The sequence below is a fragment of the Myodes glareolus genome, chromosome 8 (assembly GCF_982192425.1).
Source record: "Myodes glareolus chromosome 8, mMyoGla1.1, whole genome shotgun sequence".
In the NCBI taxonomy this organism is placed as follows: Eukaryota; Metazoa; Chordata; class Mammalia; order Rodentia; family Cricetidae; genus Myodes; species Myodes glareolus.
In genome coordinates this window covers 93,464,407-93,536,495 of record NC_142033.1, presented here as the reverse complement: position 1 = coordinate 93,536,495, position 72,089 = coordinate 93,464,407, and the positions used below count along the sequence as shown (strand labels likewise).

General features: G+C 42.1%; 1 non-coding gene and 1 pseudogene across 1 annotated transcript; both read left to right on the top strand.

The window, feature by feature from the left end:
- Nucleotides 1–32,137: 32,137 nt before the first annotated feature.
- Nucleotides 32,138–63,124, top strand: LOC125401220 (putative ATP-dependent RNA helicase DDX5; annotated as a pseudogene).
- Nucleotides 60,581–60,692, top strand: LOC146893965 (U6 spliceosomal RNA). Its single transcript, XR_015002913.2, has one exon. It is a non-coding gene; the product is annotated as a U6 spliceosomal RNA (small nuclear RNA).
- Nucleotides 63,125–72,089: the final 8,965 nt, after the last annotated feature.

Sequence of the window (72,089 nt, the reverse complement as noted above, 5' to 3'; positions counted from 1 at the left end):
CGAGTAATCTTTCCATCAAGCATGAAGGGACAGACTTCTTCCCTGGCCTCACGCCAGCAGGGCCATAGTATTTACTTCAGGACCTCAGTGTACGAGGTCCTATGAGAAAAACTCACAAAAGACACGAAGGTTCCTCCTGACCCATGGCTGAGATAAACTTCTCAGCTGTTGAGAGCAACAAAACAAAAGCAAGAAACAAAGCCGTTCCTAATCCGGGTGTCACTGGGGAGGAAAATTGAGAGCAAAAGAGGACACACCAAAGGCATGATTTGCTCAAAGTGTAGATGAAGGTTCCAAACCACGCTCACCAGTGGGTGAGTGTAGGAGGCAGATTACAGAGTAATCAGACAGCAATGAGGCACTAACTTCCCACTCTCGTGGACAACCTCCCCCACAAATGCCACTTCTGCGATCAAGAGCCATACATGAGATGAAGGTGGAGGGGGGTTCCTTGGGAAATAATTATAAATAATATAATTATTATCATTTAGAGCCACAAATACTTGAAAGAAATTAGAATTTTCCAATTTCAGGACCCTTAGAGAGCATCTACATCGCTTCTTTACTAATAAGGAAATGAAGACACAAGGGGGAGGGGTTAGTCAACTGAAGTCACAGCAGAATTGAAGTTAGAGGCCATACCTCTCCTAACATAATGGTCTTCTGGTGCAGGAGGATTGTCTGTATTCTGTCAATCATGTTTTAAATAAACGCTGATTGGCCAGGCAGAAAGTATAGGTGAGCCAACCAGACAGGAAGTAGAGGCGGGGCTATGAGAACAGGAGTATTCTGGGAAGCAGGAAGCTCCCTCAGCAGTCCTGCCCAGATCATGGGAGAAGCAAAATGTGGGCTGCCCTGCTGTGAAAGGTACCGAACCATGTGGCTAGCATAGGTAAGAATAATGGGTTAATATAAGCTACAAGAGCTAATAGGTAGCCTGAGCTAATGAGTTAATCAGTTTTATAACTTAAGGAGATCTCTGCATGATTTTCTTTGGGGCTTGCTGGCTGTGGAAAACTGAACAGGACATAAACCCCAACAAACAGGCCCCTTTTTTTCTTCGTGTCGTTCCATGTTAAATATAGAAATCTAATGTGTGGAGAATATACATTAGCATTGCCTTTATATTACTTCCACCCCTCTCTCCCTCCAACTCCTCCCACTTCCCCTACTCTCTCTCCCAAATTCATAATGTCTTCTTTAATTATTATTGTTACATAAACAAGTATGTGTTCTACTAATCAACTGGGTGTTTGTTTCTGTTTTGAGACAGTGTATCTGTGTGTAGCCTATGCTGGCCTTTTGATTTTACTGCCTGAGCCTGTCACACACTAAGAATACAGATGTAGAGTACCATGAAGTCCTAAAAATAAAATATATCAATCCTGTAGGCCAGAGATCATCAAACTATGACCTGCAGGACGAATCTTGCTTGTTGCTCATTTTGGTATTAAAGTTTTATTGGGACACGTCTATAAGCATTGATTTGTGCTTGCAGAATTAGTAACTGGCTAAGAGTACAGGACCACCAGTCATAATCATGATATAGACATTACAAAAGAGAGTTTACTGACTCTGCCACCACCTATTAGGAGGGCAGTGTTCTTAGGGACATTCAATGGTGGGCCTGTAACTAGGGCAGAATGGAAAGTGTTGTGATTGGCTAGTTACTCACATTAGAATGACAATCTACCCTGCATTTCCAAGGGCAGCAACACCCTCTTTCCCTGCATAAGCTATTGGTTCAAGGATCTTTTATTTCATTTAATCCTCAAAGTTGCTGAGTCAGTCAGCTTTCCATAGCTGTCACAAACACCTGAAGTCATCAACTTATAAAACGAATATAATTATTCTGGCTTAAAGTGTGTATGCTTCAGTCCACGGTCAGACAGATCCACTGCTTTGGAGCCTGTGGTGAGGTGCCACACCATGATGCAAGATGCGGCAATATAATCAAATAGCTGCTTACCGTGTGGCAGCAAAGTGAAAGAGAAGAGAGACCAGGGCAATACCTCCTCCAAAAACATGCCAAGGAAGGACAAGAAGACTTCCCCATATGCTCCCTTTTCCAAAGTTCAAACTTGCATCATGTGGACCTTTGTAGACCACTCTAGACCCAAACCATTTCTGGCACCCCAGTTCCAACGGACGAGCCTTGCCTGTCCCTTCCTTCCTCACACCGCTTTTCTCGCCATCACCTATGAAATGCCACTCAAAGGTCCCTTTCTTAAGTACTTCCAGGACACGGGTGCTCTATTTTCAGTCATGGGAATAGCATATGTATTTTTCCATGACTGTCTATAAATCTAAGCGTTCTAACAAGAAAAAGTAATGACATTCACCTTGGAGGAGTGGAATCCACCAAGCCGCACATTCCCAACACTGAGCGATCAGTCTGCATGGGAATGGTTCAGATGGTGTCATAGGGAATACCAGAGATGCTGGCCCTTCAACAGCAGACTAATATGACTCAAAGCACTCAGCAATTACTTTGTTAATAGGCGGCTCTCAGTTGGCCAAGGGGGTCAGCTCAGAAGCTGGGCAAAACCACAGCACTTGCAGATATCATTGTGGTTGGATTTCTACTGAGGAACATTTATTTGTCAAGGCTGGAATACGTTTCCACTCCACACATAAAGAGATTATTCCATGGGAGTTTTGAAAATAATACAATCATCAGAATTAGTCATTTGCTTACACGCAGTATATTTAACATATTATAAAATATAAATCAAAATACAATGCTTATGTTCACCACTTTAAAATTAGAATAATGAATGTCCTGTCAGAAGACCACGGCCTGTGTCCGGCTGAGACTATGCTTTTTAAAGAAGTCTGGCATTCCTCCCTCCTGCACCTCAAAAGATGAGGTCAAATGACACCTGACAACCGTGACTGAGTCTCGGGTGGGCACTATCTGGTCTCACACCCTCAGCAGCCCTCTAACAAGACAGAACACAATGGTGAGCAGGAAACTGACACTCTAAAATGGAGAGGGTAAGAAAATATCCTGCAGGATCAGCCGGAAGGACTCCTCTGAGACCCACACCTACAGCAGTAAGCAGGGAAGCCAGCTCCTTTCTCTCAACAACAGTGATAATCCACAAAGTGTGCAGCTGCTCCTCTGAAGGCCAGGACAGAGGCCTGGCAGTCCAGTGCTTCCTGGGCTCAGTCCCAGAGGTACCGCCACTCAGAGGTGTTGTTCTGGCCAAGTAGAGGTGGCGGATATACTGATAGATGTTGCAGGTAGCCCCAAATCTCTGGAACATCTGATAGGCAATCAGAAAACACTGAAGTTTGCCTATACCTCCAATGCTGCGCAGTTGAAGGAAGCAAGTTTTGGAGATGGTGGGAATGACCTTTGAAGAAGTCCAGGACCATTTGCACATACAGCTGGGGATCCAATCTTTCCCCAGAGCAGAGCACTGTTCAGGAGATGCTTCCAGAACCCGAGTGTGGGATTCCTCATCTGGATGGTTTATCAGACCCGTTAGCATCCATTGGAGAAAAACAACAGTCTTTCTCTTTGGACAGTGGATTTGCCTTTTGGGATGAACCCTAAAGCTTCAGAAATATGCCTAGCTCCTAAGGTGGGCATTCAGCTGAGAATCACCACACAGGACTCAAATAAGGCAAGGCCAGAGGCTTCCTTGGTTGCCCCCTGTCCTGTTTCTGAATGTGGCAGAAAAGAACACATCATTCACAGTGATTGCAAACTTTTGAGCAGTGTCTGTAAAAGCAAAACACCAGAAAGCACACTGAGATGGCACCAGATCTGAGAAAATACTAAGATGTCACCGCCGACGCTCCTGTGAACAGACAAAGACAGGAGGCAGAGTCTCGGACAGCATGGTCAGAGGTGTGCACCTCTGCCAACACCCACATCTGTATAGGTCAGGATACTTCTCCAAAGACCTTGTTTATCATCACAGGTCAGAAAATGACAGCCTGAGGGGACAATTCCATTCCACCAGACTACCATGTTTTACAAATAAAACTTTATTGCGGCACAGCCACACCCCTTTGTTTATATATGGACCTCCGCTGCTTTCACCCCACAATGGAAGCATTGAACAACTGCTGCAGAGCACCCATTGCCAGCAAAATCTAAAATATTTACTCCGACCCTTCACAGGAAAGGCTTCGCAACCCTGTCCTTTCTGTTTACGTCTGCTTTAGGGACTAATTAAAATGGGAACATATAATGAATTGTCCTTTCTCGCTAATGTTCTGCAGTTGCATTTGAACTTTTTATGTCTAACAAAATATGGTGACTTGGAATGTGCTGCATAATTGTGCCCCTCTCCTGGCACTGTGGCAGTGAATTATCCTAAACTGGGTAGCTTACAATTCACAGTTTCAGAGCAGTTTGACCAAAGTCCTTTCTCCATCACTGTGATAAAAACACCTAGCAGAAGAAGCGAGCGAAGAAAGGAAAGGTTCACTTTAGCTTACAATACAAAGGATACAGTTCATCCTGGTTGGAGGACACAGCAGCTGTGGCTGCAAGGACGAAGGTTTGCCACACTGCGAAAGCAGAGCATGTGTGCTAGAACTTAGGGAGTAGCCCTCAGGAGCCACTCCACAAGGCCCACTTCCTCTAGCTAGGTCTCACCTCCTGAAAGAGGTGAAGCTGCTCCAAACAGTGCCACCAGCGGGGGACCAAACATTCAGACACAGGAACCTAGAGGGGCTAGTTCATTTAAATTGTAATGTAGAGTCGAACTTCATTTGCCTCCTTCAGTCTCTGAGAGCAGAAATCCATGGCACGGCATGTCTTGTAGACCCATCTCTTCAACTTCTGACTCCATCTTCCTGTATCTCCCTGTGTTGGTGTCTCTAGATCCAAACTTCGCTCTTTTACAACCGCCAATTACACAGGACTTTGATGTCTCTGTTTCTCTGTGACGTCATCTTCACTAGATCATGTCTTCAAAGATCTTGTCTGAAATTAAGGCTATACCCACAGCTTCTGAACGAGCTTGAATCTGTGTGTGTGTGTGTGTGTGTGTGTGTGTGTGTGTGTGTGTGTGTGAGAGAGAGAGAGAGAGAGATTGTGTGTCTGTGTGTGTTTGTGTACATGTGTCATGTGTGTGTGTGTATGGGGGGAGGGTGCTGTTCAACCCCAGGCAATTCATGACTTGATACTAAATATATTTTATTGTTCTGCCCATCATGATATATTTGACCAGTTTTCAAGCCCGCTTACTCCCTTTCTATCCATAGTGGTCCTGCAGGTATTATCAGTCCGTCGCTTCCTACAGGAGAAGTTGTCAATCTGTCCCACCTACTTATGCCTGCTTTGCTAGGCTTTGGAACATCTCTTCCCAGTTGTCCGATGTTCTCTCTTCACTGCCACTCAAAAAAAAAAAAATCCGTGTCTGGGGAGCCCATCCTTGGCATTTCTTTTTATTTTCCATATTTTCACTGAACCGAGCTTCTGGCCACAGTGGCTTCCTCTGGTTTATCTTGTAGACAAGACACAAAAACCTACTGTATTCTTGCTATGAACGCAGCCACTGTCTAACAAAGAACAGCAAAGCTGAGACAATTCTCCACTGTTCTCTTTCCTCCTGTGATTTTAGAGTCATAATTATTTATTTTGCATTTTAATAGTACTTGCCTTTGTGTGGTGCTATCAAGGAGTCATGGATGTTAAAGGAAACCCCTATCTACCAACAGACAGCCTCAGCCCCGCCGCTGACAGGTAAGGCACAGGACTCACAGGTCAGCTGCAATTTTACACAAACAACAGATCATTTTGCAGTGTAACTATATTGTACACGGTATTTACGACACAGTAATACTAAAAATATTTATTGTTTATCTGCGGTTCAGAATAATCTGCGTGTCACATAGTGTCATTTGCTAAGTATGGTAATCATGAATACTGGTCATTTGCTGCTTAAAGGTACAAAGGAGTTCACAAACTCCTCAAAACAGTCTCTCCCCTCTCCCCCTGCCGATCCCTCTGAGGAATTGTTCTCTAGGGCCAGTGGGAGCAGAAAACGCTGAAGCATGTATCTATTATCCTTCTGGATCGGGCGCTTTCTCCAGGCATTCTGATACTTGTCTGAGGCTCTCAACATTCAGTCGCCATTTGGCTTTAAACAAGCCATTTCATCTGTCCATCTGCACTTTGGTATATCCATCTGTAAACAGGAATAAAGCAGGTTCTCGTGCGGAGTAAATTACATATAAAAGCTTAGTACTTTGCATCCAGCCATCACCGAATACAGTCCCATGGCTTACAATTATCACTGGCCACTGTGCCTGACTGCCCAGGTCAGGGGTGCATTCTGCCAGGACATCACATTGTCAAAGGAATCAAATGCAGACTTTTCTCCACACTCTGCAGGTAAAATCCTGCCATTATACCTTATCAAGGCGAAACCTGAAAGAACATGTTTAATGTGTGATTTAGATATAGGTCCCACCCACATTCCACAAATACTATTTTAAGCCAAAGTCTATGCTGACCTCTGATTAGAAATCTACCACTGAGAAAGATAATCAATGACCTGACCCTTTCCAGCCCAGTGCAAACAGGTATGCTTTATACGGGTCATGGGTGTAGCCTAGGGAAAAACAGGTGGGACCAGAGCCCCGTTCCACAGTCATAGATGTGTGTGTGTGTGTGTGTGTGTGTGTGTGTGTGTGTGTGTGTGTATAATTTTATATTTGCAACATAATATGGAAGATGTTGAGAAAAACTATTCAAGCCTTCAGGGGAAGCTCATGGCTTTGCTGCCTTGATTTTAAAATCCACCTTTGAGGAGGATGAAAAGGTCTAACATTGATCATAAGAGATGAGGTCTTTATTAGTGTCTTTATTAAGGTCCCTCTTTCAGATACAGCTCTTGAGCTGTGTGAACAAAATCAGGTGAGAGCAAACCTTGCTCAATGACTATGAGCCAGGTGCTTCTCACCCCTACTGACGCAAGATCGAGGTTAGAGGAAGAATGGCGCCGAGAGGCCAGGGTCATCTGAGCTCTGTCCTTCAGAGAGAGACTTGCTTTTCTGCCATGCACAGTGCTTCCCGTTTCAGTGATAGAGGTAAGACCCAGGTGGGCCAGCACTGGAAGTGTGTGGGCAATGTGGGTGGTGGGTATTTACTGTCTTCCAGGCTTTAATCTCCCGAACAACAGGCAATGATCAGACATGCCAATGCAATGCTGTTGGTTGAGGGAGGAAAGCATAGGTTTCAGGCTTGAACAATTCTTTGGATAAAACCCAGCGTGAAACCTGGTTCTCCAATTTGGAGAGAGTCACCTAAATTCTTTGCACCTCGTTTCGCTCACATGTGAAGTAGACATAATAGCACCTTCCTTGCTGGAATGTTGGAGGGATTTATGGAGTTAGTGCATGAAAGAGAAAGTCAATATCACCCTCTCTGGGAGAGGGACTGGAGAGACGGTTCCCTGCTCCTTCACGGAGACTGGGTTTCCCTGGCCCGCTGTCTCTGGAGACCCTTTATTCCCGGACTGGATTCCATCTTTCATGAGTTGTGCTTTTGAACACTGTTGGACACGCGCGCGCGCAAACAAACACACACACACACACACACACTACACACTTCTTTCTAAGTATCACACGCTCCTTTGATGACACCCCACCATGTCAGCCATTCAGTTACCATCCCTTAAAATCTCCTTCCAATAATCGCACGTTTTAAACCACAATTTATTCCACTTTTTTCTTCACTCTCATGATATTTCGCTGACCATCTGATTCTGTTGGGCTTGGGGGGTCAGATCTTAAAGACACGGTGGTTCCTGCGCAGGCATTCCTGCTTCTGCAGGAAGGGGAGAAGTTGCGGCGGTACGAGAACTCCTGGCTCCTCACCTGGAATGTCCTTCCTCGTTTCCACATAAACGAGACCACACACACAGCATTCCCCAGTGATCTGTGTTGATCATTTTCCTTCTCTGCATTCCCAAAGCACTAGAAATGCTCTGTCTTGGGTGATAACTCTTAAACAATAATAAAAACAACCACCCATCATCTGGTGTAAGCCTCACATATCCACTGTCTCTTCTTAAGTTACACCAGTGTGCTTTCATCTAATTATCTCTTGAAAGATACAGGCTTGACTTCTTATTGGTGTCTGTGTTCCAGAGGGTGGGACCACATGGAATAAAAAGTTTTTGAAGAAAGGACTAAATGGATGAATCTCCAGAGATAATCTGTCCGAAGTGGTGAGAAGCACTTAAGAAGCAAGGACAGTGATGTCAAGAATCTTCACAGTCTTTAAAAAAAAAAAAAAAAAAACAGTGGTCTGATATACTTTTTTCTTAATGTTGTTCCCTTGTTCCACACATATTTAAACTCCATAGACTCTGTTGAGGCTTGGTGCCTTGAGAGCGGAGATAAGAAGAAACATCCTCCCCTTAAGAAGGCCTCAGCTAGGAAGCATGTGGTCAGGAACCTGTTGGGAAAGCAGCCTCCTGTGAATGACGGAGATGAGAGATGCATCTAAACTAGCCGGGGCAGTTTCCTGGTCCTAGCAGACTCCAAGCGTTGGTGAGTCATTCCAGTGGATGCCAGCGAAGTTCCAAGTATGAGAAGAGGCTCTCTCTCCTTCCTCTACAGCTGCCCTTGGGGTAATCTAGTCAAGGATGGCTGTATCCTAAGCTACAGAGGGAAAGGGAGCTCAATGGCTAATTGTTTCCTTGTATATAAAACAGGAATGAGCTCAACCCTTCTGCCAGCTTCACATGAGAAGTCAAGTGCAAAGGGCTTCTGTGACCTTCATGATACCACAGATGTTGCAGTGTTAGCCAGCAGCCTGTTATACCACAACACACCTTCAACTTGAAGACAACACCGGCTAGAAAGGGTTTACTTGCTTCAGAAGCAGCTTTTGAGGAAGAAAGGGTAAAGAACATGTGCTAACTGGGCAATAGATGGCAAGAAGCATGCTGACCATAGGTACCGCAAGTTGCCTTGGAAATATTTCCTAGGATGGATGAAATATGAGCAAAGCAATGCGATGCCTCGAATCTTAATGTCTTTAGAATCTAAACCCAAACCCAAGTTCTTACGAGTCAAAGACTCTGGAGTATTTCAATCTGCCAAAGAGTGTCCTGTACCCCAAAAGAAAAGAAGGAGCCTCAAGTCCACACACGTGTGCCCATATCTGGGAACCCGAGAGAGAAGGAGCTTTGAGTCCACACATGTGCATTTCTTATTTGGGAACCAGAGAGCAAATCACTCTTCTCAGGGAAAATGTTCATTGTCTGAACAGAACCGTGTTCTTTTCAAATTAAAGCTGTGAGTGGGAGGGCTTGTGTTCTGGAATAGTCTTTCTTCCCCTCGCCTTCACCCCATGTTCTTTGGCTACACGCTATTATGTTATATTCAGGACTGTCAAACCTTCTGGAGCCATAGGCACTCCGCACACAACCAATCTCAATATGCATTATCAAAATTAGATCTTTTCTCTGCAGAATGACAATTACGTATTGTATGGTTACATGCTTATGAGTCTGTGACACCGTATTGTTAGACTCGGGGTACTGACTTTTAACAATATGTTACCTTATTATATTTGGTGTCGCATTATGCCTGGATTGCAGCAGCGTTTGTCCCGTGGCCCCACTCACGTGGCAATTAGTTTCTCAGTAAGTGGCATGCAGTGTTGGCGGGGGGAGAGTGGGTGAAAGGTAACCTGCAAACGGGTTTCTTTTACAATTGCCACTTAACTACCCCGCTTTTCCACAAAAGAACTTCAACCTCCCCGGAAAACCCAAGTTGTGTGCTCATCAATAAAATTGTCTCTCAAATGAACGGTGACTCCAGTTGGGAGCTCAAACATTCCAAAGTCTTGGATACCACTCCATGGTCACAGCCAGCGGGGAGAGAGAGAGAAAGAACATAAGAAATCCCCGTATTCATTTCTATAAACACACGCCCAGTGCAGTTTAAACTCATAAACATGCTAAAAAGAGAGAAAGGTAGCCTGTTACTTTGTCATATATGTTTATAGGCCTTTCTGAATGGTTTCGGGTTTGACATAGTAACTGCCTGTTACTAGAAATAAACTGTAAGTCAATTCCGTGCTGCCGTAATTCACTGCTCAGGGTTGTTCAGAAAGATTTAGTGATGCCCGTGATGGACAGGAAGCCTCTTGATGCTTGCCTTTCCACTGCGTGTTTTTGTCACGCCTCCGGCTTTCCGACCTCAAGAGACCCGGAAGGAAGAGGCTCTCCAAAGGTGCCACTGTTCCCACCCTGTCAGGAAAAGGCCTGTCCTTGCCAGAAAGCAAATGAGACATTCTCTCCTTGTCTCTTTGGGTCTGTCTGCCTCCCTTATTTTATTCCTAGGGGTTGACAATTCTTGCTCCTATGGAGTGACCTGTTTCCGAGAGAATAAATTACACCAAGGTCACACGTAGCACCCAGCAAGAATTAGGTGCCTGAAAAGTAGCAATACCTCATCTCCTTGGCTGGCATTTTCTTTTGGCTCAAGGCTTTGGCTGCATCTCCACCATGTCACGCACCCAGATGGCAAGTGAGAAATCCATTCAGCCATCTGGCTGTTTCTGTCTACACAGAGCCATGCATCTGGAGCCATCTGGGAGAAGAACTGGATTTTGTCATTTGCTGCCTGGTATTTGGTGTGGTGGAGATGCAGTCCTGTAGAGGACCGAGGAGCCTAATAGCCCCCCCCCCCACCCCGTGTGAGAGGCTAAAAGGAAGAGTCTAGGATAATGAGGCCTAGTGTGCCATTCTGGAGAACAAATGGAAACTTGGTGGACTGCGCTATAATGAAAACAGTAGGAACTAATAAGGGAAAGACCATTGTTTATTAAACAAAGCAAACTCCGAGCGCTGGACCCAGGGATTATTTGTCAGTTTAGTTCATCACAGACAGTTAAGAAAATATTCTCCAGGGCATATTTTTACAATTCTTCCCTGGAGTTGGGCATTTATCTAAAAGACATCTCCAGTAGACTCCTGTGCTAGAGAATCTGGCCAAGCTTTTAAAAGTATGACTTCTAAACCCTAGTTAGTGTCTCCTGCTAGATACTCTCTCTATTTCCCAGAGTTTGTCATAGAATAAGTCACGAAAAAAAATTTATCAGCCCCTTCCCAAGGGTGATGTTCAATGGGAGCATCACTGCCTTCAGCAACGTTAAGACCTTAGCATTGAGACATGGAGGTGTCGGTAGGAAGGGAAAAGGAATTGTGGCAAATGGGAATAGGAATTGTACAAATGAGGGTTTCCTTGATATTGCAATTAAATATCTTGGAATTCTGGGGCCCTTCCCTCTTCCCAGATCATTGCTGAAACTTGTCTCTGGCGGGGCCTGGCACCTTCCCTTGGTGTTGGCCTCTTTGGACACAAACTTGAGTTTTCATAGCATGCACAATGAAGTATGATATTAAAGTGGTTAAATAGGAATAGCTCACATCTAAACAACAACAACAAAATGATCCTGATCCAAAGCTTTGACCCGGGGGAGGGGGAGAAACAGGGAAGGGGATAAACCGACAGATCAACACAACATAACACCCCAGGGCTTGAGCCCAGAGCACTCTTGAGTCTAACCTTGATCCAGGAAAGGATGGAGGGCGCTAGGACCCTGAGAAGAGGAAAGTGAGGTCACTACAGGTAGGCTCACAAGAAAAGAAGTCCTGCGGCTCCCAACCACACATTTAAATGCTGTGCTCACATTTTATGAATCAGACTCTTAGTTTTAATTGCTTCTTTTACTATAGGCCAATTAAGGATGGGTCTGGAGGGCAGGGATCATTCCCACAGCCTCTGAGTTTGAGAGGTGGGGCTAGTTTAGCCTAAGGCACCCATTCACACTTCTATTAAAAAAAAAAAAAAGACTGAGCACACCATTAAACACCTCGGGTGGGAAAGCTTACTTTATAAGACTGAAAGCAAATACTGAAGACTAAAAGTTTCCCTTTGGCCCCGTCTCCTGCTTCCAAATAAATCAACTACAGCATTGCCCCTTGTCTGAATCCTGCAAAGCTAAATACCAGTAGCTACAGCAGCGCCAGCGTTTCTTCTTGAGAAACTGCCAGTAAATTGGAGGATCCTGAGAGCACCCTTCTGTTTATCTATAATTGATCCCTGCATCTTCATCCCATACTAGAACTAAAAACTGAGAGTTATAGAAATACATCCACATCCATATGGATATATTACGTGGACATTCGGTTCACATCTTGGTGTGAGTCCAGTTTTCCCAGAACACGTCCAGAACTGAATATCCCTGGAGAACATATTTAAGAAACAGAGAGATGGAAAGCAAGGTTTTAAGCTATCCATTATATCTGACATCCTTTGACATACGTTATGAACTATTTCCCCCTGCTTTGTTTTCTCATAACAAAACAAAAATCCCCGGAATGTATACAAATACTACATTCTGTCAAGCATTTCTGAAGCATTTTAAAATCAGCTCTGAACCTGAGCATCACATGGAGCAGGACAGTCATCCGCACCCCACATTTCAGTGACAAACGCGTCTAAATGTTAATTTTGAGGAGCCAGTGGGGGGTGGCGAAAGGGTCAAGCTGAGGAGCACATGCACTGAGCAACAGCAAATAGCATTTCTCCCTTACAGGTCACTGGTTCAAATCCCACTCCAGTCAGCAGGACCCCAAAGCCGTGACCACTTAGTTGCTCAGGGATCTGGTGAATTGAGTTGCTATGGAAAGTCTAGTTACCATCCCAGCTGGACATCTAATCAGAGCCAACAGATTGTTTGTAACTCACCCCTGGTCCCCCAGCTTCCTTCCCTTCCCCCATCTTGTCATGACAATGTAGATTTAACCCAGATAACCCAAGAGACTGTATCTAGAGCGGAAACCCTGCCCTCCTATTCACAGAAATATAAGCTATCTAAATATTAAAACACATATAGAGAGAGACAAACACACAACATGGATGTCCAGTCGCTGTCCATAGTCTCATACGTTCTGCTGTGAAATCACTACCTTTTGTCCACACCAGATCTGCTGCGATTTGTTTTTCTCAAGTGTACATATCATACTACTTTCTGAATAAGCTGTCAATTTTATCATAGAAAAAAACACTTTTCTAACTTAGGCTACAATGAAGCATCCTCATTTTCCTAATGAAGGAAGGAGGCATCCAGATAAAAGTAAAACAATTTATTAGATTTTTTTTCCCTCCTGCTCCACTGAAATAAAATAGTAAACCAGCTTGGCAGCTTCCACAAGGACCCAGCATGTGCTCATTAACTCTTTGCCAGGTACAAAGGTGTCCTAACAGCTCTGTTTTAATTCCATGATCTGGCCCATAATCCAGTGCTAAACAATAATTAGTATTGACTTGTTAAACAGTGGTTGAAGGCTTCTTTTAAGCACCTCAAATGTGCTTTAAGTTGCGCAGACAGAGAATCAAAGGGTTGGGGAGGCATAGCCAGGAAAAGAGGGAGAGGCATGGAGACATTTGAGGGTTTTTAACTGTGAGGAACGAATTGTCCTCACGCCTGGTCACTTTGCATGCATTCATGCATTATTTCCAGACCCACACAGGCTCTTTACTTCACCCCATGCCTGCTCATTGTTGGAGGAAGCCTTACCGTCCTTAATAGCTTGCCCCTACCCCACAATCCTTTTTACCTCGTCAGACTGACCAAATGCAGGACAATTTTCTCCCCCTTATAATGTGGCTTAAGTTCTTTCACGCTAATGGCTCTTTTCATCCTATGCAGCAAGTTTCATTTAAAATCAGCAAGGAATAAAGCCCCCTGACACTGGGCTTTCCGTGGTGTCGTTTATTGTCCAATTATGTATTTGGATAAACAAAAGAGGACACTGGCCACAGTTGCTGAAGAAGTGCTGAATGTACCCATCTGGCCAGAGGACACAGGAGGCTGCGACCCCAGGAGGGAAGTGTGCAGAGGGTGAGCAAGCCTTGCTTTCTTCCTGTAACTGCGTGTGTACTTGCCTCTGGTCCCCCACTGCCAGAAGACAGGAAAGCACAAGATATGGGAGGGGCCAAAAGAAAGGCTTAAGAAATTTCTGATTATCCCATTCCCTCTCCACGTTGGTGGAGTCAGGTGTTCAGGATCCAGACACTGGGCTTCTGTTCAGACAGCCGAGTCACAGTAATACGGGGTGTAGGAATAGATCCCCCTTCTGGGCGGGTGAGAACGTGCCAGTTTTACAGTCCCAAACCAAGTCACATACAGGCTACTGAAGTGTCTTCCCCTCATCCCTCCTTCCTTCTTGTCCTCCATCCAGTCAGGGTTAATACTTCTGAACATGCTTTAGCCAAATAAGATATGGTCCTGTCGTTTAGATAGCCCTGCCTCCCACCAGAGAGAACGAACCATGAATCCAGAATTCAAGTAGCAATTAAAGTATAATTAATTAATAAGGGCAGGGGATAGGAGAGGCAGCACTGTAGGCAGGGTGGACCTGGTTGGCTCGCTCTTCCAGAGTTGAGTTTGTGCTAGGATTTGAAGTGAAGGGAAAGTTGCTATTTATTTATTTATTTATTTATTTTCTTAAAGAGAAAGAACAAGTCACATTTGTGGATTGCAAGGAGTGTGGCATTCTTTGCGGAGGTGGTCGCTAAGGAAGAAGAGCAGGCTGGGAAATGTGGAAATAATTGTTTCCCTTAGCATGTAATCCCTTTCATAGCGCTTCGGCAAGCTGCAGTGGAAATGGCCAAGGAACAGGTATGTGTAGACAAGTGGGACTCAGGTCAAAAACTAGATGAAAGCGTAGCTCTGGATGTCATCAGAAGAACTGCGGGGTCACCAGGACCTCCCCACTAGAAACGACAAGCATTACACTTGGGGTCCTTTATTTACAGAACAGAAAAAGTGCTCGTTTATTAAGACCCATTCTATATAGAAGGCCCCTCTTCTACTGTCAGACTGTAAAAACCATGCATGCACGTTTGTGGACCACAGACAGAAAGTGAAAGGGAAAAGGATGGGCTCTTAGTGCTTCTCCAGTACCTCTACCCCTTCGTTTTGTCAAGGAGGAAACTGATAGTGAGAGATAAAGGTTGCACCATAGTTTTTAAATCCATTACCATCTAAAGACATCCATGTTCATGTGAAATGCTTCTGTTAGCTAGCTACATGAGAGACCCGAAGCCTAGACTGAGACGGAAAGACATTGGAGTAACACCTCCTTCTGATCATGGGATCCATTCACCCATTTAGGAATTAGCTAGGTTACAAAGGAAGGGATAGTCCAAAAGTCCAGACACCCCCTATTCTATGGGGAGCAAGTGTAATGGATTATTAAAAATTGCTGCGGATCCCCAGCGGCGGTGGCAGGCAGCAGAAACGCTGCAGGTCCCCAAATGGTGACAGGCAGTGCAGCGGACCATGTGGTGGCAGGCAGGGCCAGCAGATCCGAGAGCAGCCAGTCCCAGGCAGGGATGGTGCAGGAGACCACGCGGCAGGTCTCCAAAGGTCCCCAGTGGCGAGCCACTTGATGGTGGCGGGTGAGAGACAGACGGATAGGCACATCATGCAGAGGGAGGTTGCATATTTATTAGTGGTTATGGAAGGAAAGGGAGAAAGGGAGAAGAACAGAGAGGCAGAGAGAGGGAGGGAGGGGGGACGGAGGAAGGGAGAGAGGAAGGGAGGGAAGAAGGGAGTGAGAGAGGAGAGATTGAACCTGCCTCTCCGAGAGGAATCCGGAAAAGTGAGAGACTAGGAAGACCTGCCTGCCTCAGCGGATGGGGGAGAGAGTGGGTGTGGCTTATCTCTTAAAGAGACAGAACAATCATTACAGCAAGGACTTACAAATGGGCATAAAGAGAACAGAAATACGGAGCAAAATCACAGAAGTATGGTGAAAAGAGAAAGTGAAGAGGAGAATGCACTGAAAACATTTCTTTAACGTCAGTGTGGTGGTACCTGAAAAAACCCCAGACAAGGCTAGATCAATGTAACACGTGAAATCCAAAGGACTCTGTACTCTGCTTATTGTCAAGTTGGGAGCATAGAGGGGCCCTAGCCCCTCATATCTATCCCAGCCCCCAGTCTGGACTCCAAATCCCAGCAGGACAGGTTCTGACCCCTCCCTGGGGGTGAGGTCAGGACCACTCCCCAGGGTATTTAAATGATCTCCCAAATGATGAACACGTGGTCCCTTTTCCTTCCTCCCAGGGGTCACGTTTGGGGGGCTTCCTGGTTTCCCCCTCGGGGCCACCCGAGAGCGCAGAACTCCCATTAAACCTAGGTATTTCTTAATTCGGCTTGTTTTGATTTGGCTTGATTGGGAATTTTTGCATCAGCAGGGAGCTCGCATTAGGAAATATTCCTAACACTTATCGCCAGCTCTAACTTCCAAGATGGATGGACTGTTGCATTTCTCACCTACTCAGAGGCCTAGGAATAGAATTCCTTCAACTCATGAATTTCTACAAGTTGAGTAGAGATGCCGAGTATGGTAAAGACCTAGACTATGACCTCAAACACATCTGAGATGAGTGGTATGGACTTGGATAAGCTGTGTGGTATGAACTTGGATACGTTGTGTGGTATGAACTTGGATACGTTGTGCAGTATGAACTTGGATAAGTTATCTTGTATGAATTCGGATAAGTTGTATGGTATGAACTTGGATAAGTTGTGTTGTATGAACTTGGATAAGCTGTGTGGCTCCAGGCATTTTTCAGAACCTTTATAAACACCCGTGTTAAATGACGAACCCTATCAATCTCACTTGGTTCTTAAGAAGATAAATGAAATAATGGATTGTGTCTGGCTCAAAATAGATTACCAGTTTAGACAAATTCCCTTCTCAAAGGCATTTCTTAACAGGGTATTCAACTCATTTATACATAGACAAATACATAATTAATATTTTTCAATAAATTATTTGTAAACTGAACAGAAAGAGCCAGCAATGGATCCATATACCAGAACTTTTGTGTAGAATGGTTGTAATATTTATGGCATAGGTAGCGGACTCTACTGATGCCATTAGGAATTATGAAGAAAGTCAACCAGGGACCTGGGACAAAAACAGGTGAATTAAACACGCACGTGCGCGCACACAGACACACAGACACACACACACACACACAAACAACCTAGTCGCCCTGAAGAAAAATGTTTAAAGATTAAAGATCCAGACCAACCTTCTCTTCTATGGGTGCAGTTTGTGTAGCTGCCATTAGCTCTCCGAATCAGCCAGGTCACTGTGCATGTAAGCGGCTAATAGCTCCAGCTGTGGGATGGTGCAGGTCTAGAGAGTCACACACCTTGATTCCCACATGTTTCACTGTTACTTGGGGTGTATAGGAAGAAAAGGATAAAACACAATATCAGTACCAGAAGTAGAGCATGGGTTAATTAAGGCACATGTATTCCTAAAAGAGAGAATCTAAGAAGTGCCATCCTCCTTGGGTCTCAGCTATAGTAGAGTCTGACAATTGTCTTCCAATGGTTTTTAGATTAAACTGATTCCGAGACTTTTTTTTTAAGGTGGAGAACATGAATGGCAATAGTGTAGAGAATTTCCTCAGTCACTGGAGCTCAGGAAACTGAGCTTTAGAAAGAGGTACTCCATACCTTAAAGAGAACAGAGACGGCCTGGACGGTTTTGAGGACAGACAGGGGCAGTGAAATGACAGAAACAAAGGCGAGTGACCAGGAGCAGGTACAGTCAATCTGGCGGCAGACATTCGGTCAGCCTGAGGAGCAGCGCTAACCATGAAGCTGCCACCAATATTCTGAACTCCGGTCCTCTGGCCCCGGCGAGAAGCGTCTTCCCTAGAGAATGCTGAGTGGTTTGCCCCAACAGCTCTTCCTCCTGAGGACATATGGACTACCTCTGTACTACACATGTGTGAGACCTTGTTTTTGCAGAGCCAAGTTCTGTGATATGTGGGGGAAGATAATGGGTCAGAATCCCAATTGTAGGCATTTGTGGAGCGGCCAATTACTAGTGACACTGGCAATAAGTTGCCCTTGCCCTTCTGCCTGGTGTTCTAGTAAAATGAAATTCTAACCCACACCCCAAAATGTTCTAAGATTCAAGTGACCTGAGAAGTCTCTCTAGCTGGACAATTGGGGACAAAAAGTCCATCCGACCCAGCTGAGTGAAATTAAAATGCCAAGGCCATCTGCGTATACCACATTTAACTTTCTACAGATACTTACTTAGCCGACTGTACTGGAGTGCTGAACAGACTTCACCCGATACTATTTTCCCACAGTAAGCAATGAAGAGAGTTGACTTCAGAGTCAAAACTGGGAAGCAAAAAGGATTTCTTTGGAGCTAACTAAGGAGGGTAAACCTTAGTGGGCTCACGGCAAGGAGGACTGAATACTTTAGTAAGTCAGTCTCTCAAAGTTTCAGTTTTCTTATCCACGAAATGGGAGTGAAATCCAAAACTGTACCACCAAGGTAGGTTAATCTGAGCAAAGTATCTCAATGTGCCAGGCCAATCATAAGAATAAACAAAGGGCAACACAAGTGAAAATATTTTGCCTGCTTTCCTGTTTCTCATATATGTTCAATGAATTTCAGATTTTTGATTTATTGGCTCAAGGCCAATTACTAGTGGGCCAGAAAATTTCCAAAAATATTTTCAGACTTTAGGACAAAATTCTAGGGACAAAACTTTTTGAATTGCTCGTGTCACTTGAAGGACAACTGTGGGGCAAAGCCTGCCAGTGACTCTCCCGGGAGGATCACAGCCCTGTAGTCTCTACAATTCCAGTAGTCTTGTGGTCCCATCTTCCTTCTCTTTGACCCCTTTCGGTGCACTCTTCCCTAAAGAAACCCCACTCATCAAAATCCCTCTCCTGTAGGTCTCCCCAATTTAGGATCCAGATTGCTAGTCCCCTAAATTCCAATGGAACTCATTCTCAACCTGTTGTTAATGACTGATAAATAGCTATCCCCTTTCGCAGGGTCATTTGCATTTCAAACAGGGACTGCTGGAGAGTCCCTGCTCTGAGGAAATAACAGGGGATGAGGGCCATGCCCAACAGAAACACCAGCCATATCATCCTGAAAGCTATCTTCTGCCCAAACCATACCGAATGAGAGATTGCCAAATGTGGCTATTCATCAGCCTCTCCAAGGATGAAAGCTCCGGTTCCCCAGGGATGTCATGACTAGGAAGATGTAGAGAGGAGAAAACAGAGAACCCAGGTTTCAGTTGCTGCTGGGTAGCACCTCACTCTGCCCCGCGCAGGCCTAGTTGGGCTCAAAGCGCAAGCTGTTGGAGAAGGTGGACCCTCCTCGTTCCTCCTTCCCACAAGCCATCACTGTGCCCTGGGGCTTTCTTGTTCCGATTTAAGTGTTCTCAGCTGGGGTTATAATCTGCCCTATACCAGGAGTGGAAACATTCGTAGGAATCATTTCCCAAGAAACTCCAAACGCATTTCCAGTAAACTGCACCTCAACCCACACCGCTGCCTGCGTCGTTCAGCGGTGGCACACCCACTGTCCTAGCTACTTTTCAGTTGCTGGGTCAAAACACCATGACTGAAAGAACTTACAAAAGAAAGCTTTCGTTTGGGGCTCATGGTTCCAGAGGCTGAATCCATGATCACCATGGCAGGGAACATGGCAGCCAGCAAGGCACTAAATAAGCATCTGGGCCACCACATCTCAGTCCACAAACACAAAGGGGGAGGAGGGGACCCAAGAGGATGAACTCTGGAACCCTCACAGCCCACTTCCAGTGACACACCTCCTCCAAGGCCACGCTCCCACTCTCCCTTCCCAGTCAGGATCAAGTACTCCAATACATGGGCCGATGGAGGCCATTCTCTTTCAAACCACCACACCCACTGAGTTCTTTCGAGCTTTCTACTGTCCTAGGGAAAAGCTAACCCAACCTGGGGTAAGTTCTCTACTGAATAAGTGTGGAGGATACCACGTGTCCTTTGAGAGGGCGGGACATCCATGTGGCGTTGTCTGTCGGACAGGCTCTACACAGGGTTAGAAAAAAAAGGGTTCTAACGTTCCACGCTGAAGTTCCATACTTTGGGGAAAGTATCGTGTGTTTCCAGGAGGCTAGGGCTGTTTTCCGACTCCTTAAGTCTGCTGTCAAATGTAAACAAAAGTTTTTACATTTTGCCCAGGAGCTCAGGGGCAGTGGTCCCTAAATCTACAAAGTCAGAAGAAAAATATAATTAATACCAATTCCTCTCTGGCCTGATAGCTGAAAGAATACCAAAGAGAAAGCAAATGAAGTTAGTGAGGGACACGGAGGCGGCGGCAGGAGTTTCCCCTTTCTCTCCTGGACTGTCAAGTGTGTGTCGCTTGAATGCGATCTCATTGAGTAAACAAGAGTTTTCTTTTTGAGGGTCTTCGTTTTCATTTTTCATAATCCGGTTTATTTGAGCCTTTTATTTTTCTGATAATAAAGGGCCAGGGAGCATGAGGTCCAGACATGTCCCTCCAAAATTCAAGTGAGAACAGAAAAGGCCGAGGACCCGGCAGGGCAGCCCAGCACACCCAAGGCCTGTCCCGCTGCCGCTGCCTCTCCTTACAACCCACTTTCCTCGGCTGCTTCTCTCCTTTCCTAGTCTCTTCTCCTCCCCTACTCTTTTTCAAAGCCTTCCCTTCGGAGCAGGAAGCAGAAAACCCATCAAGGACTGAGTACTGGGTTTTGTTTCCTACTGGGAAGGTGGCCTGCGTGAACACACTTTTTGGGGTCTCTTTGGAAAGAATGAAAATTCCATTCATTTGACAAATAATAGAACAACCCTCCATGATGAAGGCGTGATCCTGTCACTGTCGTCTGCCAACCCACCATCAGTAAACTTCTCAGAGCTTTGCTATCCCGCGCAGGCACACTGCAGTAGAGACCCTTTCCGGAGCAACTCCAAGGGCTCCCTGTCTGCTGACAAGGAACCTTGGAGAAGGACGGGCGGCAAAGACCCCTGCACCTGCCTAGTCCTCCTCGTGTGGTCCATGACACTTCTGAATCATTGGCATCTTTGTTGCAGCCTTTTGTCAATGCCATTTAAATGAATTTAGAATAATAATTTTATTAAAATGTTTTAGATGCCATATCTCCAATCCATAAAATTTATTGTACTTTTATGCAGAATTATACTGGAGTTGAAACATATAAATCAATTTATAAGGTCTAATGACACACAAACGCTTAAAAACTAAAGGCGATGTAGTAAATTCAAATTACCATTACAAATGTAAGCTTTGTAGTCAGTGTGTGACCTGCTAAGGATTATATTTAACTCCCCTGAGAGTGGTTTATCATAAAACTTTATACTTTTATTACAGTGAATTATTAAGTCCTCCATGACATGAGTCATTCCTCGCACTGACTATGGCTTTTTTAATGACACTATAATAGACATCTTGCTAATGGCAGGAGGGTTGCTACTCTGCGGCAAGAGGAGGGGTGGGGGGGAGGAGGGGAAGGAAAGACAATACAGGACCCGTGAACGCAGGAGCAGATTTCCCGAAGGACTGGCATTAACAATTGTATGCAGAAGACTTGTAGCAGAAGCATCAAAAGGCACACCTCTGCCTGTTCTGTCCCTGGTAAACAATAGCTTTTACTGCCTGAAAGAAATTCCATTTCAAAGTCACCGGTGGGGAAGAGGGAACGGTCTCAATTGTCTTGAGCAATTGTAGTTTTCCATTAAAACTTTAAAATCCTTTCCCTCCTGCGGTGCCAGAGGTGGAGTCCTTTTTATGCCAACAAACTCTTTTTAATAACAGGTCATTGCCATCCCATGAGGTAGAATGACCCGCTGCTCAGCAACATGGCTTTCCTTAACAGGAAACTCTGGGACCTCCCATCACACCGACCATCACAGTAAAGTCTCCAGCTTGACCAGACAATTCTCTGAATGGTCTTCAAGACCCTGCAGGCTTCTGGAAGACAATCTGCCAACTAGTTGCTCCCAGGCTCAAATCTATCAGACGCTTGTGTCTAACAACCGTTCACACACTGGGCCATTTCTATAGAACCAGGATGGCAGAATTTAAGAATCCCAAGCCCCTGACTCAAGAGAATGGCTAGTTCCAATAAAAGATACTTTGTCTGTAAGTGGGTGGTAAGATGAGACAGAGGCGTTGACCAAGAGAGGGGGAAGTGTACGTCTGGCCTAGCTGTGCGCATCCCTAAGCAAGAATGACCTCTTTGTACAATTTCCTCACGTGGTCTGTGATTGCCCCTGAGCTGTTCTCTGTTAGTCATGTCTCTGCACCTCTTCCCTGTGGTCATTTGATCATTTTTGAGGTTATGATGCAAGAGCTGTAGGTCTCCACTTCTCGACTTGCCAGCGGCTTGCCAGGGGCTCTCGGGCACTCATTACTAACATAGTTTTGTCCTGGCTGTCAAGGTTAGAACTACAGAGGAAACACATATCTCCGCTACCTACTTCATTCTGGTCTCTAAAACACTAAAGTTGTGAAGACAGGCTTGTCAGTGCAAAGATCTGGTTATTTAGTCTGGGCAATTCAGTTGCTTGCCAGCACGACCAACAAGGTGACCAGCTCAGAGAAATCTTATTGGCTGCTTTGTATTTATAATCACAGACAAACTTTATATAAAACCAATTACTTCTCAGGATTTGGCTGAGACATTGTGTAAAATTGACAAAGCTCCTCTTTGTATTCTTCTTTTTTCTCCTTCTCTCTCTTCCCATCTCTCCATCTCTTTCCTCCATGCACACACACATGCTTAGTGTAAATTTGAAAAGTTTTACTAAGGAGTTCAACAAAATTTAACAAGCTTAAATAGACTTTACCTTAATTACCTCAAATTTTTTAACCATAAATATTTTCCATCCCAAATTCTGTTGTTTCCCTACTTCTCACCAAGCCTGCCCACTCTATTACTTTCTTAGATATTTTTCCACAAGTACAAGGTCTCTGGATTCAATCTAACTTAGAATTTGTGGGTTGCCTGTTTCATGCCAGGCCATTGTGCTAAAGGTCCGAGAGTTGAGTATCACAAACACAGTACCATGTTCCCTAAAGACCTAGCCTAGATCTGGGAGAAAGAGTCAACAAACTCTAGTCCAATACAGTCTGCCACTTGTTTGAATCAACAAAGTTTCATTGGGACACAATCACACTCATTCATCAATGACTCATTCACACTAATTCACAATGGCAGAGCCACGTGGTCGCAAATAAATTGTATAGCCAACAAAATCTAAAATACGTAAATCTGGTCCATTAGGAATAAATTGCTAGTCTTTCATCTGATCAATGTACATCCGTACATAGAGGTGTTTGCTACCGAACCTGATTGCCCAAGTTCTGTTCTTAGGACCCACATGGTACAAACAGAGGACCAATTCTTGAGAGCTGACCCCTGACTTATACACATACACACATACAAAATAAGTAAGTATAATTTATAAAAATACCACTGGTATTCAGATTGTGTTGTATTAACCAATTTCTAACTCTAACACACACACACACACACACACACACACAAAACAGATCTCCTGCATGTTTGTGACCCAGAACCTGGATCCCAAACCACTCACAGACAATCACACTTCGTAGACACGTGGACGAAAAGAATCACGAGCGTTAGCCCAATCGTCCACTGTCCAAGACAGCTCCTGTGTAACACAATTGTGATGAACTCTTCCAGGAGACGGTCTCTGGTGCTCTCAGATCTTTAAAATTCTTTTTATTACGAGTGTGTGTGGATATATGCCATGAGTGTCAGTGCCGTGGATGCCAGGCTCCTAGAGCTGGGATTGCAGGCAACTGTGAGCTGCAGGGACGGGTGCTGAGAGTCAGGCGCAGGTCCTCCGCGAGCAGCACAGGCTTAACCACTGGCCTCCCCCCAGCCCTGCCCCCTCTTCCTATGTCTTTTTCCTCAGTGACACGAGTTGTTCTTAACACACATTGCCACCAGGAGTTCAGCATCCACAAATTCAATTTCTTTATTGGGAAAACATTTGTACATCTATTTCTTCTCACTTGATGCATGACTTACTTGGACTGAATATTATTATGCAGTAGCCAGAAAAGGAAGGTGACCTCATCTACTAGTAGAGGGGACCTGTTTAATTCAACACAGAACACACACACACACACATACACACACCACAAATCCAGCAGCCATACCTAATTTGAGAGACTCACAAGTGCCTATCAAAATATCTGGAGATGGGCCTCTCTGATCAGCTGTAGGACGGAACAGGGGACCCACTCTGGAAGCTTTCCATCAGCCTTGATTTCCCTTGGGGATCAGGCACACTGTGCAGTCGGTAGAAAAGAGAAGAGCAGCTACTTAAACATGCAAAGGTTCTGATAACAACCCCAGTAAACTAGCCCTAGACAGAACAAACTCAGAGTGCATCCTAGCCTACGAGATGCTCAGAGACCTGGGAAAGAAAAACTCAAAGCTACGCAATTTACATGGCCCAACTTAACTTTCTCTAAAGAAATACTTATCAGTTATTTACTATGGGTTCAGAACTGGCTAGGTATTGAGTAAAGGATAGGTCAAAGAATTTGTAGTCTAAACACAGGCACACACGCACACACACACACACACACACACAGAGTGGAGAGAGGAGAAAGAAGGGGGAGAGGAAGACAGAGAGGGAGAGAGAGTACAGTGCATGCGTGTGTATATTCACCCAAGAAACACTTTAATAATATTACAGGAGCCCAAATTCTAGAGCTGCTGGGAAGTAAGGCAGCGGGGCGGGGTGGGGGGCTTCAAAGTTGCTGGTCAGCATATGTAAGAGAAGGACCTAGGAATTTGCAGACAATAACTGAGTTTGAGAAAAGGAGAGATTTTTCTCACCAAGGGCAGATCCCCTGAGGGAAATTCAGGGACAGAGAATCGCTGGAACCAAAGCATGATTTGGCTTTCTTCCTTAGCTTCAGTATCTTCTCAAATACAGTCTCTGGGAAGCACCGGGGAGCATTGGGTGATCTGAAGAACACTCTAGAAATGTTCTTCAAAGTCATAAAGCACTTTTCTGTTAATTATCTCCTAGTGACCTCTCAACAGCCCTACAAATTAAAAGTTATTAATTGTCACCATTTCAAAGAATAGGCTGCTCTGCCTGGCTTTCCAAGAGGTTAAGCAGGGAGACACACACTGTGTGTGTGTGTGTGTGTGTGTGTGTGTGTGTGTGTGTGTGTGTGTGTGCACGTGTGTAAGCACACACAGAGTGGGAGGAGAGGCAGTAATAAAGTTAGCAAATAGTCGAGCTGGAATCTTAATCCAGTTTTTCAAGGTCCTTTCACTGAGAGCCTGTGGGGAGAAGGGGGAGAGAGAGAGATGCTTTCGTCTCATAAAAAGCCCACTAGCCTGAACTGGGGTCCTAAATGGGCTTCCTTAGCCCTCAGGCCCCACCTCTAAATGACAATACCATCTAATCATTAGAAGACAAAGACAAAGCCCAGTGTCTCCAGTGCTCCCTGTGATAAATTAGGGCTCCTCTCCTTTCTACACACACCCAAGGACTGCAAGATGTTAAGGGAAATAAATGAAAAATCCAAATATTGCCCCAAGGCAGACTTTAGCTTGTTTTGCACAATCAATTCATATTTCAATTCCTTGGCCTCTTGCTAAATCTTAGAAGGAAGAAAAGAGGGAGAACGAGAAACTGAACACTGCGGCTGGAAAGGTAGAGGCCGCCTTTTGGTGTTCAAGCTGGGTCGTGCTAGATACAAAGGACAGAAACAGGTCCACATGAATGGGTCTTTCCAGGAGCTTGAAGCAGGGACTTCCTGCTTTTAGCTCATGAATCTCTTGCTGAAAAAAAACCTACCTTGTTTTCCAGATTAGAAATGGGTTACATTTTAAGGTCAACCAGAGCAGCATGTAGGGAAAACAGGCGAGGGGAAAACACCCTCTGTCCCTACCTGGCTTGCCCCCAAGCATGAGACCAGGACCAGAGTTTGTTGCATGGTGTGACTTTGTGGTATGCCTTGGCCCCTGAAAACCCTCACACAGCACAGCTCACGAGTACACTCCACAACTCTTTGCCCCGTTTCACAGCCTGTGACAGGGTCCTAAATGCTCGTGAGACTCTTCATTGGAATCCAGGGTGATGAAGAGTCTGCCTCCTGGCAAAGTCCAGCGTCTCTCAGCATCAGACTGCAGACAGCAAGACAGAGGCTTTCAGTGAGCCAGGGGTGACTCCACAGGGGTGACTCCACAGGGCGTCTAATTGGAGCTCTGTGAAACCCACCACTGTCAAGGGGCAGCGGAAAGGGTACCTCCTTCAGGGGCCAGCTTCCCTTCCTCATCATTCTGCCTCTCCCATCAACTGCGCATGCTGGCAGCATCAGCCGCGCACTCAGGGACAGAGCTACGCGAGGTTAAGAGCAAACATTTGGCCTGTGTTTATTTTCGTTGGGATCCCATTCCCGAGATCAGGAAAGTCAAGGCCCTGGCCTTACTGCCTGTGTGTATCACACAATACACTTTACCATTTTCAGTGGCTAAAAAGAACCAAGAGGAAAATGAATATGAGATGTAATTCAAATGTCAGTTTCCCCACTTTTCAACGGAACAGAGACCTATTGGTTGTTTGATTGACTGCTGTGTGGGTTCACTTTCACAGCTCAGAGCTGGGGAGCTGTGATAGAGACTAGAGCCTAAATCTGCTCTGGGCCTGTTTGGTGATAAAAACTTAAAAATGTGTGAGGTATAAGAGAAATAAAAGAGAGACATGACAAAGAGGGAGAGGGGGGAAAAAGGGGGAGGAACAGAGAGAGGCATAGAAAATAGCACAAAGAAAAGTAGCGCATGGTGAGGTTCGTGGAAGGGCGGTGAGGCAGTCATGGGAGGAACCGCAGACAGGCTGCAGCCGAGATGCTGCATGGTACCTCCTGCCAACCAGAGGCTCTCCTGGGAGCAGAGACATCACGTGTGGCTATCCAAGAAGGAATGTGAGGAGGCCTGTTGTGGGGCCGGCAGGAGCTAAATGGTCAGTCAACACTCCAGACGGAGAGTCCAGGAGGACCGGGTTTCCCAGGTCCGAACAGTCGTCCAGATTCGAGCTTGTAATCATCATTCTTTTCGCCCTCCTTTTTCCTTCCAGGTTCCCAGTTAAACCCATCACAAATGGAAAGCCAGAGTTTCTTGGGGTGCTCCTACTTCCTTCAGTCCCTGGGCTATGCGCACCTCATCTCAGCCCAGATCGCAGGACCACCTGCTCTCAAGTTCGACACTTAGACCCACCAGATGGCGAGATCACCTGTGCACGCGGTCTGCTCCCTCCATTTCAGCCCTCCCAGCCATTCCCACACAGCACTTAAGAAACTGCCTTTGGTAAGGTGACAATGACAAGCTGACCCGCCACGGAGACCACAGCACCTGTCCTTCTCTTGGTCCTCACTTACTGTACTACTTGCTTTCGGCTCACTGGGGCCAAGTACCAGAACAAAACACCTCCAGAGAGGAAGGATGTGTTTGGCATCCTGGTTTAGGGAGATTTTGCCCCTTGGCTTAGGGAGGCGTGGCTAAACAGCTCTGCCAGGGACAACAGAGACTGTGGTGGAGCTTTCCACACCATGGTAGACCAGGAGACAGAGTGAGGCCAGGACCAGCAGCTGGGCTAAGGCTACCAACAACCTCCCTCCGGGGACCCACTGCTGCCAACCACATAGCGTATGCAAAGGTTACACACCCTCCCAAACAGCAACACCAGAGAGAATCTACATTTCAAAGCATAAGCGTGGAGGCATTTCAGATCCCAACCATAACACCTATTTGTCTTCTTTTCTGACATAGTGACTATCTCTTCATAGAACTACCATTTGGAAATAACCAGTGTTGGGTGTTTGGGGTCTCTGTCGTACATTTGCTTTCTAATCCTTTTATTTCTGCCATTATCTTTACTCTTCTTGTTTCCCTGGGTTCGATACGGCCCCACCCTTCCAGTTTCTAAAACTACAGGCTCAGTTTGTTCATTTTCAGTTTTTCTGTTTCCTAAGCATGAAAGTCTGTAAACTTAGTTAGAGAGCTCTACCACAGAACTTGGGACCGTAAGTTATTACGATGCGATCCTAAAGACCTTGGGCTTTCTCTGAGATACACGATTTACTGGAGTATGTATGTAGTCGGCCTCTCACATGTGTGAGTCCTGCATGTGCAAGCTCAGCCCACATAGATTAAAAAGTTTGAGCAATGAAATTGTGTCTGTAGTAAACATGAACCGAATCTCCATCATTCCCTAAACGTCTCACAACTGTATACAGTGCTTACATTGTAGAAGGCAACATTTGAAGCATACTGAAAAATGTACGGAGGCTGTGTCAAAATACTGTACCATCTCATGCATCCGCTTGGGAATCTCTAGACTTTCTTATCTACAGAGGTCCTGGAACCAAACCCTCATAGACCCTGGGGACAATCCTATTTCTTAATGGTTTCTTTCAGGTAGCCTACGTTACTGCTTTGTAGCAAACTTGCCTTGTGTTCAGAGAATGTGCTCTGAGGTAAATGACACCTGAAACTGCCTGAGACTTGTCATTGCTCGCTAGATGGTGACATGCTTCACGTACCCTTGAAAGAACATGTGTTCTAAACTGGTGGACTGTTCTCCTATGCTCACTGAGCCAAACTGCTATGCCTTGCTCTCGTCCTCTACAATCTTACCAAGGTCCTTCCCTCTCCCATCACTTACTAAAATATAATCCCAGAATTCCAAATTCTAAATTAGACTTGTCTGGAAGGTTCTGGCTGTTTGTGGAATAAATTTTGCAAAACATGCTACAGTGTAAAATGACGACCACAACCTCTAACAATTGGATATTTTGTCATGTGATGAATCATTTTTCTTAGTAACACTCTTTTCTGAAGTTAATCCAGTAATCTCAAACTTTATTAGAATTTGTTTAGACACCTTTCAATTCAAGTTTTATGAATCTTTATGATTGGTGCTATCGTTTGTCTGTTTTCGGCATTTATAGTCTAGATCCCAGGCTTGTCTCAAACTCATAGTCCTCTTGCCTCAGTCTCCCCAGTGCTAGGATAACACTTGTCTACTACCCTGTCCTTAGCCGCTAAGCAATCTTTAAAACAATCTAGCATACTTTAAAAATTCTAATATGATGTCTTTGTTTTCTCACCAGAAATTAATTTTCATTTATAGTGATTAGTTATATTTAGGTTTGTGCCTATCATCTTACCACATTTTATATTGGATTGCTGCTTTCTTTTTTCAAATAACTTATTTATTTTTATTTTAGATGCACTGGTTATTTTGCCTGTATGTGTGTCTTGGTGAGGGTCTCAGATGCCCTGGCACAGGAGTTACAGACAGTTGTGAGCTGCCATGTGGGCGCTGAGAATTGAACCTAGTTCCTCTGGAAGAGCAGCCTGCGCTCTTAAGCTGAGGCAACTTTCCAGCCCCCATTGCCCTGCTGCTTTAAAAATTCAGTTTTGATCCTTTAATCCCAGCAGTCAGGAGGCAGAGGCAGGCAGATCTGTTTTGTGAGTTCGAGGCCAACCTGGTCTACAACAGCTAGTTCCAGGACAGCTAGAACTATTACACAGAGAAATCCTGTCTCAAAAACAAAACAAAACAAAACAAAATTCATTTCTGTGTATATGTGTGGTGTGTGTGTGTGGTATATATGCCAGGCATTGGTGCAGGGTCACAGGACAAGTCTGTAGAGTTAGTAATCTCCATCCATTTTAATGGGGCTCTGAGTCACCAGGCTTGCGCATCAAGCACCTTTATGCCCTGAACCACCTCCCCAGCTCTATGTGGCTATTTCTGTTTCTCTTTTCAAATTACCCTCTACTCCTTTCTTAAGATTAAGAGCCCCCCGCACCCCCCCACACTCACATTCCATTTTCTCTTTCAGTAGATAGTAAATTACCAAAATTCAAAGTGGATTTGTGTTGCTATCCTCTTCCCAATAATCCCATGAACTTAGAACGTTTAAGCTCGGACCCCTCATCCACTCTTAATTACTGTATGTAATTCTTCCCAGGATCTCAGACTGTCCATGTGATCGCTTCCCTTTACCTGCCCTTTGGATTGTCTCAAATTAAGGTGATTGTTATTTAATTTATCTGGAGCTGTTCTCTAGAGATTTCCTATGTAAATTGAGGGTTTCTTTGCAGAGTGTAGAATATATTATTTTGCCATATTCTACTGCTAAGGTTGGAAAGTCTAAATATCATATTCTGCAGATAATATATAGTGTTCTCTGGCCGCTTTTAAGATCCTTTCATTGTCTTTGATGCTTTATAGCTATTCTGTCCAATATTTATTCTGCTCAATTTATGTTGAACTACTGAGGATTTATGCTAAGTAACTGGTAAGAATTCTCAATTATTCATCTACTACACTATTTTCCATTCTTCCTGTAACAACTGTCGATATCTTTGATTAGACATATTTTAGGCCTTTTTCTCCTACTCCACATGTTTCCCTAACAGTATCTTGGTCTCTGTGGCTATTATCTCCTTTTCACTTCCTTGCTAGTACTGCTGAAGTCTCTTGTAGCTCCCATAACTAGACGGAACCCCCGACTGGCTCTGTCAGTGAGCCACCCTTAGGTAGCATATTTTTCTGTTTGGCAAATTCAATCTGATCATTTTGTTTCATTCGTCTTGGTCACTCTTTGGGTTGTCTTGTCCCTTTCTCATATTTGAAAGTTTCTCTTTTAGTCTTCAACAGATTGGGCATGGTCTACGGCTATTATCTGGCCTCTGGTTCCTTTAAAGATAAAGTCTGGATTTTACTGACTCTGATTTCTGTTCTTGAAGAGCACCATGCTCTTAAAATGCCATTGATAGGACCACTCACATTCACTTAATTTCTCTCAGAATCCTGAAGGACTGATTGCGTAGAGACCGTGGTGCCCTTAGACCCAAGGCACAGAATTCGCAGTGTGAAGTATAATGGCTGTAGGATTTTGATCTGTAACCGCGAAGCTGGCAGATTCCCTTGTTTTCCCGTCTGGCCGCTTGCACAGGGCAAACATTGGTCTACCTGTGTTTAAGTCATCATGTGGGGCTTCAGAGGGAGGAGGTGGACCAAAGCTCATGCCCGAAGTAACCTAAAGGCCACAAAAATAAATGAAGAGGGCAGAAAAGTAAACCAAGCTCACAGTGAAGGTGAGCAGGTAGCACTGTGATGTGGTGAGAAACTGCTCGCTTCGATAGGACTCAAAGGGGAACAACGTAATGTGGTAGAAAAGAAACAAGCCAGTCAGTCCAAAATGTAACTGTAATTCTTTTCTGCTAGAACTGGGAAGAGGGAAATCCACACATACATTTGAAAGAAAGGAACATACTCAAAATGCACTTGTCCTAATAATCTAATCTGTTTTTTTTTCCTAATTGCCGTATGCGCCATGTCTCCATAACACATGAATGTGTGCTTGGCATGCTGAAATCACAACATACCTTCCCCAAAGTCATCTTGGGGAGAGTCTGCTCCAACAGACGAGGTGGCAAAGACATTGTTACATGGCTGCTTGTGCTGAAATTTTATTTTCACAACTAAAACAAGAACGGGAAAATTGGCTTTTGAGCTGATGTCTATCTTACACAATTAAAGCAAAATTAAGAGTCAACACTGTATGACAGAATCTTGGGGAATCTAGTAGCTCCTCGTTCCAGAGTGAGAAGCATGAAATGGTTTCAGGATGCATTAGGGAGAAGGTTGTCAGCTTGCAAAGCAGCTTGGGAGCTCAGGGGAGCACCCTTGACACTTTCAGAAGGAAGCCAAGCACAGTAGATCCACTTCGTTGTCTCCCTCAGACGACATCAGCACACTGGCGGCAGAAGAGAAAGTGCCACCAGCCTCTATCATCAACACAGCACAGGACATAAACCACATTTCTGGTGCCACCCTAGATGCCAAACGTGTATTTCTAAAAAGCTAGAAAGAATTGTTCCGGTTGACCAGTGGAATAAAACCTAGCATTGAGAAAGATTGCCAATTCAGATTACGAAAAAACAAACAAACAAACAAAACAAAACAAAACAAAACAACAACAACAAAAACAAGACAGAAAGTGCAGCCAGAAAGTGCAGAGTCCTCATGGCTCTTGGGGTGGATAGAACACTGGGCCCCCAAGATGTCCACATCTAAATCCCCAGGATCTGTGAATATGTTACATTGCATGTGGCAACTGGGAGTTAATTAAGGTTATTAATCAGCTGACTTTGAAATAAGGCAATTATCCTGAATTACCCAGGTGGTTCCAATGCAATCATGGTGGTCCTTAAAGGAGATGGGGAACCAGACACACGGCGGCATGAGGACTCAACTCCAAAGTCGCTGGTTTCTAAATACGAGGAAAGAAAAGCTAGCCGAGGAAAACTGGCAGCCTCCAGGGCTGGAAATGGCAAGGAAACCAGTTCCGTTGAGGGTCTCCAGAGTGAAGGCGCCCTGACCACACCCTGATCAGGGCTCCTGGCCAATGGCACTGAAGAAAAGCTGGTTCCTGTGAAGCTGCTAACGGTGGTGGTTTGTGGCAGTGGCAACAGAAGCTGAGTGCCTTCTCTCCCACACAGCCCATCCCTCCCTCGAAGATAATGCCTTTCTAACACTGGGAATTAGTTGTTCTTCCTTTGGGGGCTTTTACTAAAGGAAATTATGCCTTTTGTGTCTGGATTCCTTGATTTTTGGCAGTCTGGGGTAGCTGTGTGTAATACACACACTTATTGTTACCTATGCCACTACTTAAAGACATACCTGGGGCTCTTCCAAGCGGTGTTGTGAGTATAATTCCACATGCCCTTCAGTGCAGAGTCTATTATCATAAACTTAGGAGCTGAGCAGCTACAATAGGGTAGCCACAACTTAAGTGAGTCTTGCCTGAGTGTTTTCCAGAACATTCTTTTGTTTTGTTTTTTGAGATAGGCTTTTGCTGTAGTTTTGGAGCCTGTCCTGCAACTAGCTCTTATAGACCAGGCTGGCCTCAAACTCACAGAGATCCGCCTGCCTCTGCCTCCCGAGTGCTGGGGTTAAAGGCGTGCGCCACCACCGTCCTGCTAGAACATTCTTGTAAGCTGACAGTTGCTCCACATCAGCTCTATTTGCTATTATTACCTTGTTTTATTTGTTGCTGCTGTTTTACCATTTTGATATTGACTTGGTTATTTTTTTATTGCTATGAGAAAATGCCATGACTGAGACAAATTATTTAAAAATGAAAAATAAAACCTTTCATTAGGTTTATAATTTCAAAGTGTTAGAGTCTATGATAGCAGAACAAAAGCATGGTGGCAGGAACACTCACATCTTTATTTACAAGGAGGGGGTAGAGAGAGCACATTGGAAATGGTGCAAGTCTTTTGAAACTTCAAAACCCTTCCCCAGTGACATACTTTTGCCATCACGATCATGTCTAATCCTTCCCAAATAGTTCCACCAACTGTGGACCAAGTATTTGAATACATGGGGCTCTGGAAACTGTTCTCACTCAAATCACCAGAAAAATGTGTGGAGTGACAGCTCCTTGTACTTTAAATTAGCATTTCTCTGATTGCTAATGAGGTCAGACACCTTTTTACGGGTTAATGGTCATTTGTATTTCATTAGGAAGGGCCTACCAAATTACATGCCTGTTTTCCATCAGTCTATTAGTCTAAAGATATATTCGGTCTATATATCCTTGCATATCGGTGTATGGGCACTCTTAATGGAGCTTTACGGTGACATTTTGTTGGCTCTGAAAATTGAAACATCACTCACTCGGTGGCTTGCGTTTTAATCTTTCTAGTATCAAAAGTTACACATAAATTCTTAATTTTAATGAAGCTCAGTTTTCTCCTAAAATTGAATGCTTTCCAGATAACATTTCCCACCTCTAGGTAATAAAGAAGTTCTCCTAAATTATCTTCCAGAGTTATTAATATTTCGACACGAGTCACCATCACTAGATTTTTTTCAAGGGAGATGTATGGTGGGAATCAGACTTCACTAGGAGGTTAGAGAATCAACACTGTTCTGTAATTGAACAAAAGACTGAATGTCTTCCTGTGCCTGAGCTCTGCCGTTGGCCCAAATCAAGCATCCTTAAATGTGTATCCTGTCCCACATGCCAGCACCACACTGTCTTGCCAACCATTGCTTCACACGTGACTTGTTACATCACGCAATCCATTCCTCACCTGGTTCTGCGATGAGATGATTTTAGCTATATACGTATTTTTCCATTTAAGTTTGCATTTCCGCATAAATATTAGATAAGCTTTCCCATACCTATAGGATAAATCTGCTGGGGCTTTCTATAGATTTCATCGGCTCTGTAGATAAATATAAGGAGAACGAACGTCTTAAAAATGTCTACTCAAGAGGCAGGTGGCTTTCTGAGTTCAAGGCCAGCCTGGTCTACAGAGTGAGTTCCAGGACAGCTAGGACTGCTACATGGAGAAACCCTGACTTGACCCATCAGCCCCTAAAATTCCTACTCAAGAAGTTATCAGTAATATTTAAAATGTTTCTGATAAATATCGAGCAAAAACTTCCTTAGCTCTAATAAAAGTGCTTCATATTTCAATACTATTGTGCTACCTTTTCATTATTTCATTTTATAGTTTAAGAACATGAAAGTACCATTCCGTGCTTCAATAGTGTGGCAGTCTTTCCAAATTTGTTTCTACGTTCTAATAATGCGGGCACATATTTAACGATGATTCTGTTAACAAAATCAGGCTGCCTATGAAAGTAAGATTATTACATCTTTGGACTGTGAGCTTATTTATCTGTTTATTATGCTAGAGAGAACTCTGGTAAAATTCTGGAGGAAGTAAACCTAGTCAGTCTCCCTGCCTCATCTTAAGAATGTACAAAACATTACATATTTAAACATGGGTGTACAAAAACCCTGCTTTTCACAGACTATATTAAGAATTTGTTAATTATCAATCATATTTCTGATTTTTTTATGCGTTAAATGTGAATGCGGGTTGAATTTTATCAAAGCCATTCACTGCAAATATTTTTCTCTACTATGGCAACTTCACTAATGAATACGGTAGTCGTATTTCCATTTTGAGGGAAAATATTGAGCAAAAGGCTGGATGCAAACTTATGTGCTGCAGGTGCTGCGGGTGAGATCATCCTGCAATAAAGAAAATCAAGACTTAGAGGGAATACATTGGCAGAGGAGGTGAAGGTTAGGTCATACATCAGCAGAGGAGAGGAAGTTGAGTCGCACGGTCCTAACACAATGCAAAAGAAAGCAGAAAAGGAACACAGACTGGATGACACTCGCAGAAAAAGATTCTATGAGGCACATTTAATCCAACGATAACAGCAAGCACAGCTAATACAAACGGCCTAATACGGTGACCGAAACACAGAAGCCAGAGCAAAACTTAGGACTCACTGAAAGACACTCACTTTAACTACAGAAGTGCAAACTGACTAAAAAGGAGAAAGGCTAAAATATATATTAACACTTTTTCCAAAAAAAAAATAGTTACATTAAAACTGCTTTTAAAAATTTCAGAGATGATTTATAAAAGTCATTTCAAAATTATAAGTGAACTCATTCAATATGAGGAAAGACTTATCTTTAGTATTTATGCATCTAATAATAGAACATTAACAATGTCAAAGCAAAATCTGATAGAAAAAATAAGAAATAAACAACTTGAAATAGGTTATAAAAATGTTTTTAATAATTGCTAGAATAAATAGGACAGAAACTCTGTAGGGCAGAGAAGAGAGCGATACCACCAGACAATACGGCCTAGCAGACATTTGCACAAAATCCTCCCGACAACAGAAAAACTGCTAAAAATACACAGAATATCACTCCACAAGTTAGGGGCAGAAGGAAACTGGTTCCCCATAAGAAAACTGTGTAAGGAAAAAAAAACCACCAAAAAAAAAATCACACTTCATGGTAAAAGAACGGAAGCCTCTCCTTTAAGGTCAATATCTAGAAAGAATGGTCATTTCATATCTAACTAATGTCACAGGTCACCAGTCAATTTATCAAGAAAAGCAAGAACAAATGGCTTCTAAACTTAAAATAAAGTAAATTTTTTTGTTTTCCATATAGTATGATCCCATATATAAACTTGAAAGATTCTACCAGTGTGTGTGTGGCATGGGTTAGAACCAGCCAACACACTCAGTAATTAGCAATAACCTATCATTCACTTCATATCTGTATATGAGCAAAAGGGTTGAGAACAGGACCTCAAAGTCAATGTTTTTACCTCAGTGCCCATTGCGGCAATATGTGCAGTAGCCAAGAGGTAGAAGTTGCCCAAACAACCACGGATGGATTAATGGTCTCAATTACATAAAAGTTCAAACACTTTATCAGATCATAGAGGCCTGAAAACCCTGTGAAAATCTTGTTAGTACAGATTACCATTTGTTTGGCCTTTTTCTTGTACGTTTTTATTTTTTCAGAACTCATTCATTTTCTTGAAATTTCTACATTTTGTGCTCTATAACTTTCTTAATCTCCTTTTTTAAAATCGTGACAGTATCGGCACTGCACCGTCTTGCTCATCCCTAGTTGGTTCTCTGTAACCAGGCTGCTGTGAGCCGTCAGATGTGTGGCATACCTATAGTCTCTCAAAGAGAGCACTTCTGGCTGTTCTCAACTTCTTCACGGACTGCTCACGGTGTGTTCATAAAGTTCCACCTTTCTGCTTACTGTTTTCTCTCCTCGCCACTGTAAGCAACCAGATAAAGCTTTTGAACATTTTTAAAAGTTTTTATTCATGCACTGTGTTTCTTTCTAATCACATCTTGGGTAGCAAATCTAAAACCTTGCTGTACGATAATTTTCCATTGCACTACAAATATTTTTAATAACCATTGCTATTTTTGACGCAGTCGTTATTAAGAAGAATATTAGTTAGTTCCAAGCAGTTGGCAGCCCAGTCTTTTCAAGTGGCTTGTCATCGATTAGTAGGTTTCTTTTACTCTATATAACCTATTCTGTAAGATTTAAATCATTTGAAAATTTATTTTTACTTACCTTGCAAGCCACTGCACTGGCCAGTTGGACATATGCTGCCTGTGGATGTAAAAGTAAGTTATTGGAGTTGGGTGTTGGTGGTGGTTGCCCGGTAGTGGAGGCGGAGTTACACACAGAAAACGATGACACACATATTTTAGCATAATAAAAAGTACATTACTGGACATAGTTTTCTTCATGTATTCCTTAGGCCGATTGATTATCCTTGCTATTCATCATTCTTATTAACTCCTTATTAACTTTGGATCTGCATTTTCTATTCATTACATAGAAGCTTTTCTATTTCAACTACGCGTTCTCTACTTCTCCTTCGATTGTCGTGGTGGTGTGAGATGTCTCCCACAGTCTTGGGAATTTGAGTACTTGGTCCCTAGTTTGGATGGTTTTAGCAGGTGTGGCCTTGATGAAGGAAGTATATCACATCGGAGGCGACTTCAAAGTTCAAAAGCCACATGCCATTCCCCATTTTCTCTTTAGGTCTCCTGCCTGCCGATCCAGATGCGAGCTCTCAGCTTGCTCTTCAGCCATCATGGCCTGTAAGCTAAAACAAACTTTCTTCTATAGATTACTTCGGTTATGGTGTTACTGCACAGCCATAGAAAGGTAACCGATACAGTTGAATTTGAACTGGCTGATGTACATTCAGGGCTGTTACCAGGTGGCTATGAATTTGAACCTGCAATATCTTTGCAGTAAACTGGCCTTCTAAATTGGCCTTCATGTCATTATATCTATTTTCACCTCTAATAATACTTTTGCTTTGAAATTTTCTTTAACATTAATTTGGCTATATTTGCATTCTTCTGGTTGATGTATTCCTATATTTTTAAAGCATTTTATGTTTTGGCAAGGTATTAGAGTTGGAATCCAGAGCCGTGAGTATGCTGGGAAAGGTTCAATTGTCAGCCCCCTGCATGATAAGATCATCTATTGGCGTTGAATCTAGACAGAGACACATGGTTCGATCTGCCACTAACCTGACCTTAGAACTCACATGACTAGTTCACGTAATCTGTGTCTGTTTACTACAGTAGCTGGTGTGCTTGGATTTAAAGTTATCATCTCTTTACTTTTCCTATCTGACAATGTTCTATTTTCTATATTCCTTTTCTATCAATTCCTATTTTCTGATTGGTTAAATATATGTACTTATTCCATTCCCATTACCTTCCTATGCATTCTTTTAATGAAAATGCTTGTGTTTTATTTAAGGCTACCCATAAACAAAAATACACATTCATGACTGATACCGCTGTCAAAGTTTAATCATTTTTCCCAAAGGATTCAGGGACCTCACAACACTTTAATTCCATCATTTCCCCCAATTTATCTGCCATTGTTCTAGTGCATTTTAATTACACATGCAGATGCTTCTCAATTTATGATGGGGCTATGCTCTAATAAATCCATTGTAAGGTGAAAATATTGTTAAGTTAAAACGCACTTAATACAATAAATCTTCAGAACATGAAAGCTTAGCAACATGGCAAACTGAGAACATGGCTGTGTTCTCTCTGGTCACGTGGTTGACACATAGCAACTGCAGTTCCCTGATGCTGCCCAGTATTACGCAGAGCATCTCACCTTAGATCTCTACTCTTGGAACACTTCAGAACTGGAAGCACAATTTCTACTACACATTGCTTTTGTATTTTTGTGAAGTTGGAAACCCTTAAGCAAAGCCATCATCAGAGACTGTCGGTACTCACTCTTCCCAAATGGCGCTATTAGTTCTATCATTCAGGTTCATTTCTATTTATGCCCATTGCTACACTTTTTACTTCTCCCATATTCTCAACCTCCAGTAAGAAATTATTACCGAACATTTCTCCTGCTTTTCTCCACTGTAGATCTAGAGTGATACATTCTGGTTTTGCCTATCTGAAAATAAAATATATTCACTATGCCTTCACAGGATAACTTCAACAGACACAGGATTCTACATTGCTGTTATTTGAGTTCATGTATGTCTGGCTTTTACGGACATGTTGGAAAGTTGGTGGCTGTTTTGGTTTTCAGCAGAGTCATATCACATGCGACTCACTCTCCTTCATGCTCGGAGTTCACTCTGTCTCCTGTGTGGCTTGCTACAGTCTGAAGGAGCATCAGCTCCTTTTAGAATGCTGTTTTTACCCAGTCTTCCCTCCCTCATCTACCCTGATTTTCTTTGTATTCATGGGTCGGATTTTCTCTCTATTCCTTCTACATCATCTTTAATTTATTACTTCCTATCACACATAAGCTTAATTTGAATATTTTATTCTAAGCTATACTGAAGTTATTCCTTATTCAGCAGTATCTATTTATTACCTATTTTTGAGCACTTAATCACTATTATAGTCTTCAATCCTAGAAGTATTTACTTATTAAAGTATTTGATGTATCCTCCCAAATTCACAATCATCCCTTTTTTTTATTCTTGGCAATAAAAAATATACGATCACTTCAAAATTAATGTCTGATAATTCCATTACATTGATAGCTTCTGGTATGTTTATAAAGTATATTATTTCTCTTAATTTGTATCATATTACTTTATATGTTTTATGTCTGGATATCTTTATTTGTTGCATAACAGTGTGTTTGAAAAACATTGCAGTAGCTTCAAGACTGGGGTACAAAATTGTCCTCTTGAAAAGATTTGCATTTGCCTATAAGGGATGGATAAGAGCCTTAGCTCCACACATCCCCTTATTGCAATAAAACCTCAGTATGATTTGGATCTGGGCTCTAGTCCCTGCACATTGGTACAAAATCAGTTTTATCTTGATCCAACTTCAAGCTTGGGGTTCTATTCTTTCTTTCTCTTTGGCAGTCCATAAACTCATTCTCTCCTTCAGCCCTGTGAGACTGTCAAGAGTCACAGCCAGCATTCAACCTGGCCTCTGCACAGTACCTTCCAGGGTTCCTGTGGGTTCCACTAGGTAAGCATCTCAGGGCTGGGTTTATCTGTCTCAGCTTCTCCAAGTCTTAATCCTATTGACTTGCACTTCCACCTTCTTCCTGTCCCGACTTTGAGTAGGTCCTTGTTGTAGCTTTTCCCCTACTTGTTCTCAGTGTGAAGCTTGCTCAACTTACTCAGCCTTCCTTACAGAAAACAAAACTCTCACAAAGAAATGTTTTAAATCAATAATATAAAGTAGGCTTTCCTCATCTCACCCAAGCAGTGCCATGAATTAAGTATTTCTATCCTCTCTGGCACCTGCTTTTTTGATTTCAACAAATAAGAACCCAAACACAAGAGAAAAGATGGTAGAGTTTAAAAATATGAAATGAGAGTCTTGATTCTGGAGGGGTTCCCAGGCCCAAGGAGAAGTCCCCAGATTGTTCCCTGGGCAGCAGAGAAGAGCGTGCCTGAACTGGCCTTGGCCCATAACCATACTGATGAATATTTTGTATATCACCATAGAACCTTCATCTGGCGATGGATGGAGATAGAGACAGAGACACATATTGGAACACTGGACTTAACTCCCTAGGTCCAAATGAGAAGCAGAAGGAGGGAGAACGTGAGCAAGAAAGGCAGGACTAGAGGGAACCCTCATCTGACGATGGATGGCGATAGAGACGGAGACCCACATTGGAGCACTGGACTGAGCCCCCAAGGTCCAAATGAGGAGCAGAAGGAGAGAGAACATGAAAAAGGAAATCAGGACCATGTTGGGGGCGTTCACCCTCTGATACAAGGGGACTGATCGAATGAGAGCTCACCAAGTCCAGCTGGACTGGGACTGAAAGAGCATGTGATCAATCTGGAGTCTCTAAATGTGACTGACATGGGGGCTGACTGAGAAGCCGTTGACAATAGCCCTGGGTCTTGTTTTGTCTGCATGTACTGCCTTTCTGGGATCCTAGTCTGTTTGGATGCTCACCTTCCTAGACCTGGAGGGAGGGGGGAGGAACTTGAACTTCCCACAGGGCAGGAAACCCTGACTGCTCTTAGGACTGGAGAGGGAGGAGGAGAGGGAGGAGGAGAGGGAGTGGGGGGGAGGAGGAGAGGGAGTGGGGGGAATGGGAGGGTATGGAGAGGAGGGGGAGGAAGTGGAAATTTTTATAAACAAATAAATTAATTAATTAAAAAAATAAAAAAAATAAAAATATGAGATGACCTTACCCCTGTCACCTCAAAATCAAAAGAGGAAAACCTGTGGGAATACCCATCCGGCAGAACCCAACAGACCTGGCTTTTGCAGTGGCTTGCCTTGTTTCTGAGACACGGTGTTGATGAGGGTCCTGGCTGTCCTTGAACTTGTGATGTCCTGCTTCAACCTCCCACATGCTGAGATTTCAGGCACACACCACCACAGCCAGCTGACAAGGGGATGTTTACTAACAGATTTTAGATGTTCGGAGTGAGGAAGGACTGAATGCAGGTAGTGGGTATGGGTCATGAATGAGGACATGAAGATCATCTTGTTCTAATTCTGCCATGGTTTTTTTTTTTTTTTTACTATTTTTGGTGGTGGATAAGTGCATATTAATGCATTCAAGAATTATCTCTAAGCTTCAGGTGGTTATTCTAACTGTAGAGAAGTTATTGAGATGTATAGACTGTGGGTCTGGCTAATTTGGGTGTGATGTTTATTTTCTTTGCAATTTATAAAGTAATTTTTTAAATTCTCTTCTCGGTCTCTCCTCTTGATTAAATGCAGTCTTCTTCTCTGATCACACAGTCCTGTGGGCTATCTAACGGGTCCTTTCACAAGCATAACAGAATCAGCTGCATATCTGAGAATTTTCCTTCTCAGAGGAAGCCGAATCTTAATATAAAATTACTTTAGAGGTGAGTTATGGAGGGTCCTCATCTAGTGAGTTAAGATCTTCTGAATGTCCCAGTCCCTTTGCTTAAATAAGGCTGCATCTATTCTAAAATGTTTCTGCCTAAATTCAGCCTTTTGACTACCTATTATATGCCAGACACTGAGACAGAAATATAGCATAGACCAAAATAGACCAAGTCCCTCTTCTCGTGGAGTATAAGATTTAGGAGAGGGAACAGGTTTCAGCCTCAAACTATCCCGCGCCTGTATGGGAGGAAGTAGACTCTGAGATGCCCCATTTGCCTATCTTTTTGTACAATTACTCTCCTGTAACCAACTTCAGGCACTGGGTATGGAATTAGGAACAATGTGTGCAACGTCTTTCATAGGACAAGTAGGTGACTAGAATGGGTCACAATTGGGATGTCTGCGTTCCCTCTCATCCTGTTTACTGTCGGCTGCTGGATTCCTCAGTTTCCTGCCACTGGGGATAACTGGCGAAGCTTGCACTGAGAAGGGAAGATGCACTAGAAAATGCTTGGGGGCTGCCAGCCTCCTCTCCCCTTCAACGTTTGCATCAAGACAACCACGGTACCAAAGGAGAGTCTGGGTGGTGAGGAGCCTGGCAGCTTTGCTCAGCTATTCTCAGCCACTGACACAGCTTTTTTCTCTAAAATTCGTGATGTATTTCCATATTAAACTTTTAAAAAAAAACATGAGGGGGGAGGGAGTGGTACAAGTGGAGAGGGGGAGAAGAGAACTGAGAATGATTGCACGTTGAAATAAATGCGCTACTTGAGGAAATTATAAGTGCCTAAAAACAGGCGTCTGTAATGAAAGTGCCCTCCGAAGCAGAACTAGAAGGCCACTGTTCCAATGCCGGAACACAGTAAAGCGTCCTCTGAAACCTGAGGAGTTAGATTTAATAAGATGGGTGGTATACGAAATAAATGCTGGCTGATTATTAAAGATCTTTTTTATTGAGGATTTACAACTATGTCATCAAATAGCTGAGCAGTCTCCAGGTGTAATAAGACCCATATGAGAAACTTAATTTAAAGTAGCGCAAAGAACCCCAAACACTATTACAAACAGACCATGAAAACTTGGGAGAGAGATAAGTGAAGAGGCGCAAACATCCCATCAAATTATTGTCAATAGTGGGGGTAGAGGCAGTGAGGGAGGACGAGATATCATTTCCATACGAGTCAACTAAACAGCCATTCAAAGGCGCCGTAGCATGGCAGAACTGAGCCCGGCGGTGTAGGTGCGCCCTCCTCTAGGAGCTGGGTATACCACCCTTCTTTCCTTTGGAAAGAAAATTAACTTTTTAATGTGAACTCTCTGGTAAAGGCATCTTTGAATTTGCTAGAAAATGGCTTTGAAAAGTAAAGAGAGCTGAGCAAACAGTCCCTGTGAGTCTCCCGCTAGACCTGGAATGTCGCTGAGGGAGTCCTGGGAGGGATGGGGAGAGGGAAGGACTAGGGAGAGACACAAAGGGAAGTGAGGAGGAGAGGGTGGGGAGAATGAGTTCTTTGGTGAGCGGACAGAGGTGGGGACTTCCCTCACACTTGCTGTACGATGTGGAACGTTTTGCTTCAAATGTTTAAGCTCCTTCGGGGTCCCTCATAGGTGGTTAGGAAACCAGGCTACAAGCCCTTTAAGCTGCCTGTGAGTTCTACAGCTCTCCTCTCTATTCTCAGGTCTGGTCCTAGGGTGCAGACCATATGAAAAACCCTCTAGAGTAATAAGACACCACTGGTGTCAAAGAATAAGATTGGGGGGGGGGGCTCTAGTCCTTGATGACCCTCTGAAGCCGTTGACTATTCCCTCGGCCTTCCTGCTTGTCAAGTGTGAGAGAACGGTTACTCTGTCACACAGATGACATGGCTGACCTCACATCTGGCAAGGTTGCTTTCCTGTGTTTCCCGTGTGGGGCTGGCTGGAGGTAAGGACCAGACCTGAGCAGCTCAGTACCAGGCTGGCAGGTTAACTGGGCAGACTTGCCACATGGGCTTGGTGCCTTATGCGCATAATGAGAGTGAGTGGACAGGACAGTGTTCCAAGATAAGGAGAGCCAGAAGTGTGACTGGGCAGGGCTAAGGGGACAGCGTCATGATCCACTGCCACAACAGGCAGAGAAGTCACGCCAGAGGGCAAGCAAAAAGGGACATAAAATTCCACTACTGACAAATGTCAGCATTTGGACTCCGGATTTCAGGTACTTCATCCTTAGTCACAAGTGACACCAAATTTGTCCCTAAAAGAACTACCCTTCCCATCCTTAGTACTTGAGGCTGTAGGTTAAGACGTCTGGCTGCCACTCCCAAATGTGATCTCCTCCAGGACCTGCTGGCAGCAGCCCCTCCCAATTGTCACTGAGAAGCCTTTTATTTTCCTCAAAAAAAAAAAATCTATGGGGAGGGTTAAAGAGAGTGTTATTAAAATATGAAAAGTAGTTCCTCAATTCCAGGAGAAAAATACTCATCTCAACTAGGATGAAAAGGGGAGCGAAAGAATACCAGAGGAAAAATGAGAGAGAAGCAGAATGTACGCTCCTACCTCTCCATCTCTACTGATTTCACCAGCCAAGACCCCAGCAGTTCTATACTATAGAGGGACATCCGTCAATGCTAATCAATACATGTGGTGTTAGTCATGGATGATAAATTTGAAAGGGATTATAACTGTACACAGTGATCAATAGAGACTTGCTGCAGGAGACAGAGAGGAAAAAACAACCTTAAAATGTTACACGGTTAATAAAGTAAGGGGGAGAGTCAGCCTTAAACAAAACTCCAAGAAAGCCGCAGAGCTCCTAGTTCCTTCCCATAGGTTGGTGCGAGAGGGGGCAACGTTCCTCCCCGATACCGTCTCAGAGGCAATCACTTCTAAAAGGGGGCATTATTAATTCACAGTACATTTTGTGATCCTTTTGGTTGGAAGGCACATTCTCCATTATCATTTGGTTGAAGATTTGTTCCTGGATCTGAGCTGGCATCACTCAAAGCCCCCAGAGTATAGCTTGCCCTTTCCCTACACCGCCCCCCTTTCCTCCCATCTCTTCTCCCCTCCACAGCTTTCACCACCTCAGGCACATGACTGAGCAGTGCACTCACAAGCGTGACATTCCTCTCTGCAAACAAATATATCCTGAATCCAAGCAAAGGGGAGGAAAAAAAAATGCAGGGAGCCTCTGCTGCTCACCCACAGATGAATGGGACTATCCGTCTTGTCACCAGGGGTCGGAGTGAAAGGTTACTTCGAGTCTATACCTTGGCTTCTCTGCTGACGTTAGCAGGCAACTTCCTTGAAAATAAAGCAAAATAAAGAGAAAAAAAAAGAAAGAAAAAGAAATCCGACCCTATCAGGCACTTAGCCGGTCCCTCCAGAACCCATCTGAGATCGTGTCTTCTCACCACCTTTGAAGCCACAGCTCCAGGCCTGACATAGACATTTTTTTTTCTGCTGACCTTTTGGTGTCCTTTCTGCCAGAGTGTGTAAACCATAAGCTGATATATGAAGGCAATTTTTAGTGGTGCCACTTGTATCTGAGTGATTGCACACACTTTACGTTTCTGGCCTGCCACCCTTCCACCTTTCGAAGATCTCTCTATTTTCTTTTAAGGGAACTGCAACAAAGGTGAAAGCAAGTTTAACTGCTTCAAGACTTTGATGGCCGGAGCACCTGTTCGGGGAACTCCTGACTGGCTGGTGCTCACTTGCAAAGCTGAGGTTCCTTTGCTGCTCTAAGGATCCTCATGGCAAGAGGGATGTGGAGAGAGGTCATGCTGACATTCTACCCATCCCCATATGCCCTTGCCCTCAGTTACAGCCAGGAAGGATAGGTAGCAAAGTCACAGCCTTACTCAAGACTCCAAGAACACGGCGTTATTTTCTCCATAAATTCGTAGAGCTGGGGCCCCGGAGACTTCTTTGGGCAGAGTTCAGAGATGTTTGGGTGAGACTAGACGGCTGGCAGGGCCATGTAGAGCATCCATGCTCTGCCACGCCATGATTGTCTCATCTCTCTCAGAAGCCAAGGCTGTCTTAGTGTGTGCAGCTGTCACTGCAGTCCTTCTGGGCTCTGGGATATTCTGGGACTCTGCAGGAACACTCTAAGGGGTATACCAAGAGACAGCATTCACTCTCATTCCAAGCTCGGAAGAAAAGCCCCTGAAGCATTCTTACACAGCGTGGCAGAAAACCATTCCTTCAGTTGCCAATGTCAAAGAATCATTAGATGGTTTAAAGTCCCAGGAGACCCATCAAGAATATCCTGGCTAACTCAAGTAAGACTCAAGGTCATCCCCAACTACCTAGTCACATTGTTCCAATGCGCCTCAGCAACCAATGAAGATGACTCGAGAGATTTTTACTAGACTCTTCATGAGTCATACCCAAGTCAAGTGTATCTTAGCCATATATGGGGAAACAAAAGAATTTACTAATATTCTAAGATGGACAAAATGATTTCAACACATTTGTTCAACTCGTTCCCTTTGATGATGTTATCATGCTTGGGTGATTAGGAAAGTAAGCCAATACAGTGAACCTCTAGCAACTGTCCAATCGGAAAACTTTCCTGTGTCCCAGATTGCCAGATTGTGAAGAACCAAGATAATGACAGGTTATTAGAGTGACACACACACCTTGCTGTAAGATTCTTGGAGAATGGTTCTCAAACTTCGGATAGAAATTTGGGAGGTGTTTTGTGAATAGAGAAGTCATCTATCATAGGTGTGACAAATAAGCAAAGAATGAGAAAGTAGAACTCGGCAATTGACCAGAGTAGGACAGGCGAAAACCAGTCCAGAAAAAAATGGACAGCTGACAACCGTCACATGCCAGACCTGGTGGGAATGCAGAGCAACTCTAGAGAGTTTATAGACAGCCCCTGCCCATCTTTTCATTGGGATCCCAGTTGGAGTCTCCAGTGAGGACAAAGTGACCAAACTCTATTTGTCCCTGGTCAAGAGTACAGAGCTAGCAGGGCCAAGGAAGTCCCCAGAGAAGGAGCCCCGGGAGCTAGGACTTCTCTCTGCTGTTCTTCATAACTAATATCTTTACTGACTGAGGAGTCTGAGCCCAGGGGTTAGTAATGACATGGACTGCAGCATTTTAATCTGCCAGCCCCGAGTACTCAAGGCCAGGGTAAGTAAGCACTCCAACCTAGACACCACTGCCTTCCCAAAGTGACGAAATTTTAGAGGCACTCTAGGGAGCAGCCTAGAGGACAGCCGCGATCACAGCTCTCAGGTGTGAACTTTGAGCACAATTACAGTGTGAGTAATCTTAGTTTTCTGGAGGCTGAGGCAGGAGACTGACAAGTTCGAGGACAGTCTCATTCTGTCTGGAAAAAAAAGAACAACAAAGAAATGAATAAAATCAAAGAGAGTAGAATAAAAGGGTTAAGTGTTAAGATGCTGCCACCAGTTCCACCAAACGCTGCTCTGGTTCTGTGTTCCACAAAGAGAGGGCAGTAGATTGCCTTGAGTTGTATGGTAATGGCAACACCAAGGGCAATTCGTAGTCTCCCGGCCAATGTGAGCAAATCAGTGCTCAAACCTCCTCCATTACAGAAACAGGATTTCTGGCAGAGTTACAGGAACATCATGACTGGAGAAGAAAAAAAAGTGGGTGGAAAGATACTTGCAGACATATTGGAACACAAGTTCTCCATGACAAACAGAAAACTCATGTGTCAGCTCTTCTCCCCAGGGTCAGTAGGACACCTGGCAAGAAGTAGATGCCTATCTTTAGAAGAAAGGGGTGTCAGAAATTAGCTGTACAGGAAAACTTGTACTTAGGTAGGTAGGGTGTGTCCCTTACACTTGGCCGGAGAGTGTCTCTCTATGATGTTCAACTGAAGAGCCCTGAACTAGACCCATGGCTGTCACACTAGCCTGTTCCTTTCAGAAGCCCCTTCACAATCATGAGGGGTTTATAATCCAACTCACCTCTTCTTCCCATGTCTTCCTGTCTTCAGACTACCAAGTCTTATTTCTCCTTCTTCATTTGTCAGATCTTATTCTCTTATAGAAGCAGTAGCTTTCCTCTGGAGAAAAAGAAAAGTTTCTCCTGGAAGAAGACCATTTGAAAATCATTAAAATAAGTAAGCTCCAAGGCAAGCTCACATCGCCATTCCAGATTTTTGCTGGCTGGTTAGTTAGTTGGCTGGTTGGCTGGTGGTATACCAAATAGAAGGGAGAGTGAGCTTCTCGAAGGATAATCTCCTCCACTGCACCTTCACATCCAGAGATGACAAAACCACACACCATCCCCCTTGTTTATACGATCTCCCAGCTACCAACTCCAACCCCTAGTGTAGTCACAGACTACTGGTTCTTGGCTACCCAGACCCGAGCCTCATTTGTTCCTGGCTGCCCAGACCCCCAGACGTGAAATAATCATACAGACTATATTAATCTGTGCATCACCATGAGGTTGTGGCATACCAGCAAGATTCCAATGTCTGTCTACTCCGGCAGCTACATGGTGTTTCTTTTACTCCACCTACTCTCCCTTCCTCTATCTGCTTGGAATTCCCACTTTGCCCTATTCTGCATTGCAAAAGGTCCAGTGCAGCCTCTTTATTAACCAATAGCATTCACAGCATATAGAGGGGAACCCCACATCACCACCTTCCTCCTATTTTCTGTCTAAATAGATCCTGTTGGTGAAATCTGCTCATTCATTTCCTGGCTGCCCAGACCCAAAATAATTACACAAAAACTATATCAATTAAAACACTGTTTGGTCAATCACTTAAACATATTGCTAACTAGTTCTTATAATCTTAAATTAACCCATTTCCATTATTTTATGTTTTACCACGAGGCTCATGGTTTACCCGCAAAGTTCTGATTGACGGCTCACATCTTTCTCCTGCTGCAGCTACATGGTGTTTCCCTGACTCTGCCTACTCTCGCTTCCTCTGTCCACTTGGAATTCTCACCTTGCCCTATTCTGTGCTGCAATAGGCCTGAAGCAACTTCTTTATTAACCAATGATATTCACAGCATTCAGAGGGGACTCCCACATCACCCCTGGCTTTACTCTACTTTCAGCAGAGCCTGGAGTGAGGCATAGGAAGGACACCGAGATAAACTAGATACTTCTGTCTCCACACTGTTCCTATCCATGGCCCCAACCTTTCCGGTGTTTAAGGTTTCACTCCCGGAGCAGCCAGGAGCTCAGAGAAACTCTTGATTGATGCTGTCAGCGAGATGAAGTGCTCTAGTGTCAGGAACTGTCTTTTCTTCATTAAGTTGGAAAACATGCCCAGGGGCTACTCTGTGATCTGCTCATCAATAAGCTGAAATCTACTGGTAAGCTCAAATTCATGCCAAGCCTTAGCAGAGAAAGGACAGGTACCTTGTCAGTTTCCTTCCCCAAACAAGAGTCCCCAGACATTGCTGCTGTCATTCACTGTATCCTGAAATCTGTGGGGTGAGGGGAAGGAAGGACATAGGAGCATTGGGATAAGACTCTTTTGGGTGGCACGACACCAGGAGCACAGGGTTTAGAGTGGAAGTAGGAGCCCAGTGAAGGGGACACTGAACTTCTGCCAACATTCACTCTCTCCAGGACCCTCAGGGAGCTACTCGGGAATGGCTATGCTTACAGAACTCCAAGTACATCACCAATGACTCCCCACACAGCCTCCAGGGACTTTAGAGGAAAAAGGACGATGGAGTTGGACTTACCAGGAATTCTAAATGTCCTTGCAGATGAGCTAATAGCCAAAACAGACATTGCTGCTAAGTTATCATTCAATAGAAGGAAGGAAAGAAGTACCAGAGAGCAGAGGCATGGAAAGTAAACAACTACACAAGAAACGTAAGCCCATTCACCTGCCTTAAAAAATAAAATTCAAGAATTTTACCCTGTGCCATAGGGAAAAGAGACCAAAAATATGTTTTTTCTTTCAAAGAGCAAACACCACAACTGCCATTAAGCAAACAGGCATTAGCTTGAGAGCTCTGACCTGCAGATTTCAACAATTAGCATTGAAAGTGATTGTTCACCAATCCACTTTTATTCCCTTAACATAGAATGGTGTAATGTCAATATTGGCAGACAGTTCTGAAAAATCCAGCAGTGAAGCAGTAATGTGATCTATGCTAGACACCTGGGCCACAGAACAAAGACAGGGGTTAGGAGGCCTTGTTCATGTTGGCTCATGGTGGCCTTTCAGTTTTCTTTGCTTTTTCCTTTCTCAGTTCCAGGCTGTGCTCTTTGACAAGTAATGTTACCTATCACTGAACTTGAGAAATGGCCTCTGCAGCCTCACCTGGTAGCTCACAGAGATGCTCCGAAGATGGTCTGAAGCAGGCTTCCCCTTCATATCTACTGTGCTTTTGCATGAGCAACTTGGACTAGTACCTGTGCAAGAAACTCTGCTTTGTTTGGGGAGCATCCTTTTATCCCTCTCATTGTGATGGTCAAGAGTCATTAAGAGGGCATCTTCGTTCATTCTTCAGCTAGCACTCACTGGTGACCCATGGTGACCCATGGGCTCTGCACCTGCTATAGAGTCAGGCACTGGCAGCAGACACTTTTAATCCCATCACTAGAGAGGAATATAAGGTGGGATGAGATAACTGATTCCATTTCAGTCTGAAGATTTCATAAAGGTAAGAGCTCTCTGATAACTTGGCTGCTTTGCTTTTCTGATCTTCAGGTTGAACCCCAATATCTGTCTCTGGGTTTTTATTATTCATGTCTATGTTTGGCGCCAAATATTTGGGGTAAAAATTTACACACAAAAAATCCATTTGTCTTTGAATTTTTAGCCACCAGCACAAGCCAGAGCTGCATGTAGAGCTCCTACCAGAGCTGCATGTGGCGGTCCTGCCAGAGTTGCATGTAGACCTCCCACCAGAGCTGCATGCAGACCTCCCACCAGAGCTGCACGTAGAGCTCCCACCAGAGCTGCATGTAGAGATACCACCAGAGTTGCATGTAGGGCTCCCACCAGAACTGCATGCAGAGCTCCCAACAGAGCTGCATGTAGAGCTCCCACCAGAGCTGCACATAGAGCTCCCACCATAGCTACATGTGGTGCTCCCACCATAGCTACATGTGGTGCTCCCACCAGAGCTGATGTTGTCCTCTTACTGGAGATACATGAGGCTGCAACCTCACCTGGCTAGACTTTCATTTCCTAAGTCTCTGAGTGACTTTGGGATTTTCCTTTTGTAGCCTCTCTGAAACATTTTCTAACTGCCACCCAAACTCCAGAAGCACCTGGGTCCCAAATGCCACAGGACTCACTTTCCCTAGACTGACTGGTTTTGCCTTCAGGCAGCACCCACCACCACACATGCATTCTTCAGACAGCTCTCTCTCTCTCTCTCTCTCTCTCTCTCTCTCTCTCTCTCTCTCTTTATCATTCTCTCGTGCTCCCCACTGTGGGTGGCAGGCTTCTCCTGAACCACCCACTTCTTGGGCTGCTGCCAAACTAGGTAGCTGCCTTGAAATCCAGTCAGGCTTTTACTGTTCTACACAGTCACATTAAGCCTCACATCTTCATCAACACTGTCTGTAGATTTGGCAAGACAATTGAGAATTCTTAAAGGGAGGAATTAGTTAACGGATAATTTTTCCGACATTAAAAAAACTGGGAAAAACCATTACAATGGAGGGATTTGAGTCTCTGTATGATAATATGCTAGATAGTTTGAAAATGGAACAATTAAATGAAAGGATATCTAATTTAGATGGGGTTTATGTAACATCAATTGTAAACATTATCAGCTTCATCATTTTTGTCTTATCACTAAAAAAGTTGGTTAATCTGGGTACTAAGATACAGGCCTTAGAAAAACCTAATAAAACAGATCACAGAGATATTCAAATCCAGAGAGAGGAATTTAATAGAGAACCAATTTCAATGATTTATTATAAGAGTAGAGAGGAACAGTCTACAGTTTTCAGTCAACCAACCTTAATATATCCAGTAACATGACAGGAATTGCCAAATGGGAGAGGCTGTGTTACAGCTAAGTGGATTCCTGTGCCAATGTTAGATTTAAGGAGATTCGAGGAAGCAATAATCTCATATGACATGTATTCACCATTTGTGAAATAATGTTAAACTTGAGATCAATTTGTAATAGAATTATACCTAATGACTAGATAGAATTGGTTAAAAGTGTTTTAGAGCCTGGTACACAATTACAATGGAGTACCTAGTTCAGAGAAGAGGTTAAGATTATTTGAACAGTGGAGTAAAGCTTGAGGTAGGGAAATCTTCCCAGATTAAATTCTTGGAGAAGGAGATTAGGCTACTATAGAAAAGCAAGATATATATGATGGCCACACCCTGGATTTATGCTGTGCAGCAGCTTTGAATGCTTGGAACAGAATTGGAGAAATAGGAAAGAAAATTGAGTTATTTACTAAAAAGATACAAGGCTCAATGGAAGCCTTTATGGATTTCTTTAAAAGATCGAATTCAGCAGTAAAAAGAATGATACTAAATTTAGAAGCTAGACAAATAATAATTTAATCCCTGTTTTTAAAAAAAATGTCAATTATCTATGCAAAAGATAATTAGACCATTAAAGACAAGGTCAGCACCTTCAGAAGAATAGATCTTGAGATTCAGTTAATAGTGAATCTCATGAACATGATGATACATAGATAGAAGAGGTGATTTCCAAAGGTTTGAAGAATAACCAAAATCTCAAATTTATAATTGTGGTAAACAAGATGATTTTAAAAGGGATTGCAGACAGGGCATTCCTAGAAACAATGTTTTTTCTAAGAGTTATCCATTTAGAACATCCCTTCCTTCTGAACCATGGAAAAGGTGTGGCAAAGACAAATATTGGACTAACAAATATATCAATGAAAAATATTCAAGGTAATCATTTGTCATTGGGAAACTCCATGAGGGATTCCTGGAAGGCCCCTATGCCAAATTCAGTTCAGTCGCTTCCTGCCATCATAGAGGAAACTCTTTCCTAAAGCAATTAAAGAACCTAAGGCCTATTGTTAAAAAAATACATCTCTGAATAATAAAACAGCTATAGAAGAGAGAACAAAAAATTCAGAAAAAACTATAAAGCAAATATTTCTGTAAATGAGCAAAGACCAAAATTAAAAATATGAATAAGTTACACTGTCATTTCAGGTCTAGTAGACATAGGTGTGACTGTAACAATAATTTCATCAGAATCTTGGCATCCAAATTGGCCTCTTCAGGATGTAAATGTTACATATTTAGGAATTGGAACTTTATCTTAGGTAAAGCAGAGCACAAGATAGGTTGGATGTATAAGACCAGAAGGATATAGGGGAATATTGAAACCATATGTGATTTCAGCATTGAATTTGTGGGAACATGATTTGTCACAGCAATGGAATACTCAGATTAACATTCTCCAATCTTAGAAACAAATCATAAAAATTAACATATGTGTCTGGGGAAAATATTACAAGATATTATAAAGAACAGTCACTGACCATTCAGGTTGTACAGAACCGGTCACAACAGTTGCTGATACTTCAAAGACACCAGCAGCCCTACTTCTAACATGGTTGATAGACAAACCTGTATGAGTAAGCAATGGCCTTTAACAACAGAGAAACTGTAGAAACAGTCAGTACAGGAGCAACTAGATATTCAACATATTAAACAATCAACCAGTCATTAGAATTTTCCTGTATTTGTTGTTAAAAAAGACATCTATAAAATGGAGAATGGTAACACATGTAAGAGCTGGTTAGTAAGGTGATTCAGCCAATGGAACTTCTACAGTCTGGGATTCCTTTGCCTTCTTTATTACCTAAAGGATGGTCACTTATAGTTATTGATTTAAAGGTTGTTTCTTCACTATATCTTTACAAGAAAAGGACAGAGAAAACTTTGCCTTCACAGTGCCTACTTATAATAGTTCTCAGTCTGCTAAGAGATATCAATGGAAAGTTCTCCCACAGAGAATGTTAAATAGCCTCACTCTGTACCAATATTTTATAAGTCAGCCATTGCAAATGATACATAAGCAGTTTCCTGAATCTATATTTTACCATTACATGGGTGACATTTTGCTATCTGCTTCAAAAGTAGATGCTTTAGAAAAAAATGTTTGAAGAATTAAAGAAAATTTTGTCTTGTTGGAAATTACAATCTGCTCCTGAAAAAAGATTTCAAAGAGAAGTTTTTTTTAATTATTTAGGTTATAAATTTAGTTTTCAAAAAATTAGACCCCAAAAGGTGTAAATTATGAGAGATCGATTGCAGGCTCATAATGACTTCCAAAGTTTAATATGAGACAGTTTCCATCTATGGCACACTATTAAGATAGATAATGATGACCGCACTAATTTAAACAAATCCTTAGATGGTGACGAGGATTTAGATAATCTCAGGTAATTATCATCTGAAGCCGAAAGAGAATTGGCTGTGATTGAAAACAAATTACAGAAGGCACATGTGGATTGTGTGGATCCAAATCTTAACTGTATCCTGATTATATTACCCTTTAAGCATTCCCCTAAAGTAATTTTAATGCAGAGGGAAGATATTATCTTATTATGGATATTTTGCCTCATAAAGTAAAAAATAAAAAAAATATGTGGGAAAGGTCTCTGAGTTAATTCTGAAAGGAAAATTGATATTTAGTCAATTAGCAAAAATAAATCCAGCAGAAATTATAGTATCTTTTAATAATGATGAAATTGACAAAATATAGGCAGAAAGTGAATCCTAGCAAAGAGCTTGTAGTAATTTTTTTGGGAGAGATTAACTACAACTATCTGAAAAGCAAGAAAATTCAACCTATAAAGAGAACAAACTGGATACTTCCTTGCATTGTATAGGCCATACCAATAACTGGAGCCCCTACATTTTATAGTGATGTAAATAAATCAGGAAAGTCAGGTTACAAATCAGAAAATTTAAGTAAAGTGGATCAAAGCTCTTATAATTCTTTCCAAAAGTTAGAATTATATGATATTCTTATGGTATTAAGGGATTTTAAAGAACCTCTCAACATACTTACCAATTTGCAGTATGCAGAAACAGTTGTTTTAAATATTGAAACCTCCGAATTTATACTAGATGATATACAATTGACTTCATTATTCAATTACAAGATACAATCAGGAGTAAAGATTATCCCATATACATAACACATCCAATTCCATACTGGTTTGAGAGGTCCTCAAGCACAGGTCATACAGAAATCAATCAATTATTGATTGGAAATATTCGGAAAGCTTTAGAATTTCATAAAAAGTCATATCAATGGCAAAGATTTAAAAAAGACTTTCCCATCATGTGACAACAAGCCAAGGAAATCATAAGAAAATGTCCACCACACTATTGATACCTATTCAGCTATTCAATGGGCAACTTCTTTGAGTTTGGAAAAGGCTGACTCTATAATCACACATTTGCTAAATGTTATGACCATCATGGGTATGCTTGTACAAATAAAGAAAGACAATGCTCCAACATATATCTCTAAGAAAATGACAGCTTTTTGCTTATTATAATATAAAGCATATTACAGGTATACCACACAATCCTACAGGCCAGGCAGTTATAGAAAGATCAAATTTAAATCTAAAGGATATGTTAAATAAACAGAAACAGATGAAAAGACATCCAGGAATTGATTGCACAATGCTTTATTAACTTTGAATTTTCTAAATGCTAATGAGAAAGGAACAACATCTGTGAGAGACATTGGAGAGCAAAAAAAAAAAACTATGGAATTAAATCAAACAATATACTTTAAAGATGTACTGACCTCAGAATGGAAACCAGGACATGTGTCATGTTGGGGAAGAGGTTTTGCTTTAGTTCCCATAGGAGAAGAAAAGCTATGGATACCATCAAAACTAAGAAAGATTAAATTTGAGTAAGAGACACCTTTTAAATTAGAAGAGATGATAGTTCATCAAACACATTGCCATTTAATCTAAGCTAACTTATAAAACTAACAAATGTTTTTCATTTGATTAGATATAACTTGCCAAAAGAGAATATCCCCCAAAATTAGGGTTGGGGATGGGTTTTGTTCTTTTTTTTTAAGAGAATAAAGGTATACAGTTAAGGAATTCCCAAAGTCCACTGGACAAAAGAGACATCAGAAGAAAAAGGACAAATCATTAAGAAAAAAAATGTCTCAAGAAAAAGAGTAATTTGGCCTATTGTCATATCACATTTCCAACAAGATAAAATTTCATAGATCGTCCCAAATGTTTGTTTCTGCTATTGTCTAAAGATTTATAATGCAAATGGTCTTTTTGTAGTCCCAGTTCAATTAAAGATTAAAGATGACTTTGGAGTTGGAGTGTTGCTCTCTCCTTGACTAAACCCAAGCATGCTTATTAAAGTAAAATTCAAAATCTCTATCTCATGTCAGAAGAGTCACCTGATATGGGACAGAAGAAAAACAAAAATTTAAGAACTATTTTGTTATCATTAATCTCATAATCCTTTGGTTTTATGTGAACCCTTTTACATCTTTTCCTAATGTATAAGATTTATACATTATATATATAACTTTTTGTAATGATATTAATGGTCATATAGAGTAATAACTGATTCTAGACAAATATTTCATCTACCTTCCTGTGCATGATTTCAGGTTTGAGTCTCTATCAGCTTTCTGCAGTGAACCACAAGCTTGCCCAACAACAACCTTTAAAGTCTCTGAAAGGAGGATAGGGCCCCACAATGATGATTCTTCCAGGACTATGATAACACTACTGAGCTGAAAAATATCACCTAAAATTCAGCTTTAACTACAAACTGCAAAACAATTTTGTACTGGTTAGCTCAGAAGATTCAGCCTAATAGATTACTCGAGCCAGGACTTGAGACTTTCCCATTACAAAGAGACTGGACAAGAAATGATATAGCTACCTCTCCCAGAATTTGACAATTGACCAAAATTTTTCCTTTTCAGATCCCCTAAAGATGCCATCATCCTCAAACAGTAGAAAATAGACCTAAGAATACAATGCACATAATCCAGAAGGAAGAGTGGGTGGTTTTTGGTTATTCCGTGGGTTATGGATATTTGTCATTGTTCAGGAGTATTGGTTCCCAGTTGTTATTGGTTATGGCCAGGAAGAAAGTTGGACAAAGGGTATTAGATTCAGAGTTCTTGGCTTGAAATGAAAAAGGGAGCTATAGATATGATAATATAACAGCATAGATTATTGAATATACTCTGAAAAGAAAAAGGGAGGATATAGATATGATAAGATAAAAGGTAAATTATTGAATCTACCTTAAGAAAGCAACTACTAGCCTTATAGTTTTACATTGTATTGAATTTTTGTATATCGCATACAAATTTTGTATATTGGTACAAATTTGAGTTTAATTTTGGTAGAACATACAGTACATACATCTCTACTCTTGTTCAAAGTATTGTTAATGAGTATATACAATTCATTAAACAATGTGATGCAAATTTCTAGTCTTTAAAAATTATTGACAATTGTTTAAGATAATAAGGTAATATAGGTTAGTAATTAATCACCTATTATAATCAAACTTGTAGTCACATTAGGTATGTTTTTAAGGTCAAACAAAGATATACTGTAGATAGAAAGTTCATCTTCAAACACTTCAGAGATCTACAGAATATGTCATTTAAGATGTTCTAATAATGTAGGTTCTCTTTTATGACAATGAGGCTTGTCTGCTCCTGGTAGCACTAATCTACTTCAAAGAAGATAATGGGCATTAAAGAAACTCCACATAAAGTTTATTTTCTTTGAGGCAAAGTAAACCACTGGGCAAGAAAATGTTCTTGCCTTGACTGCTGACAGTATGCTGTCCTAATTGGACAAGCAGGACATAAAAGAACGTGATTGCCAAACATTGTCAAGACAAGGAGGGACAGTCCTTTAGAATATCCTGCTTCACAGGAAAGTCTGTCAGATATGTTAGATCTGTATGCCAAATATGGGTGCCCAACTGTTATAGAGAAACTTTGGGTGACTGTCCAGGCAGCCAGCTGTTTCTGTCATTTCTCACATTTCTTGGAAATCATTTGCTTGAACATCCCGTTTACTCAGTTACTATTATTTTCTGATTGGGTTTCTGAGAGAGTTGAAAATTAGATAGTTATAGTTTTCCTTGTTTACCAGATGCAGAAGGCAATTTATGATAGAAGGTAAATATAATGGAAAGTAGTAGGTACAAGATTTTGAATTCACCAAGATAGGATAGATATGGAATATTTTCGCTGAATTTGCCAAATATAAATGGACTAGACATTCTGATATACTTATTGCCTGTATATATTATATATAGTTATTGTACTTATTGTATATAGTTTTTCTTATATCAGTTATAACTTTATATTCCTCTCTAGTATATTTTAATAAGTAAAGCTTGCCTGAAGACCAGAATGTAAAACAGCCACACTAAGAAGATATACAGGCCAGGCAGTGGTGGCACACACCTTTAATCCCAGCAGCCACACTAGTTAGTCATAGAGGCCAGGTGGTGGTGGTGCACGCCTTTAATCCCAGCACTAGAGAGGAATACAAAGTGGGATGAGACAGAAACTCATTTTCTTTCAGTCTGAAGATTTCATAGAGGTAAGAGCTCTCTTGGCTTGGCTGCTTTGCTTTTCTGATCTTCAGATTGAACCCCAATATCTGTCTCTGGGTTTTTATTATTCATGCTGCAGTTTCTCTTTATCTTCATTTTTGCTTTGGGACTTTTTACCTTTTTTCATTCTGCAGGTCCTACTCCTTGCTTTCTCTGTTTCTAGTTGGCTGGCAACTGACTGGCTGGCTGGCCCCATGTACATCCCTTTCTTTTTCTGTACTTCTCTCTCTCTCTTCTCTTAAGCTTGCATTCCTCTTACTACTTATTCTTTCTGTCTGACAGTCCCTCTCTATCTTTTTACTGCCTAGCTACTGGCCATTCAAATTTTTATTAGACCAACCAGACACCTTAGGCAGGCAAAGCAATACATCTTTACATCATCAAGCAATTGCAACATAACAAATGCAATACATCTTTGCCTAGTTAAAGTAATATTCCACAACAACAGCTCTGATTCCAGACACCATACCCCACCACTATGGCAGACAGCAGAATATGGCTGAGGCAAAAAATGAAAAATAGGAAAAATGGTGAGTACTGGGCAGGGACCCCAGAATGCAGACTAAGCATTATTCAAAAGCTGTGGTAGACTTAGGTGGGAATAACAGATAATTAGGTTAGTAAAGATGACTCCTTAGCTATGGCAAAGAATTATGACAGGTAAAAGAATAAGAAAAAACAGACATCTTTTAACATTAAATCCAAAGGAAGAATTCCTGTTTTTTTTAAGTAAACTCCAACACACACACACACACACACACACACACACGCACGCACGCACGCACACAAATAAATAAATAAATGTAAAAAATAAAAACATTTTTAAATTATACAAAATGCTGCAAATTTTGATTCTAGACAAGATGCAATGAGAGGAATAGGATTTACTCCTCTGAAAACAACTAAAAACCAAACAACATATATGAAGCTAAAAATGTTTGTTGAGCAGTTGTTAACTGGCAACAAAGGCCAGAGTTCCCTGGTAATGTGGGAGGTGATGTCTGCTGTGAATATATTTTATTGTCATTGGTTAATAAAGAATCTGCTTTTGGCCAATGGCTTAACAGAATAAAGTCAGACTGAAAGAGATATATAGAGAGAGTATAGCAGGAAGAAGCCATATAGCTGCTGCCAGGGACAGATGACTCCTTTAGAGCCCGCCAAAATTTTGTCAGTAGGCCACGGCCTCATGGTGATACACAGATTAGTGGAGACGGGTTAATTTAAGATATAAGAGCTAGCTAGTAATATGCTTAAGTAATTGGCCAAGCAGTGATTTAATTAATATAGTTTCTGAGTGATCATTTCTGGTCTGGTCTGGGAAATAAATGAACAGCCTCCAAATACACCCTGGGAAACAAAAACCTGATCCTTGTGGCACTTCATGTTCATTTTCATTAATGTGACAAAGTATCTGAAAATACTTAAACGAGGAAAAGTTCTAAAGTCTGTTTGTGATTGTAGGTTTTAATTCAAGGTCTCCTGGCCCAGTGGATTTGGGCCCATGGGGAGGCCCACTGTGGTAGCAGGCAGTATGGTGATCATGTTACAGCACCTGAGATAGGCAAAAGAGGGGAAGGAATGCGGATCCCAATATTTGCTTAAAGTGCACCTTCTTCCCAAGACCTTCTACGAAGCTCTACTTGCCATTGCCACCACAGAGGGGAAACTAAGCCTTTGACACATGAAGCTTTGAGCATGATTCAGATTCAAATTCACAGTATTTCCCTCAATTTATCACTTGCAGAAGGATCCAGATCACTGTGCAAGGAAAGGGACCCATATTGAGCACAGTGTTCTTCCAGATTAAATATGTGAAGCTGGTTTTCTTGACAATAGTGAAGGCATCCAGAGAAGATACCGGAGGAGGAGAGACTGCAGAGACACAGAACCCTGTGGAGGGCTGAGGAAGGTCGAAGTCAGGCTGAGCACTGTGAGTTGAGGGGAGTAGGGAAGTAAGCAAGGCCAGTGTGGAAAACAGAGAGAAGAAATAGGGCCACTCTGCCAGCCAGGACAAGAATGGTGACTGTACAAGGTAAGGTTCTGCTGGAACATTAAACTGTTCGGATCTGGCCTGAAAAAGCAGATCCATGATCTTCCAAATAATTTTACAATGTCTCAGAAGAAAGTTCAAAATATCTATACAAACACTAAACTAGGTAACACCTAACAAGATTACATTCATAATCTCTGTTATCTGATAAAACTGAGACCTCCAAAGAAGTAAAAAAAAGTTTTTATACTTAAAAGAAAAATCAAGAAATTCAAACTGGTCTATGGTAGAACTAGCAGACAAGAATATTGAAAGGAATTAGAAAGATATTTGTTGCATTCAAGAAGGCACAAGATTGTTCACTTACTTCAGGAGCAACGCATATATTAAAATTAAAATGTTATAAAAGATTTGCACGATTCCTGCTTAAAGTTGACACAAAAACTTGTGAAGCATTACATATTTTTAGAGATGTGTGGAAATCTAAGTTGCAACACCTGAAAGACTGATTGACATTTTATTATTTTTTTCAAAGTTTATTAAATTATGAAAGTTTCCATTTCTGCCCCTCCTCCCAACACCGTCCCACTCCCCCCTCCCCCTCCTCCTCCCTCTCCATCCCTAAGAGCAGTCAGGGCTTCCAGCCCTGTGGGAAGTTCAAGTTCCTCCCCCCTCCCTCCAGGTCCAGGAAGGTGAGTATCCAAACAGACTGGATCCCAAAAATCCAGTATATGCAGAGGAAACAAGTCCCAGTGTCATTGTCAATGGCTTTTCAGAAAGGCTCCGGGCCAGCTACATTCAGAGAATCCGGCCACATTCAGAAAATCTGGTTGGATCACATGCTCGTTCAGTCCCAGTCCAACTGGCCTTGGTGAACTCTCATTAGATCAGTCCCCTTGTATCAGTGGGTGATCGCACCCCTTGCGGTCCTGAATTTTTTTTCATGTTCTTCCTCCTTCTGCTCCTCATTTGGACCATGGGGGGCTCAGTCCGGTGCTCCAATGTGGGTTTCCGTCTGTATCGCCATCCATCGTCGGATGAAGGATCTATGGTGATAAGCAAAATCTTCATCAGTATGGTTATAGGCCAAGGCCGGTTTAGGCACCCTCTCCTCTGTCCAGAGAACAATCTGGGGATCTCTCCTTGGACCTGGGATCCCATTTATAATCAAGTCTCTTGTCAACCCTAAAATGACTCCCTTAGTTGAGATATATTCTTCCCTGATCCCATATCCATCCTTCCTCCCTCCCCCCATCTCAGTCCCCCGAGTTTTCCCCATTCCTCCCCTACTCCCTTCTCTCTAACCCTCTCCCTTTCCAACAACCCTCCCACGCCCCCCCCATGCACCCGAGGTTACCTGGGACTCTTGTCTATTTCCAATCTCCAGGAGGATAAGTACATGATTTTCTTCAGGTTCACCTTCTTATTTAGCTTCTCTAGGATCTCGAATAATAGGCTCAAAGACCTTTAATTATGGTTAGAATCCACTTATGAGTGAATACATGCCATATTCCTCTTTTTGGGTCTGGCTTACCTCACTCAGTAAAGCGTTTTCTATGTCCATCCATTTGCATGCAAAATTCAAGATGTCATTGTTTTTTACCGCTGAGTAAAACTCCAATGTGTATATGTTCCACACCTTCTTTAACCATTCTTCTATTGAGGGGCACCTAGGCTGTTTCCAGGTTCTGGCTATTACAAATAGTGCTGCTATGAACATAGTTGAACAAATGCTTTTGTAGTAAGCTAGGGAATCTCTAGGGTATATTCCCAAGAGTGGAATTGCTGGATCTTGAGGGAGGTTGACTCCCAGTTTCCTGAGAAACCGCCACACTGATTTCCACAGTGGCTGCACAAGTTTGCATTCCCACCAACAATGGATGAGAGTTCCCCTCTCTCCACATCCTCTCCAGCATAGGCTATCATTGGTGTTTTTGACTTTATTTTAGACTGTGGGGAAATCAATTTGAAAAGAACAGCCTACCTTGTCCTTAGTAAAGCATATAGAACTCTTGACATGGGCTTTGAACCCAAAATAAGGAGTATTGTGAATCAATAAAATCTTATAGGCAAACCGTGACAAAGATGGTAGACATATGTCATGATGTAGAAAAGAGTGAACTTATTCATCTAATGAAAGAGATCATGCATGAGGAGAATAAAACAATTGTTTTTTGTTGAAACTAGAAGAAAATGTGATGAATTTACTAGAAAAATGAGAGTAGATGGGTGACATGCCCTGTCACCCATGGTGACAGGAGTCAACAGGAGTATGACCGGGTTCTAAATTAAGTCAAGCATGAATAAGTTATTCTGGTCACTATTGATGGGGTCTCCAGAGGGATAGATGTGGAAGATATGAAATTTGTCATCGATCATGACTTTCGTAACCTCTCAGAGGATTATTTTCATCGAATTGGAAGAACTGCTCGTAGCACCAAAACAGACACAGAATACCCTTTCTTTACACCTAATAATATAAAGCAAGTGAGTGACCTTATCTCTGTGCTTGGGGAAGTTAATCAAGCAATTAATCCCTAGCTGCTTCAGTTGGGCGAAGACAGAGGCTCAGGTATTCCAGGGATAGAAGAGGCACCAGGATGATCATCATGACAGATACTCTGAGGGCAAAATAGTGAATTTAATACCTTTAGAGACAGGGAAATTATGACAGAAGCTACTCCAGTCTGCTTAAGGGAGATTTGGGGGCTAATGCTCAATGGTGTTTACAGTGCTGCAAATTACACCAATGGGAGTTTTGGATGTGATTTTGTATGTGCTGGTATACAGACCAGTTTTAGGACAGAGAAATCCATCAGAGATTTATCAGAACAGTTATAATAACACTCAGTAATATGCAAGTAACATTACAAATATGCAAAATCATATGCACCAATAGACAAATGCAGATTCTGCTTCTGCAGCTACTATGCCTGTGACCAGCTATCCAAAGCCAATAATGTATTCTCAATAAGATTTTAGAAGAAAGCATATGCACATACCTGTTTCTCATAGTTGTTCTTTATGTTATGTCATCAGAGAAGATAGTTATTTAAGAAAGGTGGGAAATGAGGAAAAGATGGCAGGGCGGCAGTAATTATGGTGCACTTCTTTCTTAAACTGGATATTTCTCTAAATCCCTGAAACAATTTTTAGGGTTTTCTTTTTATCCTAGAAAATACAAGCAGTATTTTCACAAAAATAACTGTATAGTGATTTCAAATACAATAAATGAAGGCTGTGCATGGCCTTCTAGAAAAAGAGATTTGAAGAATAAAAAAGGCGATAAAAGGATATTTGGTCATGCCAATTAAAAACTGAAAGATGACAATCAAGACCAGAACTGAAGCTACAACCCCATTCTGCCCCCAAACTTACCTATCCTCCTGCAACCTCGGTGGTACCCTGAAACACAGTTTACTGCAATACAGAGAGGACCAAGAGATAAGTGACCAGCTATCCTGCTGGACTCTTCACTCTCTAGGCACTCCATGGTGGGGCAGAATCCTGAGCTTCTCCCCCCACCTACCTCAGCTTATCTAGCCAGTCAGCAGGAGTGTTTCTTGCAGAGAGAACCAAGAGAGAGGACCAAGAAAAAAAACTCTAAAACACAAGCTGTGACTACTACAGTGGACCGAGAGAGCAAACCAGGAGAGCAGACCAAGAGAGTAGACTAAGAGAGACCTCAGTGTGTCCCTGGGGCACAGATATTGACAGTACAGAGCAGACCAAGAACAATTCCCAAAGACTCAGACAGCCATTGCAAGGATTAGATCATGATACAGAGACACTGCCGGCACCAATTGACAGAGGAGATGGGTAGGCACTAATGCAAAAATTCATCCAACAACCTATAAAGCAACATGGTAACACTAGAACCCAGTGGTCACACAACAGGAAGACTTGATCATCCTAACCCAGAAGAAAGAGAAGAAACAATTTTAAATGTAAATTTATGAAGATGATGGAGAACTTATACAGGAAATGAAAAACTCCCTTAAAGAATGAAGGAAAAGATGAACAAAAAAATTGGAAGAAATTTATAAATTCCTCAAAGTAACCCAAGAAATCTAAGAAAAAAAAAACCAATCAAACAGGTGAAGCAAATAGTTCAAGACGTGGAGACTAATATAGAGGCAATAAAGAAAACAAAAACCAAGGGAAATCTGGATATGGAAAATCTGGGTAAATGAAAAGGAACTACAGAAGCAGTATAATCAACAGAATACAAGAGATGGAAGAGAGAATCTCAGGTATTGAAGATACTATAAAGGAAACCAACTCATTGGTCAAAAAAAAAACATTAAATCCAACAAATTCTTAATACAAAACATCCAGTAAATCCAGGACACCAGGAAAAGACCAAACCTAAGACTAATAAGGATAATAAGAAAAAAAGAACTCCAACTCAAAGGCACAGAAAATATATTCAACAAAATCATAGAAGAAAAATTTCCCAACCTAAAGGAAGATATCCCTATGAAGGTACAAAAAGCTTATAGAACACCAAATAGACTGGATCAAAAAAATAATTCCCTTGCCATAAAAACACAAAGCCTACAGAATAAAGAAAGAATATTAAGAGCTGCAAAGGAAAAATGTCAAGTATCATATGAAGGGAGATGCATCAGAATTATACCTGACTTCTCAATGGAACATATCTAAACATAATAAAAGCAATATACATCAAGATGACTGCCAACATCAAATTAAATGGAGAGAAACTCAAGGCAATTCCACTAAAATCGGGAACAAGACAAGGCTTTCCACTTTCTCCATATCTCTCCAGCATAGTTCTTGAAGTTCTGGCTATAGCAATAAGACAACAAAAGGAGATCAAGGGTACTCAGTTTGGAAAGGAAAAAGTCAAACTTTCATAATTTTCAGATGATATGATAGTATATATAAGTGACCCCAAACACTCTACCAGGGAACTCCTATAGCTGATAAATATCTTCAGTAATGTGACAGGATACAAGATCAAATCAAAAAAGTCAGTAGTCCTCCTATATGCAAATGATAAAGAAACTGAGAAAAAAATCATAGAAACATGACTTTTTACAATAGCCATAAATAACATAAAATATTTTGTAGTAACACTAACCAAAGAAGTGAAAGACCTATTCAACAAGAACTTTAAATATTTGCAGAAAGAAATTGAAGAAGATACTAGAAAATAGAAAGATCTCCCGTGTTCTTGAATAGGTAGGATCAACATAAAAAAAATGGCAAGCCTACCAAAAGAAATCTAAAGATTCGAAGCAATTCCCATCAAATTCCCAACACAATTTTCCACAGACCCTGAAAGAACAATAATAAACTTCATATGGAAAAACAAAACAAGACAAAAAAAAACCCAGGATAGCCAAAACAATCCTGTACAATAAAGAAACTTTCAGAGGCCATCACTATACCTGACATTAATCTCTATTATAGAACTACAGTAATGAAAACACCTTGGTACTTTGGTACTTGGTAAAACAGAGATTTGGTACTTGGAAAAACAAAACAAGACAAAAAAAACCCAGGATAGCCAAAACAATCCTGTACAATAAAGAAACTTTCAGAGGCCATCACTATACCTGACATTAATCTCTATTATAGAACTACAGTAATGAAAACACCTTGGTACTTGGTACTTGGTAAAACAGAGATGTTGACCAATGAAATTGAATCAAAGACCCGGATAGTAATTCACACACCTATGACCACCTGATTTTTGACAAAGAAACTAAAATTATACAATGGGAAAAAAAACCTTCAACAATGGTTCTGGCATAACTGGATGTCAACATCTAGAAGAAAAAAAATAGAACCATATCTATCTCCATGCACAAAACTCAAGTCCAAATGGATTAGTGACCTCAGTATGAATCTGACCACACTGAAAGTGATAGAAGAGAAAATGAGAAGTAGCCTTCAATGCATAGGCACAGGAGATCAAATCCTAAATATAACCCCAGTAGCACAGACACTGAGAGCAACAATAAATAAATGGGACCTCCTGAAATTGAGAAGCTTCTATAAAGCAATGGACACAGTCAATAAGACAAAGGGGCAGCCTACTGAATGAGAAAAGTTCTTCACCAACCCCACATCAAACAGAGGACTGATCTCCAAAATATATAAAGAACTCAAGAAATTAGACATTAAAATTCAAAATAACCCAATTTAAAAATGTGGTGCAGAACTAGACAGAGAATTCTCAATAAAAGAATTTCAAATGACCAATGACCGAAAGACAGTTAAGGAAATGTTAAACTTTCTTAGCAATCAAGGAAATGCAAATCAAAACAGCTCTGAGATATCATCTTATACCAGTCAGAATGTCTAAGTTCAAAAACACCAATGACAGCTTATGCTGGAGAGAATGTGGAGTAAGGGGAACACTCATCCTTTGCTGGTGGGAATGCAAATTTTGTACAACCACTTTGGAAATCAGTATGGTGGATTTCTCAGAATATTAGGAATCAATCTACTTCAGGACCTAACAATACCCAAAAGATGCTCAATCATACTACAAGTACATCAGTTCAACTACGTTCATAGCAGCAGTATTTATAATAGCCAGAACCTGTAAACAACCTAGATGCCCCTCAACTGAAGAATGAATAATGAAAATATGGCACATTTACACATTAGAGTACTACTCAGTGGTAAAAACAATGACATCTTGAATTTTACATGCAAATGGATGGAACTAGAAAACACCATCCTGAGTGAGGTAACACAGACCCCAAAAGATGAATGTGGTATGTACTCACTTATTAGTGGATACTAGCTATAAACAAAGGATATTGAGCCTATAGTTCATGATCCTAGAGAAGCTAAGAAACAAGGTGAACCCTAAGAAAAACATACATAAATCCACCTGGAAAGTTAAAATAAATAAAATTGCCTGACAAAACTGGGAACACAGAGGTGTGGGAAGAAGGGAGGGTGGAAGGGGAAGAGGGGGAGAGAAGAGGAGGATCAAGGATAACTTGAGGGAACTGGATAGTCAAGATGGAAGAAGTACAAAGATGAGAGCAAGAAAAGAGATATCTTGATTGAGGGAGTCATTATGGAACTAATAAGGAACTTGGCTCTAAAGAAATTCCTAGGAAACCACAAGAATGACCCCAGCTAAGACCCTAAGCAGTAGAGGAGAAGGTGCATGAACTGGCCTTGCCATGTAACCAAACTGATGAATATCTTAAATATCGCCATAGAACCTTCATCTAGCAACAGATGGAAGCAGAGTCAGAGACTTGCATCAGAGCACTGGACTGAGCTCTCAAAGTCCAGTTGAAGAGTGGGAGGAGGGAGAATATGAGCAAAGAGATCAAGACCATCATGGGTGCACCCACTGAAACAGTCTACCTGAGCTAGTGGGAGCTCACCAACTCCAGCCAGACTGGGAAGGAACAAGGACAGGACCAAACTAGTCCTTCTTGAATATGGTTGATAATTGCATGGCTGGGGTAGACTGAGGGGCCACTGGTAGTGGCACCAGGATTTATCTCTTTTGCTTGTACTAGCTTTTTGGGAATCTATTCTCTTTGGATGGATACCTTGCTCAGTCTAGATATAGTAGGGAGGGCCTTGGAACTTCCCCACAGCAATCTACCTTACCCTCTCTGAGGAGTAGATAGTGAGGGGGGGATTGGAGGAGTAAGTGGAGGTAATGTGGGAGTCCCCTCTGTGTACTGTGATTACCATTAATGAATAAAGAAACTGTCTTGGCCTGTTGATAGGGCAGAACTTAGGTAGGGGGGAGGACTGAAATGAATGCTGGGAGAAAGTAGGGCAGAGTCAGAGAGGGACACCATAGAGCCGCCAGAGTCAGACATGCCGAATCTTTGCCAGTAAGCCACTGCCACGTGACTATATACAGATTAATAGAAATGGGTTAAATTAATGTAAGAGTTAGCCAATAAGAAGTTAGAGCTAATGGGCCAAGCAGTGTTTTAATTAATACAGTTTCTGTGTGATTATCTCAGTTCTGGGCAGCCCGGATGAACAGCGGTTCCTTCTAACATGGAGGGACTAGGAAGAGGGGAGGGAGTGGGAATTTTGATTGATATGTATAATAAAAAAGAGACAGTTTGTTTTATTTTTAAAAAAAAAAGAGAAAGAAAAAATCTTGAAAGGCAATTTTTATAAAGTGAACCAAGTCAAACTTCTAAAGATAAAAAACTGCATGGTCTGAAGTGAAGTTAAGTTAACTTAAGATCAGTTAAAGAGCGGTTTGGATACTGCTTAAGAAAAATAAGCAAATTGAAGAGAATCAACAGGATTTTCCAAATGGACAGGAAATCGGGAAACTACAAGCTGTGTGACAGTGACAAGAGGCTACTACTCATGTATTTGAGTCTCTGAAAGAGGTTAAGAAATGACATTGAAGAATATTCACCAAAATTTTTAAAATATTTTTGAAAATTATAAACTTCATACAGACAAACACACACCCTCACACACATACACCAGCAGTAAACTGTGACAATGCATATGATTACCAAATTTCCTTTAAAAATGATGATAGAGAAGAAAGACATATTCACACAGAGAAACAAAGATCTGAATGGAAGGATTTTTTACTTGGAAATAACACATTGGAGTAGCTTATCTATTGCTATTGAATACAGAAGTAGTAAGTTGTCAATATGAAAATAGCCATTAAAATAAGGGCAAAATGAGGATATCTTTAAATATAAGAAAGCTACAATATTCACAATTAAAAGACACCCATTAAGTGAAGTGCCAAATAATTCAAACAGAAGAAAAATCATAGAAGATGCAGATCTGAAGTACACAGAAATATGAAGAGTACTAGAGAAGAAAGCTAGATGGGTAGATATGCTTTATATTGTTTAAATTACTTAAAATGTGATTGGTTATTTAATGAAAAATTGAGTTTAAATCTATTGAGTTTTATAGTATACATGAAAGTATAATAGCAGAAAAGCCAAGAGAGGAGAAATGTCAGTCTGCTCTTACAAAGTACATAACTATGTGTATAAAGCGGTATAGCTCCTCCACACAGTAGATTTGATGAAGTACTGTGCTATGAAGTGGGCAGTGGGCATGGCTTCGTATTAACAAGAGGGGCAACTACGGGGAGAAAGCCCACTTAGCTTACAGAAACACAGGACTCATCAAGTACCATGGTAAGGTATGTGTAATGGTCAAGATGGCCCTTACCTAAGTAAATGGGTCTAGTTGACATGAACATGCTCAATCAAGGACCCTAATGCCCCAGGCCCATGGGAAAGCCAAGTCCTTTCTTCCCCAGGTAGGCTCCAGGGAAGAGCCAGGTCTTCTAGTCTATAGATATTTACAGTGAGTACAGAAAGAGTCAACCACAGCTTCCTCCTCCCAAATGACAACAGCCTGAGAATACTCGCCTAGAGAGACCCCTACCAAAATTGGCTAGCCTGCCTCCTCATTCATTTGACTGATATAATAAACCCACCTCCTCATTCATCTGTATATAATAAACATGCTGAGTTTCCGGGTTGCTGGTACACGTCCATGAAAGTGCGCAGCCCGCCCGACCCCACCCTTCCTGTGTGTGTGTCTGTGAGTTCTCTGTTACCCAATAAAATCAATCACAACGCCATGCTGATTGCAGCACAGCTACTACAATTTTAATACCACCTTCTTCTCTTGTCCGTTTCAGGAAAGACAGCTCACCAGGGTTTATTGGGGGTAGACTTCCCACAAAATGACATCATGGAATGACACCATTAAGCCAAGTATTATTCTAGCTTATATTTTCTTCTTTATCCAGAGTGTTACAATTTGTTGTTACACAAATTATAACTTGCAATCAATTGTATGTAGACTTCAGAGTTTTATTATATTTCTAATTACTCATTAGCCAGGCGGTGGTGGTGCATGCCTTTAATCCCAGCACTTGGGAGGCAGACGCAGGCAGATCTCTGTGAGTTCAAGGCCAGCATGGTCTATCAGAGTGAGTTCCAGGCTGGGCTCCAAAGCTACAGAGGAACCCTGTCTCGAAAAACAAGAAACAACAACAAAAAAGAAAGGTAAAAAGCAAAAAAGGACCAATCGTACATTGTCTAAGGAGATAAAATCTCATATGAAGGTCATGAGGGATCTTTACTGCTTACCTTCAACAGTCCAGAAATTCTGGTGTTGCTGTTTTTTCGATGCCAAGTCTCTGAGGGCAATGCTAGTATGTAGAGAGTAATAGGTTTAGACACAGCCAGAGGCTGCTGCGCTCCTCACCAGGCAACAGTGTGTGGGTTAGAGATTTAATTTAGATTCAGTCTCTGACCTCATCCTAAACCAGGTGTCTTCTGAAACAATGACCTTCTCTTGGAACTCCTACCAGGCTCTCCAGCAGCAGTGAATCAGGGTGGGGCCTCTACACATCTGACAGGAATTCCATGCTGTCTCCCATGGCCTGAGAAGGCCCGGAACAATGGCACTCTCTGTAGGAAGAAGTGCTTTCTTCTTCACGAACAGAAGTAACTAGAGCCCTGACTCGGGTTGTGTGTTGTGGGGCGAGTACCAGGTGTTCCTCTGTAGCTGAATGAAAGTGTCTACAGAAGCCAATTAGGTCAAGTTAGTTTATAATATTTAGATCCTACACATCTGCATTGATTTCTAATTGATCTCTGTGTTATTGAGAGATGTTTAGTTTCTCATTATAATCATATCCTTTTATAACTCTTTATAGTTCTATTAGCTTTTTGTTTCATGTATTTGGAAGTTCTGTTTTGCACATATTTGTGCATACATGTAAGTCTATCATATCCTACAGATTTATAGACTTCTTTATTATTATAAAACTATACTCTTTTTAAGGTTTATTTCTTTTATATGTACGTGCACGTGCATGCCTGTTTGTCTGTATGCACACCAGAGTTATGCAGGTACCAACAGAGGCCAGACGAGGGTGGTAGATGGTTGTAAGGTACCCAATGTCGGTGCTTGGAACTGAACCCGTGTCCTCTCTGTGGTCAGCAAATACTCCCCATTGCCTCACCATCTCTCTCCAGCTCCAAATGGTTCTCTTTATTCCCAGTAACACCATTTACTGAATGAACTACTTTGTTTGATATTAATATAGACTTTTTAGCTTCACAGTGTTAGCATAGGTCTCTTTCTTTCGATCTACTTCACTATAGTAGAACTGATTTGATTATTGATACTTAACAATGACTAATTATCATGACCACTGCTATGGCTTAGCTTAAGTCCAAAATCTTTCTATTTTTTCCTAGTAAAGACATGTCTGTTTTGTCTTCTTTTTTCTCTTTCCTGTTTACTTGGACCAATGAAATACTGTTTATGATTCTTTTCTATCTCTAATACTGTCCTCATTTCTTTCTGTTGTTATTTTAACGGTTGTTCACTCAGTTTATATGGCTGTTTTAACTGTTCAACTGATGAAATTAAAAAAAAAATTGTTCGTGCACTGTAAATACATACAGGTTTTGCTAGTTACCCCTGAAGTAAACTGTGAACTAAATTAAGTAGCTAAGCATGCTAGCACATGCACCTGGAGGGATAAAGCAACAGAATCACCAGCTCCAGACCAGCCTGCACCACATAGCAAGGCCCTCTTTGGAAAACAAGAAAGACAGAAAATCTTATTTTAAAAGAGAAGGAAAATGTTGGGGTGACAGTGGTTTATATTTGAGCTCTGGGATCCAGACATGGCATCTGCACTCTACTGACACTATCATCTTGTGTGGGCCACACAAAGACTAAAAACACTATTAAATTCCTCTTGGAAGATGAATCGCCCCCATGGAAAACAGAACAATCAGTGAGATGGAGATGCTGAGTGAGAAATTAATATGGAAGATGAGTCTCATAATATCATTTATGGAATCCCCACACAGCCCTGG